General features: G+C 35.6%; 1 protein-coding gene and 1 long non-coding RNA gene across 5 annotated transcripts; one reads left to right on the top strand and one right to left on the bottom strand.

The window, feature by feature from the left end:
* Positions 1 to 41,605: 41,605 nt before the first annotated feature.
* LOC111911548 (uncharacterized) lies at positions 41,606 to 45,171 on the bottom strand. Of its 4 annotated transcripts, none has more exons than XR_008225549.1 (5): positions 43,931 to 45,164; positions 43,101 to 43,850; positions 42,292 to 42,356; positions 41,981 to 42,114; positions 41,606 to 41,897 (listed from the first exon to the last, which is right to left on the bottom strand). It is a non-coding gene; the product is annotated as an uncharacterized LOC111911548 (long non-coding RNA). The 4 variants fall into 4 exon arrangements; XR_008225547.1 differs by having other exon boundaries at positions 44,596 to 45,161; XR_008225548.1 differs by having other exon boundaries at positions 41,981 to 42,117; positions 43,101 to 45,171.
* Positions 45,172 to 45,388: 217 nt separating this feature from the next.
* Positions 45,389 to 64,972, top strand: LOC111911547 (caffeoylshikimate esterase-like). Its single transcript, XM_052766398.1, has 8 exons — positions 45,389 to 45,597; positions 46,339 to 46,429; positions 46,739 to 46,771; positions 57,903 to 58,049; positions 58,154 to 58,284; positions 63,686 to 63,823; positions 63,901 to 63,999; positions 64,435 to 64,972. Exons 1-8 carry the CDS (start codon positions 45,577 to 45,579, stop codon positions 64,747 to 64,749), a joined length of 975 nt encoding a protein of 324 aa, XP_052622358.1. The 5' UTR covers positions 45,389 to 45,576; the 3' UTR covers positions 64,750 to 64,972.
* The last annotated feature ends 7,117 nt before the right edge of the window (positions 64,973 to 72,089 follow it).

Here is a 72,089-nt window from a genome sequence, read left to right as displayed (position 1 = left end):
ATACCGGTTGAAAAATACCAATGGTATTATATGGTATGTGGTATGATGGGGGAACTTACTAAGCTTCATGCTTACGGTTTACAGTTTTGGTTTCAGGTGCTTTGTTTGCAAAGGAAAGGAGTCGGCTTGATCGCAGCGCATCACACTATGTTTTCCGCACACGAGATCCTTGGGATTATACTCTGATATGGTTTCATAATATTATATTTTGATTATTCACACTTTGGTTTTATGTAATAACCTAATTAAAAGTGAAATATTTGGCCTTGAATTTTAGGATGTTACAAGTTGGTATCAGAGCCTTGGTTTGAGGGATTCAGGCACACTCTCGGGTGTGTCGGGACTCAAACTGAGGGCTTGGTGTGAAAATTGTCAAAAGAAAATCATTATTAAAAAGAATTTGAAAAGAATTTGGACGGAGAAAAGAACTTTGAAAAGAACAAGGTGTGTGATGCGTGCAATCAGTCGAGCTCAAGTAAGTTTTCCCCAAGATACCTATACATGTTGTGTTATGATATGATATGATTATGAGAACTGCCTGCTAGACTAGGGCTAAGGATCTAGGAGGATGCCTTATGTGCCTGCTGTATGTGCTTGCTGAATTACATGATAGTACTGATTAGTTAGTGATAGGATAGCTTGTTTAGGTTATGCCTGATTGTGTGAGCCTCAGAATCGCATGCTAGTATAGATCCCTAACAAGAGGATAGACTAATCTGATTGGAATTTGTTGGTGAGATTTTCCATTGTTTGAATGCTGCTTGCTTGGTGCTTTGAGGGACTCTTAGTAATGTGAGCTAGCTACTAAGTGAATATGCTAAGTTGTGAATGGCTATATTCATGAGGTAGCTAGTTGACATTAGTGGGAAGTTCTTTAGCAGCTGAGGACTGGGTGAGTACGGGAACCTAGGAAATCCTAAGATATGCTCAATGGGTTAGTAGTGAGGTTCAGTGAGACTTGGGTGTACCAGTTGAGAAAGTGACTTGGAGGATTCAGGAGGATTGCTGAGGAAAGTATGGATAAGTGTGGAAGGTAGTATCGGGCCCGTACTACTGAAAGCACAGGATCCATACTCGAATCAATGAGAGTCTTGGAGAATCTAAGAAGATTCAGGGAAGAGTTTGTGACCCAGTATGGGGACAGAGGATGTTCCAGTTGTTGCAGCTTAGCCATTGGCAAGTGAGCTAGTAAGCATGACAGGGTGTCAAACCCTGAAGGATATGATTTCCAAGAGTTGCAGATGCGGGATCGATTTGGGAGCACCCTGGAAAGAGAGGTGCGTGCCAGGTCGAATAGTAGAGGGTCTCGGGAAGAGACCCATGACTTCAGATCATCTGGTGAAAGGCCAGCAGGGCCTGAGTCAGTGCAGCACGTACGAGAAGGTACACGAGGGATTTTGTTACTCCAAGGGAGTAGGCTGCTACAGGGTAGCGGGGTTGGTCATGTCAACAGAAAGGGATCAGATTTCAAGAGTACTCATCGAGAATTCCGAGGATGGAAGATCTCGAGGTTTAATCGATGATTAAACGCTAGCATGGGCAGTCACAGGTTGTCATTGGTGGGACATTAGAAAGCAAGGAGGACTGGGAATCATTTAATTCTCATGTAATGTGAAGACTTAGTCGAACCTAAGTGGGGGAGAGACTTTTTATAAAGTTCTTCAACTATGAATTCTGGTTGCGCGAGGTGCAATCTCTTAGGCACCTTGTCAACCAAAAGGGCATTCTCGTTGATCCGGTCAAGATAGAGGCAGTGATATAGTGGGAGATTCCGAGGTCTCCAACCGAGATTTGGAGTTTCCTGGGTCTAGCAGGTTATAATCTGAGGTTTTTAAGGGACTTCTCCGAGATTGTGGGTCCTTTGACCCGACTGACCAAGAAGTCGACGGCCCTTCACTGGGGGCCTGGGCAACAGGCAGCCTTCGAGGCTCTCAGACAGCGGTTGTGCGAGGCACTAATTCTCACCCTGCCAGAGGTGTGTAGATGATTTCATGATTTACCGTGACGCTTCGATCACGGGCATGGGTGCGGTATTGATACAGTGGGGTCACATGATAGCAGATTTCGGTAACCAGGTTAGAGTTCTGGTTAGGACTCAATTTCAGTTGAGGGTTAGGTCGAGTGCGTGTTCGACCCGGTTTGGAAAGTGCTGTAAGACTGTGGGGGTAGCCGTAGCATTCATTAGCAATTAGGTAGCATGGAAAGTGTTGCAAGACTAAGGGGGTAGCCGTAGCATTCACTAACGATCAGGTAGTATGGAAAGTGTTGTAAGACTACGGGGGTAGCCGTAGCATTCACTAGCGATCAGGTGGTATGGAAAGTGTTGTAAGACTATGGGGGTAACCGTAGCATTCACTAGCGATCAGTTAGTATGGGAGGTGTTGTAAGACTGCGGGGGTAGCCGTAGCATTCACCAGTGGTTAGTTAGTATGGGAAGTGTTGTAAGATTGCAGGTGTAGCCGTAGCATTCACCAGCAGCTAGATAGTGATAGAGTGTTGTAAGTCTGCGGGTGTAGCCGTAGCATTCACTAGGTTGGTAGATGGCATGAGCGTGTTGTTAGAACGCGAAAGGAACAAAAGTACCCCCCAGTTCGGGTGCAGCAGTAAGGATATGGAAATAAACATATTGGATTTCGGTATTACCCATATGGATTAGCTCTAGTTGAGCCAGTGATAAGACTGTAGGAACGTCACTACAATTATGAGATCAGGGAAGTAATGGACTGGTTAAGGGCATTTGTGATGTAAGGCTAACATTGGTTAGATAGTAATCACTTTTAGTCTCGGATTGGATGATGACAGGATACGACGCATGGACACGATCAGTTAGATCAGGAGGTTGTTAGAGCCACAGTGGCATGATAACTAGTGGAAACTAGTTCCAGAGAAGGATTTCGTTCAGAAGTCGTGTGAGGAGACTAAGTGGGAGTCCTCTAGCTCCACAGCTGGGATAGAACCTGATATTTTAGATGGTTGGTGAACGCATTGAGACCAAGCAGGTCTCGTTAGATTTTGGAAATCAACCATGAGGCAGAACACTGCTTCAGGCAGTTTAGTGTTCGGGCAGTCTCAACGTTTAAGCAGTGTTAGCAATTGTGTTCAGGTTTCAAGTACGGAAGGAATAGCTGGTTGATTGGGAAGTGGCAAGTCACTCACAGTGAGATCAGCTGAGCCTTGACCAAGTATGAGTGATATGCAAGGATATTTGGGTTTGTGACCCTGTTTTATACTGGGAACCGCAAGTGATCGGAAGTTAAGTAGTCAGTTTTGGGATAAACAAACCGGATTCAACGATAATGATTCAGTATGAGTGGTCTGTTAAGGATACAGATCGTCTCGAGACAGCAGAGTTCAGTCGGAGTAGACAAGATCTTGTTGCGAGGAATTTGTTCACCTGCGGATTTTAGGGCTTTAGGAGGATTGGTCATGGCTACCCTGGGAGGGCTAGGGTGTGCCCAGGTTGGTGACCCTACTACTAGAGTGGTTGGGCGAGTAAGGAATGGTAAGAAATGATTTCGAGGACGAAATCTAATTTAAGTGGGGGAGAGTTGTAATACCCGTTTATTTATTAGTTAAATAAATAAATTAATGGACGAATGGTAGCCTAAAATAAATAATTATATATGCCGGGTGTTGGGTTCGAGGAGTTATTTGCCACATTTTTAGAATTCGGGGGTTAAAAGTGTGAGTTCAGGACTCATTTTATAAATATTTGTGAAGACAGGGGCTCTGTGGTACTTATTGGAACTTGAGTGGGAAAGAATGTGAGGAGGAGGGACTAATAATGTCAACATGGCTGAAACTTGATCACTCCAACCTAATTTGTAATGGATTTTAGATGGTGGGGTTCAAATGGTAACTTATGGACTGATTGTGAAAGAATTTTGGATGTTGGGGGCTGTCTTGTAAAATATGGCCTTATTTTGAAAGAAATTGTTATGGAGAAGGGCCATTCCTGCCAATATGGAGGGATGTTTGTTAAGATGCGGTATATAACTGTTGTATTGCCCCCGTAACCCTAACCCTAGAACCATGCGTATCAGCTGCCATATACACTCTCCATCTTCAACCTCCGGCCGCCACCTCCCTGTTGTGCTCGACCCACCGATGCTCTGTGGACGACGATGACGTGAACGGCGTAGCGGCTGTTGGGAGGAACCACCATTTTTCTTCTTCTCCTCTTCTTTTGTCGCCGTTCACAGCCGCCATCGGTTGGTGACTGTTGAACCCTTGCCGTCGTGCTACTGTCGCTTCTGCCATTTCCGAAGAGAAGGAAAGTTGAGGATCGGAGTCGGATGTCACCAATCGCTTTCATTCCAACCTAAGATGTCGAGCGACTGCACTTTTTTGCTGCGACCATCGACTGTCATCTGCCATCGTGTGGGTGGCAGTGACGTGTGCATCACCGTTGCATCTATCATCGGACATCATTAGCAGCCGAGAGAACCACCATGGTGGCTGGCCACGGTGGTCGTCGTTGTTGACACCGCTACTGTCGTCGTCTTGTGCTTCTGTCGTCGTTAACCGCCGTTGTACGCCGCTAGATCGATGGATGGATCCGTTTGTAGCAGAAGCATATGCGTGGGTGTGTTTTATGTTATTAGTGTGTGTTGTGTGTGGTTTGGCTTGGGCGGAAAAATCAAAGAAAGGTCACTACCACCATGGTCGATGGTTGTGCATGTTTAATTAGTGTAGTGTGTGTGTGTTTATTTGTGAGTTGATTGTAAATTGTAAAGCAATTGGAAAAATGAAAGGAAAAATCAATCCACCACCATAGGGTGGTGGCTGCCGCCTCCTGCCGCCGCGTCGGGTGGCGGTGTGCTTAGTTGTGTTGGGATTGCTAGTTTGGGGATGTTTGGTCAAGGGACTAAAACCCTAATGTGCCTTGAAACCCTAATGGGCCCAATGAGGCTTAATGGGCATAAAAGCCCAAACATGTGTCTAATGGGCTTAAGGGACCCTAATGGATCTAAGGACTTAACTAATGGGCCTATTGGGCTAAGATGGGTTGAACACCCTAATTAGGGTTTAGAAAACCCTAATATTGGACTTATGGGCGTGGACTTATTGAGACCCATTTATGGGCCATTGGAATAATGGAATTATGTGATTAAGCCCAATCACACCATATGACTTTTTTAGAAAAATGATGGACTTAATGGGTTAAGTCCTTAATGGATTAAGTCCTTAATGGGTTAAGTGAGAAACACTTAACCCTAATCGTCATTTTATGTGAAACCCTAATTTCACATGGGTGTATTGTTGGGCCTTCTATTGGGCCATGATGATTGCGTTATTAATGGGCCATCCAAAGTCAAGCAATTAGACTAGAATATTTAATGGGCCTAGGGTAAGGCCCATGTAAAGTGTTTGGGACCAATTTGGAAAATAAGGCCATAGAGGGGCCACAGTTTGGGCCTTAATGATTATATAATGTTGGGCCTTAAAATAAGACCATGTATAGGCTTGGGCCCAATTTGGAAAGTAGGGCCATATGTTGGCCTTTGAGTCCTAGTCGACTTTGGGCCTATGAATTAGGCCTTGGGCTTAAATAAGCCAAGCTAGGGGTAATGTAGTAATTACCCAAAGCATGTACTTATGGTTATGTAGTGGAACCCAATTATTAATTGGGTGATGTTTTGATATTGACAGACCAGGAATCTGTCATCCAGTAGTTGGGGTTGAGTATGTGGGACGTCAACAGTATGGGGTTGAGTCTTCGGGACTTCAGCAATGCGAGGTGAGTTACCTTCCAGTAGGAGTGGGTCTACGGCCACAATGACGACCCACTAGTAGGAGTTATATGTTAGATGATTTTCTTTGTGACAATTATCTGGTGTGTTGTTATCTGATATGCTTTATGTGCTAGGATGCTATGACATATGTGTTAGTAGCGGTAGGGGTGATATAGCCCATAGTTACCGGTTGAAAGATACCGAAGGGGTAGATAGTACCCATGCATGCCTTGTAGTATGATCATGATATGTTATTATGTGGTAGTGGTAGGGGTGAAATAGTCCCTGGTTACCGGTTGAAAGATACCGAAGGCAGTTACCGGTTGAAAGATACCGAAGGGGTAGACAGAACCCATGTATGATATGTTATTAAGTGAGCAGTATGGTTATGATATGCCATTATGTGATTCAGTATGTTTATGTTATGTTATCATGGAACCAATATGTTTATGACATGTTATTATATGATAGTGGTGGGGGTGAAATAGTCCCCGGTTACCGGTTGAAAGATACCGATGGCGGATACCGGTTGAAAGATACCGATGGCGGATACCGGTTGAAAGATACCGAAGGGGTATACAGAACCCATGCAAGGCTTATCTGTTTGTTTGTGATGTGTTGGTATGTGATCATTATGTTATGATGTTAGAATGTCATCGATATGTTATGATGTTAGTATGTGATCAGTATGTTATGATATTAGTATGTGACCAGTATGTTTATGATATATTATTATGTGATGGTGGTGGGGGTGAAATAGTCACCGGTTACCGGTTGAAAGATACCGATGGCGGATACCGGTTGAAAGATACTGATGTCGGATATCGGTTGAAAGATACCGATGGCAGTTACCGGTTGAAAAATACCGATGGTATTATGTGGTATGTGGTATGATGGGGGAACTCACTAAGGTTCGTGCTTACGGTTTACAGTTTTGGTTTTAGGTGCTTTGTTTGCAAAGGAAAGGAGTCGTCTTGATCGCAACGCATCACACTATGTTTTCCGCACACGAGATCCTTGGGATTATAATCTGATATGGTTTCATAATATTATATTTTGATTATTCACACTTTGGTTTTATGTAATAACCTAATTAAAAATGAAATTTTTGGCCTTGAATTTTGGGATGTTACATATAATGTTGAGGTGTCACTCCACCCTTAATCACCTATTAATCTTAATTCTTTTTTTTTTTTATCTTGGGCCGAATTTAGTGGGCTTAGGAGGAAGGAAATAGTTTTTGTTGGGCCATTGTTTGGTCTTGTTCGAAATTTATGAGGCCTAATAATTATTTTTCAGTCTATTGGGCTCCTTTGATGGTTTATGACCGAATTTGTCAAAGAGAATGGGTTTTATGGCCAATTTAGTTTAAATAGATTTGGTATGGCCCAATGAGGCCCATTAAAGATAAACTAGTCCATTTTGGGCTTATAAGGCCCAAAAGGTTAAGTTTCATGAAAGTGGGTCCAATTAGAGCCCATATAAGAGTTCTAAGCCCCAAAATAGTCAAATTGGAAGCATAGTGGCCCATTAGTTCCAATAAGGAAATCCTAGTCCAAAATGGACTTAAACCGGGATTATAATGTTTCCAAATATTTATTTGGGTATTTGAAGTGTTTGTATAGAGTATGTGACGACACTTTGGTTGTTATTGAATAAGTATCATACATGCTTTCACAGTTTTTGGTTCATATTGTTATCATTGTTGTTGTTACAAAGCATAAAATTTCTAGTTGTGACAAGATCTGCATCACTTGAATAGAGCTCTTTTAATTTATCCCAGATCTCTTTCACTGTATCACAGGAACTCACCAGACGAAAAGTGTATGGGGGGAGAGCAAATCTTATTATCCTCATAGCTTTGACGTTGCTCAGAAGTTTATCCTTCTCATCTTTTGGAATATCTTTAACGTCGATTAGAAGTTTGAGGTGTCACTCCCCCCTTAATCAGCCATTAATCTTATTATTTTTTTTTATCTTGGGCCGAATTTATTGGGCTTAAGAGGAAGGAAATAGTTTTTGTTGGGCCATTGTTTGATCTTGTTAGAAATCTATGAGGCCCAATAATTATTTTTAGCTTATTGGGCTCCTTTAATGGCTTACGACCCAATTTTTCAAAGAGAATGGGTTTTATGGCCCATTTAGGATAATTAGATTTGTTATGGCCCAATGAGGCCTATTAAAGATAAACTAGTCCATTTTAGGCTTATAAGGCCCACAAGGTTAAGTTTCATGAAAGTGGGTCCAATTAGAGCCCATATAAGAGTTCTAAGCCCTAAAATGGTCAAATTGGAAGCATATTACCCCATTAGGCCCAATAAGGAAATCCTAGTCCAAAATGGACTTAAACCGGCATTTATAATGTTTCCAAATCTTTATTTGGCTATTTGAAGTGTTTGTATAGAGTATGTGACGAAACTTTGGTTGTTATTGAATAAGTATCATACATGCTTTCACAGTTTTTGGTTCACATTGTTATCATTGTTGTTGTTACAAAGCATAAAATTTCTAGTTGTGACAAGATCTGCATCACTTGAATATAGCTCTTTTAACTTATCCCAGATCTATTTCACTGTATCACAGGAACTCACCAGACGAAAGGTGTCTGGGAGGAGAGCAAATCTTATTATCCTCATAGCTTTAACGTTGCTCAGAAGTTTATCCTTCTCATCTTTTGGAGTATCTTTAACGTCAATAAGAAGAGTATTGTATTCTGCTTGAGTTTTGATGACTCTCCTGGTTCCCATGTACATGAATGTTCCTTCTGTTATGTCTTGCCAAATCGTCGTTCCATGGTCTTCAATAACCAGAACATAGTCCTCAAAATGTAAAGCCCATACTTCATAGTCTTGTGGGAAGAGGATAGAGATCCTGGTAGTAGATCTGATGCTGCTAGAAAGATTGAAAGATAGAGTATGTGGATCTCCAGGCTTCATGTTCTAGATTCACTAAAACCTGTAAAGAATCAGATGTGTAAAACTAAAATCGAGTTTAGGGTGTAATAAGGATCAAGATCCAATGTCAATAATCATTGAAAATCATTAAGATGACAAGAACAGATATAGTAAAATCGGAAAACCCTAATAACACTTCAACAGAAGATTTGCATATGATTTACACAATCTTCTGCTCTGATACCAATTGCTAGAACAATAAAGATTAGATCCATGGATTCTAAACTAGAATATGAATCAAAACAATAAAAGAAATTATCGAAGTTGTGTTGAATAATTAATAATCAATGCCTTAGAAGAGCTCAATGGAGAACTTCTCTATAAAGGCACTATAGAGAATCACAAAACGATTAAACCTAATACAATACATGCATGCGATATTTAAAGCCTAACCCTAGCATCATATAGACGGATGGATAGCCCAAATCGTAAAAAGGCTAACTGCATACATAATAAATTTGACGCAATCTAATAAATAACCCAACGACAAATAGATTTCAAGAAAGACCGCTTTTCTTTATATACATCTACTTGAAGATATTTATTTAGCTTAGCCTAGTGTTTTATTAATCCATGTTATCCTAACAAAATGTGTAATGCTTAAGTTCTACTTGTGGATATAAAGAAAACATCTCAAGCTTGGAATCATAATTTTAATATATAATTACAAGATGTACTTTTCTATCAAATTGGATATGCCATTTATGTTTACTAAGAACTAGTGGTAGCATAGTGATATTCCTAATCTTGTATGACTGAGACATACTTAATCATTTGAAGTAACATTCCGACTATGCAAGGTCATTTCTATAACACCCCATTTCCGTATTTCCAATAGGATTCAATATAGATCACCGTTTATAAAATTTGGAGTAGAAATATATTACTTTATAGCCAAATTAACCATCATAAACATTTATAAAACGTCAATAAAATTTCTGTTGATATATAAAACACGTAAATCTGACTTCATATGAAGAAGTTATGTTCATTCGAAGTTATGCGATTAAACCGACACAACTCAGCGTAGCATAAAAAATGATTTTTTTTAAATCACTTTTTAGCATAAAATATCTAAACAAAATTCATAATAGTCGTTAAACCAAGAGAATGCATATAAAGAACGTCGAAATTTGACTTTGTGAGAGAAAGTTATGATTTTTCGAAGTTTCAGCATGACAGTGCGAGCATAAAAATTGAATCTTAGATCGACATATTATTAGGCAAAATAATCTAAACAATAATTGAAGATATCATCGATATGATTCCAGAAATACAAAGACAGTTGGAAACGAAGTTCGTATACAAGAGTTGTGCTTTCTGCAGTGATTTCTGATAGTCTAAGCCTATGAAAAATATAAATTTTTGATATAATGAGAATTAGCTGTTGGGAACTAAAGGAAGAAGTTATGGCATTTTGAAAATCGAGAAAATCGTGCATGCGAGATGACGTGGCACCATGAGAGAGCACCACGTGGCATGGTTGGGGCACCCTCTTTCTTCTGAGACATAGTGACGTGGCTCTATAAGGTTGTGATATGTGGCACTGTAGGAAGGTGACACGTGAAACCTTTTAGAAGTGGCATATATGGGCCACTGATATTGAGACACGTGGCACTGGTCGGGAGGAGCGACGTCGCAGAAGTGCACGATGTACACCCCAGATGCAAGATGCACACTTGGAAAAATCACCTATAACTAGTCCATGTTGTATAAGCTCCTCACCATTATGCCTAGAGCCTCTTTCTCTCTCTCTCTCTCTCTCCCTCTCTCTCTCTCTCTTTTCTTTCTCTCTCTCTCTCTCTCTCTCTCTCTCTCTCTCTCTCTATATATATATATATATATATATATATATATATATATATATATATATCGATGGTTCTTCAGTTTTAGCCCTTCTTCCTTCGTTTTTAGCCTGCGGTGAACCCCTGCGACTGTAACAATGTAAATTTTCAAAATAATTTTTCATTTTTAAAACATTCATTCATTCATAAAATAATGTCAAACACATTGTATCAAATGTTATTGTCACAAAACGTCTCCCCAGAATCTCTACAAAAACTCCAATGCGTGTGTGTACGATTCATGCCGGCGCCTTCTCGCGCTCATCGTTAGTACCTGAAACACATAACATAACAACGTTAAGCATAAATGCTTAGTGAGTTCCCCAAAATACCACATGCAGCACATACGCCACTCAAGGCTAATATACGACCCTCCGGTCAATGTGTCTCAGCGGGACCCTCCAGTCCCGTAGCTCGTTGGACCCTCTGGTCCGGTCGTAGCTCGTTGGATCCTCCGGTCCGGTCTATATCATCATACAATATACAAATATCACATAGCACATAATCTCATACATAACACATAAGACCCTTTGGTCAACGCATAGTACCACTCCAAGTAACGTATAGTTAGAAGACTCACCTTGATGTCTCGGTAACTCGCAAATCTCAGAAATCTCGGACTCTGTGGGATAAGACCTAGCCTCCGCCTAATCATATGAAATAAGTACTCGATATTAACACATTTCCCAAGGCTAGACCATCCCTTCTCTTAATACTCTTATGAGGGTAAAAGACCATTTTACCCTTCACATGGCTCAAATACCCTAAAGTTGACCAAACCCTAAAAGTCAACAAAAGTCAACCTTTCGAGTTACGCTGCGCGTACCAAACATGTACGCTAGGCGTAACCGATAACATCAGAGGATCGGGGTGCGCCACCCCCTACGCCGCGCGTACTGGAATTACGCCCGGCGTAATACCTAGTTTCAGTCCTTCAGCTCTTAGGGTCTTAAACAGTTAAGACCCACGTCCAACTTTTAGATCTGACCATTTCTAACCCTCTAAAACCATAAAGTCGATGACTTTAAGCCCTTTCATAGCTGAATAAGTCACTAGCACCCAAAACATCTCATTCTCTAACTCTAGAAGGCATAGAACTCAAGCATGACCCCATATCAACGACCAAAATGGAGACTTTATGGATCAAGACCACAAATACTACTGAAAAGGGACAGATCTTGGACCATGGAGCACCTTACACTCATAAAGTCTCCACCTTTGGGGTTTTTAACCCTAGAAATGGCACATGCAACCATAACTAAAGAGAAGAGGAAATTTTTGAACTTTATACCTCTAAATGCAGCTCCTTTCTCTGTAGATCTCAGATCCAAGCTTACACTTAAAGCTTTTAGTCTCCACAAGCTCCTTTCTTCCTTCTTCAATAACACACCAAGGCACTATTAGCTCCAAGAACACACACACACTCACTAAGGACGATGGAAGCCTCTCTCTTAGGGTTTTACTCACTGATATGGAGGCTGATAAATAAGCCTTAACATCCTTCTTAATAGTGCACAAGTCTTATTAGGGTTTTGCATCTGGGTCGGGTATGCCCGACGTAACTATGGGTACGCCCAGCGTACCTAGCGACTCCGCGTCCAAAATAAGTGCATGAGTACGCGCAGCGTACCCCTCTGGTACGCCCAGCGTACTCACTTGCAAGGTTTCCTCCAATCAAGGACCAATCATGACCAATTGACAAAGAATAAGGGTGAAATAAATATACCTGAATCTCAGGGTGTTACAATTCTCCCCCACTAGAACCAGACTTCGCCCCCGAAGTCTCATTCTACGAACAACTCTGGATGCTGCCCTCGCATCTCCGACTCTGACTCCCAAGTCATCTCGGACCCCTTCCGATGTTGCCACTGAACCAGAACCAGAGGCACTTCCTTGTTCCCCAAAACCTTGATCTTCCGATCCCTGATCGCCACCGGTCTCTCAGCATAATTCAGGCTCGCATCCACCTGGATATCTTCTAATGGCACCACTGCCGACTCATCAGCTATAAACTTTCGCAACTGCGACACGTGGAGAGTGTCATGAATCTGCCCCAACTCTGCTGGCAACTCCAAACGATAGGCTACCCTGCCTACCCTAGCGATCACCCTGAAAGGACCAATATATCGGGGCCCCAACCTCCCCTCTTCCTGAATCAAATCACTCCTTTCCAAGGAGAGACCTTCAGGAGCATGAAGTCGCCGACATGAAACTCGAGCTCGGACTGGCGTCTGTCCGCATAACTCTTCTGACGACTCTGAGCGGTTAACAACCTCTGACTGACCTACTAGATCTGCTCTATCGTCTGAAGCACAGTCTCAGTGCTACCCATCACATGCTGCCCTACTTCCCCCCGGCAAATAGGGGTTCGACACCTCCTCCCATATAACAGCTCAAAGGGCGGCATGCCAATACTCGAATGATGGTTGTTGTTATAAGAAAACTCCGCCAAGGGCAAATACATGTCCCAACTCCCGCCGAAATCCAACACACATGCCCGGAGCATGTCTTTGAGCGTCTGAATCGTCCGCTCACTCTGCCCATTAGTCTGTGGGTGGTATGCGGTACTAAAATGCAGTTTTGTACCCAATTCCTCATGAAACTTCTTCCAGAATCTGGAAGTGAAACGTACATCTCGATCTGAGACGATCGAGATCGGCATTCCATGCCGCGATACCACCTCTCTCACATACATCTCTGCCAACTTCTCTGTGGAAGAGCTCTCACTGATGGCCAGGAAGTGAGCACTCTTCGTCAATCTGTCCACAATCACCCAAATCGCATCGACACCCCTCGCGGTCCTTGGCAATTTGGTGATGAAATCCATGGTAATCTGTTCCCATTTCCATTCAGGAATCTCTAATAGCTGCAGCTTACCATGTGGACGCTGGTGCTCGACCTTCACCCTACGACAGGTCAAGCACCTCTCTACAAACCATGCAACATCCCTCTTCATACAGGGCCACCAATAATCCTTTTTCAGGTCCAAATACATCTTAGTGGCCCCGGGATGGATCGAGAATTTTGATCGATGAGCCTCTTCCATCAAAATGGTACGTGTGTCGCTCACGGACAATACCCAAATCCGACCCTGAAATGTCATCAGCCCCCGGCTATCGGTAACTAATTCCGATACTAACCCGACAACTCGCTCTCTCTTCTGGCTTTCTGGCTTTTTGGCTTCACAACCTTAGCCTGGGCCCCACGAATAGCATCCAACACCGGGGTCGTCACTGTCATTCTCAAATAGACATCTCGAAATGGGGCGCCCTTCACCCTACGGCTCAATGCATCGGCTACAACATTATCCTTGCCCGGGTGGTACAGGATCTCACAATCATAATCCTTGACCACGTCCAACCACCTCCTCTGGCGTGGCGCATATTCAGGTTGGAATGATCCATCAAATACTTCAAGCTCTTGTGGTCCGTGTATATCATACACTGAACCCCAAATAGATAATGTCGCCAGATTTTGAGAGCGAACACTACCGCTCCCAACTCCAAATCATGAGTGAGATATCTCGACTCATGAGGCTTAAGCTGCCTCGATGCATAAGCAATCACATGCCCCCTCTGCATAAGCACCGCTCCCAATCCGGATATCGATGCATCACAATATACCACAAAATCTTTCATCCCTTCCAGAAGGGCTAACACTGGGGCTTCACATAATTTCTGGCGAAGTGTCTCGAACGAGGTCTGCTGCTCTGGACCCCAAGAAAATGCAACACCCTTTCGGGTCAACTTGGTGAATGCCACGACGATCTTGGAGAAATCCTTAATAAATCTCCGATAATAGCTGGCCAAACCCAGAAAACTCCTAATCTCGGTGGGTGATCTCGGTACCTCCCACCTCATGACCGCCTCGATCTTGACCGGATCGACCAATATCCCATTCTGGTTAATGAGGTGCCCCAGAAACTGAACCTCTCGTAGCTAGAACTCGCACTTGGAGAACTTGGCATAAAGCCTCTCCGATCTCAGAAATCCTAGGATCTCCCTTAAATGCTCCTCATGCTGCTCTCGGGATCTCGAATACACTAATATGTCGTCAATGAACACGATCATTAAGCGATCCAACATCGGTCTGCACACCCTGTTCATGAGATCCATGAATACCGCCGGTGCGTTGGTGAGTCCGAAAGGCATTACCACGAACTCGTAATACCCATAACGAGTCTGGAATGCTGTCTTCTAGATGTCCTCCTCCCGCACCCTCATCTGATGATAACCAGACCTCAAATCGATATTGGAGAACCAAGATGCTCCCTGCAATTGATCGAACAAATCATCGATCCTCGGCAAAGGGTAATGGTTCTTAACCGTTAGCTTATTCAACTTACGATAATCAATGCACATCTGGTGCGAACCATCTTTCCTTTTGACAAAAAGAATAGATGCCCCCAGGGTGAACTGCTCCGCCTGATAAATCCCTTCCCCAACAGCTCCTGGAACTGCGAGGATAACTCCTGCATCTTCGGAGGCGCAAGGCGATAAGGCGCCTTGGCGATAGGCGCAGCTCCCGTAACCAATTCAATACCGAACTCTGCCTGCCTCTCCGAAGGCACACCCGGCAACTCCTCTAGAAACACATCCGGGAACTCACGCACTATCGGGACCTCATCAACCGACTTCAGTCTCTCTGAATCAACCCTCACATCCATCACATATGCGACAAATCCCCTACAACCCTGCTGTAGACTCTGTCTCGCTCTGGCGGTCGAACAAAATGCGGACCCCATACGTGTACCCTCGCCGTACACCGTAAGAACTCCCTCACTAGGGTCTCGAATCGTCACCAATTGATGCTCGCAATCTATCACAGCTCCATATCGGCTCAACCAATCCATACCCACTAAACACACACGTCCCCCATCGCGATCGGAACCAGATCTATAGGGAACTCCACACCGAAGATCTCAAGGACACATCCTCGAATCACATCTGAAGCATACACTGCTCTCTCATCAGCTATGGAAACTCGCAGAGGCCGATCCAACGACTCTTTACGGATACTAATATGCTGACTAAAAGCTACGGAAACAAACGAACGACTCACACCCGAGTCAAATAATACCAACGCAAGAACAGAACTCACAAGAAAAGTACCTATGCATATCATCATATAAGCATAAAAGAAAACTCAACTCAGATAAAAGATGAAAAGAGAATACATACCAGCCACAACATCGGGCGCCGCGCGGACCTCCTCTGCGGTCAAATAAAATGCCGTCCCACGAGCCTTCGGGGCCTCAGCCTTCACTTTCCGAACCTTGGTAGCCCTAGCAGCAGGCGCAGATCCCTGCGCTGATCCCTGATGAAGCTGTGGGCACTCGGCCTTCCGATGGCCAGTCTGGTTGCAATGGAAGCAAACCGAAAATCCCTTGGGGCAATCCCTCACGATGTGCCCCTCTTTCCCGCACTTGTAGCATACCCCTGCCCAACACGACCCCTCGTGACTTTTGCCGCACTTCCCACAAGTGCGGCCCTTCGCACCCGCAGATCTCGAATCGGCGGGCTTAGCCCACTTGGCTGCTGGCTGAGACTGAGCCGGCCGCCGATCCATCCTCTGTGACTCGGCCTCCTCCCTGGCCTGAGTCTCCAGTTCGATCTCCCTCTTCCGGGCATTTGACTGGAGCTCAGCAAATGTCCTATAAGTCGAGTTCCCCACGAACTCATGTATATCCCTCCTCAGAACACTCAGATATCGGCTCATGCGAGCCTGATCAGAAGACACCTGCTCAGGGCAAAACTGTTGGATTGGTGTCTAAGTCCATAACTATTTTGGTATGTACTTAACCCGATGGTGAATGGTCCTTTTGGGTTGCCTTCACCAAAGCAACTTGATAGGATGAATTATGGAGAGAAAGGATTAATTATGATTTATTAATATATTATGAGAATAATATATTAAAGAAGAAATCATATTGTTTAATTAATATTAGTCAAGAATTAATAAGAATTAAGTTTGTGGCTAAAAGACATTAATTAAACTTAAGGGACTAGAACTGTCAATTGTGTGATAGTTGAATATTGAGCTAATGGACTCCTTAGTAAGGGGGTGGACGAATTCTATGGGGAAACCCATTAGAAATCGTCCTATGGCCCTTAAGGAAGGAGTCCATGGGTTGCCTATGGCCTAAGCATCCAAATTAGGGTTTCCTTGTTAGATAACCCTAATAGCCTCACTATTTAAGGAACCCTTAACCCCCAAAAACGTAAGGAACTTGTTCTCTAGGGTTTCCACACGTTTTGGGCAACCTCCTCTCTCCTTATTCTTCATCTTCTTGCTCTTGGTGTTTGTGAACCATTAGAGGAGTGACATTTGTGACTCTAAGCTTTCTAAAGTCAATACAAGAAGGATTTGAGATTGTTATTACTATATAACAATCAAGGTATGATCTAAACCCTTATTCATATGTTATACTCCCTCCGTCCCATATTAATAGTCCATGTTTCCTTTTTGGTTTGTCCCAAAATAATTGCCTATTTCTAAAAATAAATATGTCTTTTACCATAATACCCTTCATTATTAGTTAAATTACCATAAAATTAAATGCAATTACCATAGAATTAAATGCAACATAAGGATAAGACTGTCATTTCATTTAATAAAGTTAATAGTAATTAATGTTTTCTTAAACTGTGTGTTTTTTGTCTGTAGACTATTATTTTGGGACGGAGGGAGTATTGATTAGATCTAGGGTTTTAAGTCTTGGATTAAAAGCATGTACAATAGAGAAACCTAGATCCAAGCTTTAGGGTTTGCATGAGCACATAGGATGTATTTTGGCTAAAACCCATCAGTGGTATCAGAGCCTAGATTGGTTTCTATTGTATTGATGTATATTTGATCGAAATCAGCACTGAAAATCGAAAATTTTGGGTTCTGAGTGTTTGACTCGCCGAGTCACTTGGTGCACTCGCCGAGTCAGGTGTACTCGACAAGTCCAAGTCCAGACACGACAAATCAAAACGTCTGACAGCTAATTTTCACGATTTTCTTCCTGTTTTGGGTTTGGATAATTAACTTAAATATGTTTTTGTTATAAAATCCGAATTTTATCAATATTTGGTGATTATCCTTACCTAAATAGAAGATAATTGTCAAAATTTAGATAATCACTTGTTTTATTAGATAAAATTTGATTATTTGTAATTTAGATTTGAATTATCTTGTGAAAAAGGTTTTAATTTTTCCCCTTTAGGTTTTATAGTTTAAATTTGAACTTAATAGTTTTGTTTTGAAATTTAAATAGTTAAAACCCTAATGTTTTGAAGGGTTTCAAAACTTGCCCTCAAGTTTTGGAATTTAAATTTTGATTAAAAAGTTTGATTTGGAAATATTTAAATTCTAAACCCTAATGTTTTGAAAGGTTTCAAAACTTGCCCTCAAGTTTTGGAATTAAAAAGTTGATTAAAGGTTTAATTTAGGAATGTTAAATTCTAAAACCCTAATATTGTTTTGAAAAGTTCATATCACACCCTTATGGTTTTATTAATTAATTAAGGTGTATATTTAAAAGAGGTTTCATAAATCCATAAAGTTTTGGTTTACAATTTAATTGAATTAAAAGTATAATTGTTAAATTTGACCACCTAGTATTTTAAAAGTGTAAAATGCACCCTATACTATATATAACATTAAAAGTCTAACATTATATATATGTATGAGTAAAAGTCAGTCTTACCGTTAGTAGGCCTCATTCACGAAGCTGGTCTATAAGGGGTGTTTAAGGAAATTGCCTATAAAATGACGATTGAATGGGTATCCACTCTTACCCACCGCACTCTTGACTAGTGGAGGGTCGTTAGCCGAACGGGTAGGATAGGACAGAAACCTTCCATTATAAGTATAAAGAAGTACATAAGTAACTAAATGCTTTTTCAAAATTCTCAATCTTAGTAACTTCAGGCAAAAGTGAATTGATGCAATTCCATGAAATTACACTTTGTGCCCTTGCGAAGACGTTAGTGGAGCGCGTGTGGTTAACCGGCACACTAAATGGTTCTAAGAAAAGGTAGCAAAGGGTGACTCAATGTTTGTCATAGTTCGGTGGAGCGTGTGTGGTTTACCGGCACATCGAATAGGTAACCGTAACATGTGAGGGCACCACGTAGATTTGCATGGATATTCACACCCGCTTTGTGATCCTCGGCATCCCAGTCACAAACAAGAGGGGCATATCGAAATTTAAACATGCCATTGAAAAGTTCAATGAATCTCAATGGATCTAGGAGTTTTCAATACATTTAAGACTTAATCTGTTTTTCGTTTTTCATGGTGGAAAATTAGTGAATCGTCATTCACTTACCTTCAAATGTTCTGCAATTAGGGTTACGGAATCCCTCTCCCGAGTTGTGGAATATTGTGTTGGGTCCTAGCCTTAATATCTCGTTTGGGTGATTTATTAAGGACTGAATCGATCAACTAACTTGAATTTGTTTTCTCCCGTTTTGTAGATGTCAAAGTACGGCAACTATGGTCTTCCCAAATCCCGTGGAACAAGCATTCCACATGAAGATGATATTGCACGATTCGATCGAGGAACAAGAAATCATGCTTCACTTCCTCCACTTCCTCCCGTTATTCTCCCTAACCCACAAGATCGAAGAATTGAAAGGTTCAATGTCACTAAAGCCCTATTGGAAATGAAACATGAAGATGGTAAACCCGTGTGTGCCCACGTTCTAGGAATGAAATCACACATCGATAGGTTGATAATGTTGGGTGCGTCATTCCCGGATAAGTTGGCTGTGAACTGGGTTCTGCAGTCACTTCCCGAATCATATAATGAGTTTAAGAGAAAGTATTATATGATGGATCATGACGAAAACCTCATTGACCTAACTTACATGCTCATTGCTGCTGAATCAGAAATGATCTGGCAAAGCAATGGAGCGTATTTGTTGGGAAAGTCAACCAACCATGCTTTCGAGGACGTTCTAGGAGAACCGACCTGCGGTTGCTGCCAAGAGAAAGGGCGTTGGATACAAGTCTACCCTAAGAGCCTGAAGAGTCCAGAAGATGGGAGAGTCAAAGAGTATGGCTATGCTTCAGGTAAAATCCACTATCTAACCCCATTAAGTTCCTATTCATTGATTCTTAATACATAATGTGATAAGATTGTATTTGAATGTTTTGTAGAGTCAGTGAAAAAGAGAGGAGGCTTGATGGAAAAGCAAGATGAGTCTAATCACAAAGAAATGGATCTCGATCGCATGGACTTGAAGATTAGATTTTGAGCTTGGATAGAGTTGTTAGGAATATTTAATTACATAGTTTTTCAATTGATTTTGCATTGTAAGGACAAATGTTTTCTGCTGCTTTGTGAATAAAATAAATTTTGATTTGACTCAATTGTTTATTTATTTATTTCCTTGCAATGAAATCGTTATGAAAAATTGATGTTTGCATATTTCTACAACAAATGGATGTGATTCTTAATTAAGTAATTTATGGAAATGTCATGAGTTTACAAAATAGGGAGAGTTTCTCATCGCCCAAGTTTCAATTGGACAGAAACTTGGAATCATGCAACTTGGTTGCACGATGAATGAGAAATGTCATATTTGGAAATTGGACTAAGTCGTTGACAAAGTGTCAAGTGAAGGACTAGGAGATCGAGTACACAAGGTTGTGTAAATCAAGTCCACCGCAAGAGTAACAAAGATATTCATCATGATTTACTAAAGGTTTAGTAAATATGATCATACTTATAAGATTAAGTGTGATTCTGAATTGATTGAAAAGGTTTAAATCAATAGCAGAACGAATAAGAAGAATCAAGTAGGCAGAAAGATAAAAGTTTCTCTATTCTAAGTAGAAGGGAGAGTACCTTTTATTATGTTTTATGATAGGTCTTAATGATTAAGAACCATATCTCAATTGATCCTCTAAGTGAGTCTTAGTGCAATTGTATGTCTAAGAAGAGGAATCGAGAATTGAAGAAATGGTTAAATCAAGAAGCCAATCATAATTCGTTCCAAAACAAGTCGTAAAGTTAAGATTGTGACATTGAGTGACAAGTCTTAAGAAGGTTTATAACATTCATCATATGTAGAATTTGGAAAAAGTTTTTCTTATTCTTGCACATTTGAAATTGGAAAGTTGTGATGTCTTGGATAAGACAAAGACCAAGTAGGACCAATTTATGAAGTGTCTTGATAAAAACTACACTAACTCTTGAATATTTTTTTTGTCAAGAAATGCTTATTGACAAGAGAATCTTATATGTCAAGGAGTCAGTGGGAGTCTTAATAGTCTTGAAAGGTTTCAAGAACAAATCATGAATAAACCTTATCGATCATCACTGGCACACAAGTTGAAGTTTACAACCTATCGTGTTGACATTATCTTGTTTCTGTGACGTTCCAATTGAGTTAATTATGCATGTGAGCCCTATGAGTTCTCATTTGAATGCATAAAAGGCAAGGACCTTGATCAATGAAAAGTAAATTGATTGGAAAGGGTGAGCTGCTTAACTATTTGGAAGACATGGTGGGCAGTCGTGTTACCATAAGGCAAGAGATCAAGATTAAGAAAGTTCGGTCCATATGAGTTTGAATTTGTCATAAACCTTGGTTTTAACAAATTCACATGGATAGGAACACATACACCATTAAAATCTAAGTGTCATAAGATTCCCTCCTTCATGAAAATGATTGTGAGGAAATGCTTTCACTAATAGAGATTTTAAGAAGATAGTGATTGTGAAATTGTATTCTCAAATTTGATTATGGTTACGGTATCCCTTTCCATGATTCGAATTGTGAGATTTGGCAATTAGTCTTAATTGTTTAAGACACACACATGAACTATCTAAGGCAAAGGTGTATAAGTTTATAAAGCCTTGATAAAAGATTATCAAAGCATTGAGTATTAGAAATATGAACTTAAAGAAATTCAATAAGCATTGTTTTTCTGAAAGTTAAGCTGTTTCTGAATACATGTCAAAGCTAGTGGGAGCATAAGTGTTATGTTTATAATAATCATCGTGATAGTGGGAGCATAAATGTTATGCTTGTATGATTATTAAGGCAAGTATTGCAAGTTAGCAATATTAATTATAGAAAACAAGAGTTATACTTTACAAAGTCGTAAGGATTGAATAGTTGTTTTGCTATAATTAAGGGATAGAATATTATGGCATGTTAATAAACTTAGTCAAAGATACATAGTGAGTTCTTAAAATTTCGATTATGATTACGACATTCCTCTTCATAATTTGAATCAGAAGAACGTGACTCGTAAAATATTATGGCAGAAGATTGATAAAGTATCAAATCTTTATGTAAGACATTATGCATCATGTCCCATACGCTTCGGGTATAGGATACATTGCAAATGTCTTTTAGAGGGAAAAAGGACTAGAATTGGCTTTGACTAAGATAATTAAACAACTATCAAAGGACGATCCAAAGCTTGCTAAGGATTGGTCGCTTGTGAGTAGTTGGAAGTATGATATTGGATGGAGCATATCGACATAATTATGAATAGATAAGATTCTATTAAGAATGAGTTGTCATATGGCAAGTATGGAAAGGTTTCCGTATTGGGAGTTGGATATTAAGAATCTATGTCAAGATTAGAAACTTTTATGCAAGAAGGATGTTCAAAGGAATGTACTTTGAGTGAGAGACATCACATCTATGGAATTGTCTTGTAACAATTTCCGATAGAGAGCTTTGTAATTCATTGGCAATAGTCATTGTGACCTTAGTGCAGTGACATTCCAAAAGAATCATTGCATAAAATGTTAGAAGCTAACATATTCTATAAGTGGCAAGAATTTGATATTCTTTCACTTGTAGAAAGGATTGGGAGTTGTGAAATGAGTATGATTGGTAATGTGTTCATTTGATCTATTTCACAAAGCAAAAACCGTATGTAAACATTGTGTGTATGCTGAGAGCATGGGACAAGTGTGGTAATAATTCAAGTAAGAAGCTGATTACCCGAAACAACAAATAATGAGTAATCGATATGGTGATAAATAAAAGGTGTTTTATTTATACTCAAATGATTGAGGCCATATGAGATTAGTATTATCCTTGTATTTTAGTTTGCATGTTTTGACTTCCTGAATAATTTTATTGGTTAAGAACAGTCAAATTATTCGAACGGGCCACATTCGTTCATATGTTGGAAGTAGATATGAATGAAGACTGTCGTGAATTGGTGTGTGGATTGTCTAAAGAGCATTAGACATAAGCAAATGTTTGCTGCAACGTTCATGAGTGCTTATGAATATGATTTGAGCATTAGATCAAACCCACGCTCACTTGGATCACTTCATGGATTTTTATCACGAGTGATTGGTGAGACGATAACATCTTATATTCTTGAAACCGAGATATGTGAGTTGTATCTTGCGAGTCGGTTGCACATTGATAATATGTAAACGCACCAGTAACTTGGTGTTATAAAACATATTGTTGTGTGTGATTTCGTGAGTGAGTGCAAGCGAGCATTGATTCAAAGTTTATCCGTTCCTTTTATCCAAAGTAGGATACAAGCGATATCTGTGGGCCCCTCGATGATTTAGTGATGACACCTAAGCGCTTGGCCAAGCCGGGACTAAATTGATGTGTTCAATTATAGTCTGTTGTCAGTCGTCGTAAATCTGAATTCGGGAAACAACACATAGACAGAGAGAGAATGATTTAGATCCATGTCTCAGTCTATACGATATCTAGAATGGAGGAATATATGATCCCTTATCTAAAGGACATGCGTATCTGATAAGATCAGAGTTGACAGCGGCTTTAGAAAGCTATGATTGCAGATCAGGATCTGAAGTCATACACGGAATAGTTATTACACTTATCCAAGTGGGAGACTGTTGGATTAGTGTCTAAGTCCATAACTATTTTGGTATGTACTTAACCCGATGGTCCATGATCCTTTTGGGTTGCCGTCACCAAAGCAACTTGATATGATGAATTATGGAGAGAAAGGATTAATTATGATTTATTAATATATTATGATAATAATATATTAAAGAAGAAATTATATTGTTTAATTAATATTAGTCAAGAATTAATAAGAATTAAGTTTGTGGCTAAAAGACATTAATTAAACTTAAGGGACTAGAACTGTCAATTGTGTGATAGTTGAATATTGAGCTAATGGACTCCTTATTAAGGGGGTGGACGAATTCTATGGGGAAACCCATTAGAAATCGTCCTATGGCCCTTAAGGAAGGAGTCCATGGGTTGCTTAGGGACTAAGCATCCAAATTAGGGTTTCCTTGTTAGATAACCCTAATAGCCTCACTATTTAAGGAACCCTTAAGCCCCAAAAACGTAAGGAACTTGTTCTCTAGGGTTTCCACACGTTTTGGGCAGCCTCCTCTCTCCTTATTCTTCATCCTCTTGCTCTTGGTGTTTGTGAACCATTAGAGGAGTGACATTTGTGACTCTAAGCTTTCTAAAGTCAATACAAGAAGGATTTGAGATTGTTATTACTATATAACAATCAAGGTATGATCTAAATCCTTATTCATATGTTATATTGATTAGATATTGGGTTTTAAGTCTTGGATTAAAAGCATGTACAATAGAGAAACCTAGATCCAAGCTTTAGGGTTTGCATGAGCACATAGGATGTCTTTTGGCTAAAACCCATCAAAAACATTGCCCTCTCATGAAACTTCCTGGTGATCACTACCACAAAATCAGTACCCTGCTTGAGGGTCAATAACTCCTGAATCAACCGTTCCCTCTCCACCGGGGGAACATACTCCTCTCTGAACATAGTGGTGAACCTCTCCCAGTTCACCTCGGAAATCTCAGCCAAAGTGAAGTTCGTCGTTACGAACTTCCACCAATCCTTCGCTCCCAGCGGAGCTGGTTCAAGGCGAACCGAACCCTCAAGTGCTCTGGACAAGAACACATATAGAAACATCCCTCAATGTTAGAGATCCACCTCATAGCAGCAATCGGGTCTTGCGTCCCGTCGAACTTTGGTGGCTTCGTGTTACAGAACTCCCGGAACAACAACAAGTCACCTCCCTAAGGTCTGGCAGCAGCAACAACAGCAGTAGCTGCCGTTGCAGTAGCCTCAGTCAACGCTGTGTACCGCTCATCAAAAGTCTCAATCAACGTGGTCTTGATGTCCCCAAACATCTCGGGAATCTCAGCCCGGATGGCAGCAGCCACCTCCTCATGAATTAATCGACGGATCTCCTCGTCGCTGACACCACTGCTCTCAGGTGTGTGTCGAGTCCCAACCATGATGCCTCTCAATTACAACAAAGAAATTATCAGAGACTCGATCGAGCATACACATACTCGATGACGCAACCCTACTTGTCCTCCGTTGTCCAAAAGATTCTTACTTGGAATGCCCACTGATCCGGTGTCTTCAATAGTACGGGCCCAATACTACTGACCACACCGCATCAACATTCACTCCAAGTCCTCCTCCTTGGATCTTGGATTACAAGTACTCTATCTTCACGAGCTCCTAACTGCTACCTACTCTCTCTCGAAGCATCTCAGCAGCAGAAATCTCCTAGGCTAAGGCATCACAAATCAGGCCACTCTAGTCCTAATATGTATACCTAGCCTACCCTAGCATGCATAACATAACATATCTCATAACACATAATGTAAGGGTACTTTTGGGGATTCACCGTTCGGGCGCTGGTTGATCGTACACACGGCTCTGCTCTGTTTGTCTCAAAACTCTTTTTACTCTTTTCAAAAGTTTTACTTCATTATCAAAATTTTCCTCAAATCCTCAGTTTGAGTTCAGATACGCCCGAAGATGCATCCGAATCCCTCAAACCAAGGCTCTGATACCAACTTGTAACAACGTAAATTTTCAAAATAATTTTTCATTTTTAAAACATTCATTCATTCATAAAATAATGTCAAACACATTGCATCAAATGTTATTGTCACAAAACATCTCCCCAAAATCTCTACAAAAACTCCAATGCGTGTGTGTACGAATCATGTCGGCGCCTTCCTGCTCATCGCTAGTACCTGAAACACATAACACAAAAACGGTAAGCATAAATGCTTAGTGAGTTACCCAAAATACCACATACAACACATACGCCACTCGAGGCTAATATACGACCCTCCGGTCAATGTGTCTCAGCGGGACCCTCCAGTCCCGTAGCTCGTTGGACCCTCTGGTCCGGTCATAGCTCGTTGGACCCTCCGGTCCGGTCTATATCATCATACAATATATAAATATCACATAGGAAATAATCTCATACATAACACATAAGACCCTTTGGTCAACGCATAGTACCACTCCAGGTAACGTATAGTGAGAAGACTCACCTCGATGTCTCGGTAACTCGCAAATCTCGGAAATCTCGGACTCCGTGGGATAAGACCTAGCCTCCGCCTAATCATATGAAATAAGTACTCGATATCAACACATTTCCCAAGGCTAGAACATCCCTTCTCTTAATACTCTTATGAGGGTAAAAGACCATTTTACCCTTCACATGGCTCAAATACCCTAAAGTTGACCAAACCCTAAAAGTCAACAAAAGTCAACCTTTCGGGTTATGCTGCGTGTACCAAACATGTACACTGGGCGTAACCGACAACATCAAGGATCGGGGTGCGCCACCCCCTACGTTGTGCGTACTAGAATTACGCCCGACGTAATACCCAGTTTTAGTCCTTCAGCTCTTGGGGTCTTAAACAGTTAAGACCCACGTCCAACTTTTAGATCTGACCATTTCTAACCCTCCAAAACCATAAAGTCGATGAACTTAAGCCCTTGCATGGCTGAATAAGTCACTAGCACCCAAAATATCTCATTCTCTAACCCTAGAAGGCATAGAACTCAAGCATGACCCCATATCAACGACCAAAATGGGGACTTTATGGATCAAGACCACAAATAACACTGAAAAGGGACATATATTGGACCATGGAGCACCTTACACTCATAAAGTCTCCACCTTTGGGGTTTTTAACCCTAGAAATGGCACATGCAACCACACCCAAAGAGAAGAGGAAAGTTTTGAACTTTATACCTCTAAATGCAGCTCCTTTCTTTGTAGATCTCAGATCCAAGCTTACACTTCAAGCTTTTAGTCTCCACAAGCTCCTTTCTTCCTTCTTCAATAACACACCAAGGCACTATTAGCTCCAAGAACACACACACTCACTAAGGACAATGGAAGGCTCTCTATTAGAGTTTTACTCACTGATATGAAGGCTGAGAAATGAGTCGTAGCATCCTTTAAATAGTGCACAAGTCTTATTAGGGTTTTGCATCTGGGCCGGGTACGCCCGGCGTAACTATGGGTACGCCCAGCATACCTAACGACTCCGCGTCCAAAATAAGCGCGTGAGTACACGCAGCGTACCCCTCTAGTACGCCCAGCGTACTCACTTTTAAGGTTTCCTCCACTCAAGGACCAATCATGACCAATTGACAAAGAATAAGGGTGAAATAAATATACATGAATCTCAGGGTGTTACAGCGACACCCCTGAGTACTCATCTGAGTAGTAGCCTTCGAGTAGGAAATCTCAAGTTAGTATTCTACCTACTTAGATCCAGGTTCTAATCTCCGATAATATGTAAGTGAACTACACTTACTCCGCTTCCGTGTAATTTATAATTATAATTATAGCCGTCATTAGGAACCTATAAATGCTCGATCTGTCACAAGATCATCAAAGAAGTTATGCAAAGTTTAAAGCAAAGACCATATGAAATGAAAGAAGGTGACTTGGTAATGTTTAAAGTCTCACCTTGGAAGGGTGTTAAGAGATGTGATAAGAAAGGAAAGTTGAGTCCGAGATATATTGGTCTTTTTAAGATTTTAAAACTCATGGGTTCACAACCTTTCAAATTAGAACTTCTTCCATAACTTCAAAGTCTTCATGATACCTTCCATGTAAGCTAATTAAAGAAATACTTCAGAAAAGAAGAATTAATTATTCCCATAAGTGAACTGAAAGTTGATGCTAACAAAAAGATAGTCGAGGAACCAGAAGCTATACTAGAGACCAAGATTAAGAAGCTTAGAATCAATGAAATCAAAGGTACTTGTAAGGTGGCAGCATTCTCTAGGGTCAAATATCACATGGGAAACAAAGGAGGAAAAGGTAAAAAGATACCTAAAATTCATAGATTATGAATCGATTCCGAGGACGGAATCCTTTTAAGGAGGGAATATTTGTAACATCCCAAAAATCGTGCAAATATTTGGGAATACAAAATTAGCATATAAAACGAAATAATGAATGTAAAATGTATACATGTGAAAAATATGTAGAAATGAATGTATAATTTTTTTTGAATCGGGTTATATATGAAACTCAGTATAACCGAAAAGTAAACTACAAAGTAAGAATATATGAAACATGAAAATTTAAAAAAGGCAAGGTTCCCTAGTTTGGAATCGTATAAAATGACAGACGGGATTATCGGTTATCGTTTGTAAGTTATAATTTAAAGATGGTATTACCAATTAAGTAATGCAAAAATATTTGGCCAAAACCGAGGTCGTAGTGATGAGATATTAGTACTCAAAGTTTCAAGAAAAATATGGTAAAAATGAACACTTGAATATTTCTAAGTATAAAATGTAAAGTCTAAAATGCTAATATTTAGGGCTAAATAACGGTAATAATACCTGGAAAATTGAAATGAAACTTGAGTCTAATATGAAGTTACCATATGGGAGAAAAGGTAGGATTGAAACCTATATACATTAGAGTTCATGTGAAAAAGATACGAACGCGAGAAGTTGATAAAAAGTTAAATTTGTTATGAAAATGTCGATAACTAAAACTGAGTTTAGAACCAAACCGGGTATGGGATAACGGATTCTAAAAGTTTACATTCATCTATAATAGCTAAAGAATAGTTCCGAACGACCAGAAACGTTGTGGGAATAACCAGGACTAAAATCATTATTTTTAGAAAATAATAACATTAGTTAATATGCCAAATTTGAAGGCCTAGAAGACTAACTTCCCGATATCCAAATTGAGCAAACAATATATAATCTGAAAGAGCTCATCACTTACTAAATAAAGCAAAAAGAATCAGGTAAAATGAAGTTCGGATGAAGAAGTTACGAGCGTTTCAAGTTGACGAAAAATCAGAAAGAAGACAAAATGGCCGCAGCCGGACCGCCGATCACTTTGTCGGCGCATGAATAGTAACCACGGCGCGTGAACAGCAACCATTGGTGTCATCGGATTCCGAACTCGATTTTATTCTAAAATAGTTGGTGGGGCCCACATCAATAATCGATATTTATCGCGTAGGAGTCTCTAAACATGTGTTAGCAATCTTGAACTCAGTTATGTGTCAATTGTATATATGTAACTTACGGGGGTTAATCAATGAAAAAAGAATAAGAAAGTGTCACACCCCCGAACCAGACAGCAGAAACGTCTGGGGGCTCGTGTGACTAACAATTGAATTATCATCACAATGAATATACATGAAACATAACACATTCATCACCAACATTACATATAACAACCAGCATTGTTCACATCAAGTACATTGTTATAAATTACATAAGTTCAAAGTATTAATAGTACAATGAGCGATTTTACATAAAATAAAACCATACACTCTTGAAAATCTTATTTATTAACGATTACCTGAGAATACAAGTTATTTGAAAACGGTCAATATATATAATGTTGGTGAGTTCATAAGTGTGTTTGACTAAAAGTCTTTGTATCTTTCGTAAAAACCCAAAAAATCCGATATTTTTTGTAAAATGTCTGAAAATGATGTGAAAATCAAGTATAGATGCATGTGTGAATTTCATACTAGTAACATATATGAATGTAGTTTAGATTTTTTTGTATTGTAAGTAAGTGAAAATTGAATATTAATATTTCCCCAGAAAATCTGATATTTTCTTATTTATACTAATGTCAAGGTTTTTGTCTCGTTATATAAGTTGTTTTGTATTGACACAATCGAAAGGTTAATCTCCGAAATGTTAAATTGGTATTGGATCTCTATATGAGCCGTTATAACCATACATGATAATGACTAGGTTGCCTGTCTTGGCATTTTTCCAAATGTCGGTATATGCTTAAGGTTTTGTCACCCTAGACTGGCCTAGTCTAGCTATAGCGAACAACTAAGGTGTGGGGGGTCACCCCATATAGATCTATACACAAACTCCCGCTCTCCCTCTAGGAAACTTGGTTATAACTACAGGCTACAAGTGTACACTCAAAGGTATCAACCGACAAGTCTCACTAGATTCTCAACCTTTTGTACTATGTTTAATGTTCACGTGTATGTTGTGTGTTTTCATATTCAAAAGGTACATATATAAGTATACGAAGTCCAGTAATTTTGTAAAGGTATAGTTACGATCTACTAAGCATGTGAATTTCAGTCCAAGCCCAATTAGCATGTAAGTGGACCATAAAGGCCCAATAACATGTAAGATGGTAATTTGGGCCCAATAGCCATGTATATGGTCCACCAAGGCCCAACAAACATGTGACCCATAGATCAGGCCCAAATTAACATGTAAATGGGCTGCAAGGCCCAATAAACTTGTCATGGAAAATTTTGGGCTCAATATACACCTTAATGGGCCCTTAAGGCCCATTGGCCATGTAATGTGAATATTAGGCCCAATAAAATTGTTATCGATGTATTTCGTCCATTCGTTATTGTTTCGTTGTTTATTTTAGCTTGAGGTTTACCAAATTGATTATAAAAAAATCTTCTTTTTGTAAAATCGACATTTTTGGTCAATAAGCCTCAAATTTTCAATTAACGCCCAAAATTTTGTAAAATAACACTTTAGTCCATAATTTATAAAAATTTTTAATTTCATCCCAAATGTTTAGAAATTCACTATTTTAGTCCAAAAATTTATATTTTTACATTTATGGCCCAGTTTTGCAGAAAACTGCATTTTCAGCCCCTTGTTTGTAAAATTTGACACTTTCGGCCCAATTTTGATAAAAGTTACATTTTTGGTCCAATTTAGAAATAAATGTTATTTTCACCCCTAAATTTGGTTTATTTACATTTATGACTCAAACTTTGGTCAAATAACATTTTTAGTCCCAAAACTATCATTTTTTTTTGCAAATTTGGGCTCAAACACGTGAGGTCCAAATGTTTGTCCCATTAAGCTAAAATTTACATTTTTGCCCCTTTGGAAAACATGTTTATCATAAAAATTCATTTTTATACAATTAGGACCTATTTGATCCTTATAAAAACATAAATGTCACTTTTTACCCTTATCTTTTGTTTTCTTGATAATTTTGACCTTTAACAAGGTTTTTGCCTTAAATTTTTATATCTTAAACATATAACACTTTTAACTTGATAATATTATGTGTAAGGTGTCTTAGTTCATGGATCTTAACTCAATGTTACTTAAGATGTCGAGATTTGTTAAGATCTAACAAATTTTACAAAGTAAACTAAGAAATCACACAAGACATGCATATAACACATAGATCTACACATTTTACTTGTATTCTCCCTAAAAAATCATATGAAAACCAAAAACAAGGGGGTATGAACTCACCTTTGCTTTGATGTTTTGGTTTTGAAGAAGAGATGAAGAGATTTTTGGTCCTAGCAACACCTTGGAGTTGTTTTCGAGCTTATGAAGCTTCTAAGAGTGTGATCACGAAATAAAGCTATGTAAGAAGGGGTTCTTGATGTTAAAATGAAAGAAGATGTTTGTGTTTGATAACACTTACCAAAGATTGAAAATACTTGATGAAGATCCTTAGAACTCAAGCAAAATTTTGAGATCTTGGAGGAAGAAGGATGATCTTGGAGAGTGTTTGGAGAGTGTTTGAAAGAGTGTGTGTGTGTGTGTGTGTGTGTGTTTAGCTCTCGGCCAAGTGATAAAGAGAAGGGAGAGTGAGATGAGTTTGCATGGAAACATGAGATGACTTAGTTGTTTGTGGTTTAATATGCTTAGTTGTCCATCAAATAAAAATGAGGTGGCATGGCTTGGAGAATTAGCCATTTTTTTGTTTTTTGTTTTTATTTTTGGTGATGTGTCGAGAATTGCAATTATGGGGAGACTTGGGCCTTGTCTTGTTCCTTGCTCGAAATTATGAGGCCCATAGAGAAGTTTTTGGCCCATTAGGCCTTTAGGGTAGTTCACGGTGGCTAAGCAACGAATTAAGGTTTTCAAGGGTAAGGAGGTTGGTTAAACAAGGAAAAAAGAGGCTATTATATGCCTTATATAGGGTACAACCCCTTTAAATAGGGTTTCTAATCAGCTCACGTACGTTAAGTGTACTCCACGTACGCCCAACGTACGTGGATGAGCTTCATGATCCTTCTCCATGAGTACGCGTATAAGGGGTATGCCCAACGTACCCCGACTTTCCTAAAATTAACTCTTTTGCCCCTAGGGACCAAATCCACCAAATCTTCCACCCCAAAGGGTCTAGACCGAAAAGCACAAAGAACCAAGTGTTACATAACCCACATCATGTAAGTCAGTTTAACAACATTTATACCTTCCATCACACGCTGCAATTATAATATTAATGCATCATATCACCAAAATTTCATAAATATAAAGTGGAAAAATATTAATAACCAGTGATAATGCAATTTCAATCTAATTATTTACTAAACTTCGTACATGTATTATGTAACATCCCGAAGTTGTTCATCGCCGAAACCAATTCGTCCGTAAGACCCGTTTTTAGCAATTCGTTCCGGTTTCGTTTTTGGGCTAAATTATTCAAACTTATATGATTATTATAATCTAATGAGTGTCCAAACCCCTTAGGAACTCATGAATTTGGCCCAAATTATTGATTTGAAAATTTCTAGAATCGTTTCCGCCGGATTACGACAATTTGGTCGGGTGTGACCAAAAGCCACGTCTAACGTCGGTATCGGGTAGAATTCCACCGTGTCCAAATCTTAGACACTATTTAAAGATGTTTAAGATTCCATTTGAAGCTTTTTCCCTCTCTCACTACTCTCTCTCTTTCTCTCTCTAACCTCTCTCCTCAAACCAACTCTAAGGGTCCAAAAACATCAAATTTAGGCTTCAAATCTTCAAGGTAACTTCCCTAACTTGTTGTTCAACCTCATTAGCCTTCAAATCTGAGTTTAATCTATGAAAATGAACCTCAAACATGAGTTTACGGCCCTGGAGCATGCTTGTGTCGTAAACACATAATAAGAGGGTTTTAGAGCCTTAAAACCCCTCCAAACCAACTTTGGGACTTATATATGATTTTATGGCTTACCATTTCGGACTTAGAACACCTTAATCATCATTTTTTAGGAGTAAACATGAGTTTACTGCCCAAGAACATGCTTGGTCCGTAAACTCATATTCTTGGAGAGTAAACTCATTTCAATGTGTTAAGATGCCACTTAAATACACCATAAGCCTTGGGATAAATTCTAGAAGTAACCACACATGAATTAGGAGCCTAAAACATAAGGAAAACACCCCGCTAAGGAGTTCACAGCCATAAGGTGGATTCATGGGCCGTAAACTCCTAAAACCATGTCAAATGATGCCCAAATTTCACCACTAGACTTGTAAAATAGCTTGAAATCACATATGATTAATTGAGGACCAACAAGAAGCATTTTGGTTATGTATCCAAGAGTTTAAGGCTGTAAACATAGAGTTTACTGCCATAAACTCCTCATATGGTCCCTAATTTACTCAAAACACTTTTCCATGCCATGAAGCCAACCCTAGAAATTCCCACTTAATTGATTCAAGCCATTTAGCAACCAAAAGCACCCAACCATGAGTTTACGGCCGTAAACTCATGAAGAATGGTACATTAGGGCCGAAAACTCAAGTATGAGTTTACTCTTGAAGGGTAAACTCCATATCCAAGCCTTATGTGTCCTCAAATGCCACCCGGGTCCTTCCAAACACTTGTAATGAAGTGTTTTCGCATCTAGAAGCATATGTCCTCATCTAATAAATAATTTAAGTTCTAATTAGATACAAATGTGTATCTTCTCTTAATACATAGGAATCTTGTGCGTTTGCAAACCCAGAACTGACGTTTAGGACCCAAACTGACGCGTTTCTCAACCGGTGAGTTCATACCCCTACCCTTTTTCAATGGTTTTTCAATGTTTTCAGGGGGGAATACAAGCAAAATAGAAATGTTTTCAAAACCTAAAATTGATGTATTTGAATAAATATCTGGCAAATTATAGATTTTTTACCCCTTATGTATTATGCTGGGCATAAGGGATGTTTTATCAATTATAACTACATAGATTTCAGTAAAGGAAACAACCAAACTAATCAAATTATTATGGGAATAATTTGGGGATCTTCAGTACTCGTTTTATGAATTCGGATTTCAAGTAATGTTAATAGATAAACTATGTCGGATTCAGTTTATCTCTATTTCATTTAGAATGTATTGGCAGATAATTTCGTTGTATATAACTGTATTCACTGTATTATGTTTCATAACGTTTAGTATGTTTGCTATCGTCTGAGAACACCATGAATAATTTAGTACTAGCTTGTGAGATTCATCATTACCCTTTGGGTTATCAGTAAATCCTCCCCGGAAGTGTAACCAGAGTCTCCTGGAGGGAGAGCGTGGAATTTGTGAATAGATCTATTCGGGATCAACAATCCCACACATTAAGTGTTAGCTACAGTTAGGCGGGCATGCCTGGGGTGACAAATTCTGGATATCGTCCGACGTCTGACAAGCGTCAAGGAGGTCTCGTTGTCGTATCAGCATGGTTACCCGGCTCACAATACATATTAATATAAGTTTATTCACGGGTTTGATTTGATTTTATATCTATTTTCTATCTATAGTTCCTATTTCTAGTACGGGATAATAGTCTCATGGTTTTCAGTCTATAGATTTTGTATCTAGTGCGGGATGTTATTCCTATGGTTTTCAGAACATATTCATATTACATACCTAGTGCGGGATGGTAGTCCCATGGTTTGAATCTATATCTAGTACGAGATAGTAATCCCATGATTTTCAATCTATATTTAGTACGGGATGATAGTCCCATGGTTTTCAATCTATATCTAGTACGGGATGATAGTCCCATGGTTTTCAATCTATATCTATCTATAGTTTCATGTATATCAAAATATCTTATATCTAGTTCGGGATAGTAATCCCATGATTTTCAATATATAGTTTTATGTATTAAACTATACACTGTGTTATTCAACCAAACTTACACTTTGGAAAATATGGGATTTTCCTAGGATAACATAACAACTCGTAAACGAATTAAGAAACTAATGGATAATTAAACTATTAGGAAAATATGGGATTTTCCTCGGGTAACATACAATACGTAATCGAATTGGTAACAAATGATAACCAAACTATTTTACATAAGAAGATATGAGATTTTCTTGGATAACAAACCTTTTTAGAAAACTAAAGGAAACTGATACATTTTTCAGAAAACAAACATCTTATGAACTCACCAGCTTTATGCTGATTTTCAAACTGCTTGTATTCACAGGTCCACATTAGACAGGTACCCGATGATCCCTTTTGGCGAAGACGGAGTGCGTAGAAGACACGTCTTACTTTTGTTCATATATACTATGTATCACACTTGTAGAATTTACTTTTGAACAAATGTAAACTTTTATATGTAATGTAATGGTTGTTTACTTTGCTTACTATGTGCATTGGATTTGATACTCAACGTGGAGTCCGCCCTGGAAATGTTTCCGCCTTTGGTTTTCGGGGTGTGACAGATTGGTATCAGAGCCCTTGTTTATAGTGAACGGAGTATACCAAACCTTACATGGTATAAACTATAAACATAAAAGGGGCCTAAGTGCTCTGAACTAAAAGTATACCTCAAAATATAAGTATTTTCAAAAGTATACAAGTATATCGAACCGTCGAGATCTGTGACTACAAGTAGAACAAAACATAAGTAAATGGGTGTTGTACACTACGGTTAAACCTGGGCAGTTATGTAGTCGTGTCTACGATCAATATAGCCTGGCCAACTATATTCATTCGAGACACGGCCAACATGTGCTTGGGAGTAACTGTGGTATGCGACATGCCTAAAACTTACCCAAATACCACAAACATCGAACCAGTGTCGTAACGAACCATGAAATACTATGGGAGTATTTCTTGAGTCAATCCTTTGTAGAAATCCTCATTCAAGCGTCGTTCCTTGATCATTCCTCTAGCGATAAATTATCTGCTTTGATAACTCTTTCCTGCTTTATCGCTTAATCAGAATATATATACCTGTGATATCTCTTGATTCAATTCAGAGGATTTACCATCCTCTCCTTTCTGATCTTTTTAGATCAAGATGCCTCCGAGAAAGAGACCCAGATCAAAGACCAACAACCCTCCGCCACCACCTCCTCCTGAATTTGACCCTGTAATGTTCCGGGCAGCTGTCAATGCCGCGGTGGCAGCTGCTATGTCTCAAAGGAACTCTGATGGTTCCGGTGGTTCGGGAGGTGGTACCCAAACCCAAAACCAAGAAAGCAGTCATGGTCACCGAAAAGAGGGTTCCTATAAAGACTTCATGAACGCGAAACCCACATCTTTTGATGGCACTGGAGGTGTCATTTCCCTCACCCGATGGTTCGAGAAAAATCGAATCAATCTTTGAAATATGAGCCTGTTCGGAATCTGACAAAGTAAAGTTTGCCGCTTGCACCTTCCTTGACAAAGCCCTGACTTGGTGGAACGGCCGAGTCAAATCCTTAACTCTACCTGTAGCAAATGCTATGGGTTGGGAAGTTATGAAGGAGCTTCTGCTTGTAGAGTATTGCCCTCGGGGCGAAATGCAGAAGCTAGAACACGAACTCTGGAACCTGAAGATGAAGGGTTTTGACATAGTCGCTTATACCTCAAGATTCGATGACTTGGCGTTACTCTGTCCGGGAATGGTTACCCCAGAGAGTAAGAAGATAGAGAGATTTATCTGGGGACTGACCTAGCCAACAAAAGGAAACGTCTTAGCTGTGAGGTCGGATACATATGACAGCGCTAAATGTCTGGTGCAAACTCTGATCGATCACGAAGACAACCCCGATGAGGAGGCTACCACTCCTGAGCCAGTCACAAGTAGAGGTGGAAGTAAAAGGAAATTTTGGAACAAGCGGAAGGCCTAAAGTACACAAGAATCCTCTAAGAAACAACAAACGGTAGCAGTCCATGCTGCTACTGCCCCTGTTGCTGTTTCTGCTGTCGGATCCACGACCCAGACTCCTACCAGTGGATACACTGGTACCCTTCCTTGGTGCACAAAGTGAAGCTACCATCACCGTACTCCCGGTCCATGTCGTGAAAGATTCTGTGATAACTGTGGTAAGAAGGGCCACCTTGCTCGAACCTGCATAAAACCAGCCAAATCAACAAATCAATCTTCCGGAGCGGGCATCGGTCAGGCCTGTTATAATTGTGGTGAAGTTGGACACTTCAAGAGGAACTGCCCCAAGGCAGCAACAGCTAGCAACACCGGAAGAGTTCTAGCAATAGGACGAGAGGGGACAGACGCTGATCCCACTGTCGCCGCAGGTATATTCCTCTTTGACAACTCTTATGCCTGTAAATCTTTTCGATTCTAGTGCTAAAAGAGAAACCTGTTAGCTACCCATTCAAACATCCTTCTAAACTCAATCCTCCGTTAGTAATCGAAAATGTGTACCGTCAAGATGGCTAACCAGTGAGAAAGAAAATGCTAACGTCATACCCATAGATTATATCCTCAATCCGGACGATTATTCTATTCCATTCCATTCCATTTAATGGCAAACTTTTCATGAAATGCTTTGATGCTATTTTTGACATGTAATGATCGAGTCTCATTCATGTTGTTATTCTTGGTTTCGAAAGGGTCGCCCGTCTAAATCTTTCCCCCGACCCGACTCTCGTGATCTTCGGCATCAAACCTAAATCCAACCCTCGCATCATTTCGTGCATCACGGCTTAAAAAGTTTTCCCTATAGAAGTGCCATGTATTCCTCGTCCGTGTGATCATCGGGAAATGGGAAGTCTGCAGTTCTTTCTCTATTATCTTTGCCGAAGAATTCCCGAGAATTCCTTCCGAACGTCTAGTCAAGTCTCGCACCGGCCTAATCCCTAGAACTACCTCGTAACGAAACCTCAGTAAGGATGACGTGTCCAAGACAGTGACCAAGGCTTGATATGATCATTACGAGTTAGTAGTGGTGCCCTTTCGGTCAAACCATTTTCCCTGGTTATGTAGATAAGCAAATCAGTCATCCCGTGGACCTTTCCAAAAGCTAAGGCGATAGGGAATTAGTTGGCACCGGAGATACCTATAGAAACCCGTCTATTTTTGGGTCCCGTCGACTATTATCGCAGAACCACTCCAGAATTTCTTTTAGAACCATCAGACCCTTAGCTATCCTGCCACATGAAGGTGTATCTTCTTGTTGGAGTTAGTGTCATGTTAGAGGCCTTATCCCAGAAAAGCATGATATGCTTTGGGAAGCGTGAAATACTTCCCCGTGATGCATCAGACTTTTCAAAATCCCCGCCAGAACCGGATCTGTGAAATACAAACTTCGATTATCTCAAGGACTTAGTAGTATCCATCTTGTCTTTCACATCTCGAATCCTTAGAAGTGCCTGCTCAACGAAACCCTAGTAATTCCTTTGATGAGACCGAAATCAACGAAAGTTTGAGCCTCCATAGAAGAACAATTGAGATCATGGATTTGGAAGATCAAATGTACGAAACAAAGCCGCCTCCCGATAGTGAGGGTTCGCTGGAATGACAAGCGGAGACCCGATTTCACTTGGGAGTGTGAAGACCCGAAGCCTCTCTTTTCATTTCATGATCTATATCTTAATCTCTGAATTTCGAGACGAAATTCCCTCTAACGGTGGGATAATGTAACAACCCAAAGTTGTTCATTGCCGAAACCAATTCGTCCGTAAGACCCGTTTTTAGCAATTCGTTCCGGTTTCGTTTTTGGGTTAAAATATTCAAACTTATATGATTATTATAATCTAATGAGTGTCCAAACCCCTAGGAACTCATGAAATTGGCCCAAATTATTGATTTGAAAATTTCTAGAATCGTTTCCGCCGGATTACGACAATTTGGTTGGGTGTGACCAAAAGCCACGTCTAATGTCGGTATTGGGTAGAATTCCACCGTGTCCAAATCTTAGACACTATTTAAAAATGTTTAAGCTTCCATTTGAAGCTTTTGCCCTCTCTCACTACTCTCACTCTAACCTCTCTCCTCAAACCAACTCTAAGGGTCCAAAAACATCAAATTTAGGCTTCAAATCTTCAAGGTAACTTCCCTAACTTGTTGTTCAACCTCATTAGCCTTTAAATCCGAGTTTAATCTATGAAAATGAACCTCAAACATGAGTTTACGGCCCTGGAGCATGCTTGTGCCGTAAACACATAATAAGAGGGTTTAGAGCCTTAAAACCCCTCCAAACCAACTTTGGGGCTTATATATGATTTTATGGCTTACCATTTCGGACTTAGAACACCTTAATCATCATTTTTAGGAGTAAACATGAGTTTACTGCCCAAGAACATGTTTGGTCCGTAAACTCATATTCTTGGAGAGTAAACTCATTTCAATGTGTTAAGATGCCACTTAAACACACCATAAGCCTTGGGATAAATTCTAGAAGTAACCACACACGAATTAGGAGCCTAAAACATAAGGAAAACACCCCGCTAAGGAGTTCACAGCCATAAGGTGGATTCATGGGCCGTAAACTCCTAAAACCATGTCAAATGATGCCCAAATTTCACCAGTAGACTTGTAAAATAGCTTGAAATCACATATAATTAATTGAGGACCAACAAGAAGCATTTTGGTTATGTATCCAAGAGTTTAAGGCTGTAAACATAGATTTTACTGCCATAAACTCCTCATATGGTCCCTAATTTACTCAAAACACTTTTCCATGCCATGAAGCCAACCCTAGAAATTCCCTCTTAATTGATTCAAGCCATTTAGCAACCAAAAGCACCCCACCATGATTTTATGGCCGTAAACTCATAGGGAATGGTACATTAGGGACGAAAACTCTAGTATGAGTTTACTCTTGAAGGATAAACTCCATATCCAAGCCTTATGTGTCCTCAAATGCCACCCGGGTCCTTCCAAAGACTTGTAATGAAGTGCTTTCGCATCTAGAAGCATATGTCCTCATCTAATAAATAATTTAAGTTATAATTAGATACAAATGTGTATCTTCTCTTAATACATAGGAATCTTGTGTGTTTTCAAACCCAGAACTGACGTTTAGGACCCAAACTGACGCGTTTCTCAACCGGTGAGTTCATACCCTTACCCTTTTTCAATGGTTTTTATCAATTATAACTACATAGATTTCAGTAAAGGAAACAACCAAACTAATCAAATTATTATGGGAATAATTTGGGGATCTTCAGTACTCGTTTTATGAATTCGGATTTCAAGTAATGTTAATAGATAAGCTATGTCGGATTCAGTCTATCTCTGTTTCATTTAGAATGTATTGGCAGATAATTTCGTTGTATATAACTGTATTCACTGTATTATGTTTCATAATGTTTAGTATGTTTGCTATCGTCTGAGAACACCATGAATAATTTAGTACTAGCTTGTGAGATTCGTCATTACCCTTTGGGTTATCAGTAAATCCTCCCCGAAAGTGTAACCAGAGTCTCCTGGAGGGAGAGCGTGGAATTTGTGAATAGATCTATTCGGGATCAACAATCCCACACATTAATTGTTAGCTACAGTTAGGCGGGCATGCCTGGGGTGACAAATTCTGGATATCGTCCGACGTCTGACAAGCGTCAAGGAGGTCTCGTTGTCGTATCAACATGGTTACCCGGCTCACAATACATATTAATATAAGTTTATTCACGGTTTTGATTTGATTTTATATCTATTTTCTATCTATAGTTCCTATTTCTAGTACGGGATAATAGTCCCATGGTTTTCAGTCTATAGATTTTGTATCTAGTGCGGGATGTTATTCCTATGGTTTTCAGAACATATTCATATTACATACCTAGTGCAGGATGGTAGTCCCATGGTTAGAATCTATATCTAGTACGAGATAGTAATCCCATGATTTTCAATCTATATTTAGTACGGGATGATAGTCCCATGGTTTTCAATCTATATCTAGTACGGGATGATAGTCCCATGGTTTTCAATCTATATCTATCTATAGTTTCATGTATATCAAAATATCTTATATCTAGTTCGGGATAGTAATCCCATGATTTTCAATATATAGTTTTATGTATTAAACTATACACTGTGTTATTCAACCAAACTTACACTTTGGAAAATATGGGATTTTCCTATGATAACATAACAACTCGTAAACGAATTAAGAAACTAATGGATAATTAAACTATTAGGAAAATATGGGATTTTCCTGGGGTAACATACAACACGTAATCGAATTGGTAACAAATGATAACCAAACTATTTTACATAAGAAGATATGAGATTTTCTTGGATAACAAACCTTTTTAGAAAACTAAAGGAAACTGATACATTTTTCAGAAAACAAACATCTTATGAACTCACCAGCTTTATGCTGATTTTCAAACTGCTTGTATTCACAGGTCCACATCAGACAGGTACCCGATGATCCCTTTTGGCGAAGACGGAGTGCGTAGAAGACACATCTTACTTTTGTTCATATATACTATGTATCACACTTGTACAATTTACTTTTGAACAAATGTAAACTTTTATATGTAATGTAATGGTTGTTTACTTTGCTTACTATGTGCATTGGATTTGATACTCAACGTGGAGTCCGCCCTGGAAATGTTTCCGCCTTTGGTTTTCGGGGTGTGACATATTAGCTGCAAGATTTTGTTGAGAAAGTCTCTCAAAACCATCAAAAATGTATTTGATATCTTCAATATGCTCTGTAACTTGAAAACTACATATGTAACAATATGATAGGTCATAATACATAGTCAAACCTCTTGGTTGTTGCTTTTAAATAGCCCCCAATAAAAAGTATATTTTAAACGACTTGAAAAAATTCCTTTTTTTTTAAGAAACGCATTATTTTGAAAAAAAATATATTACAAAAAAGATAGTTTTTTCTAGATATGTGTTCAAAATAATATCGTGTAAAGACATGATACCTTATATTTTTGTCATTACATAATAACTCTTGCCTATTTTGTAACATCCCAAAAATACCGGCTAAAAATTTCAATTTTAAATTAGGTTAATACATAAAAACATCGTTATAAAACATTCATAATAATACTTCATGTCTGAAAACCGGTAATATCATAGTAATATTTCAGAGTGCATCCTAGAAAATCCCTGGTGCGGAAACAAGAGTGTGTGTGATATGCTGCTACCGCGCTGGCACCTTTCCCCTAGCATAAGAGGTACCTGAAAACAAAACTATAAAACGTAAGCACGAAGCTTAGTGAGTTCCCCCAATGAACCTCATACCATACAATCACATAGCATACATGTCTGCTGGGCATTTCTGGGTGCCCGACCTTCCCCTTCGGTCCTGTCGACTGGATACTGCCTAGTATATTTGGGTGCTGGCCTACCCCTTCGGTCCTGTCGACCGGATCAGGGACTGTTTCACCCCCTACTACTACTACCACATAATAACATATCACATAACCTATATATCAAAATTTGCTAACACATAAAGCATATCAGGTAGTAGCAAACCTAGATGATTATCACACAGACAATCATCTATCATACGACTCCTACTAGTGGGCCGACATTGTAGCCTTAGACCCACTTCTACTGGAAGGTAACTCACCTCGAGAGTAGCTGCTGAAAACCTGCTCAACCTACGCCTGGCTTCCGCACCGGTAATCCCTCCGGCTATAAATCCGTAAACATGGATTAGGTACTCATAAATACCCCTTAGGTCAAATGACTGGTCAAAGTCAACTTCTTGGTCAAAGTCAACTCTCTGATTGATTGGACTCGCCGAGTCCATAAAGCGACTCGCCGAGTCCTTCTACGTCTAGTCCGACTCTGACTCATCAGGTCCCTGTTCCCACTCACTGAGTCAACCTGACTCGCTAAACGGGGACAACTAACAAACTCGCGACTGGACTCGCTGAGTCCAAGGGAGACTCGCTGAGTCCGACGAACAGATCTCACAAATCGCTCCAATCTTCCATTAGAACATCAACCTTGGAGATTTGGAGATTCAGGGACTATAGCTATGTGTTAAATTGCTAATTCCGCGTGTATCTATGAAGGGTTGGACCTCCTACACTTAAATCCTACTGAAATCGGGGAAAGTTCATACGACTCGCCGAGTTGGAAGAACAACTCGTCGAGTTCAAGGCTATATTCAAGGGACTCGCTGAGTTGTTCATCCAACTCGCCGAGTCTGAGGCCATCTTCATGGAACTTGCCGAGTTCCTTCAAACCTTCTTCCTGCACAGGCCAAAACTGAGACATGCAACAGATCTAACTCATGGGTCTCAGTTCCTAGGGTCTGGTTATCACAAATACACACGAAATTTGGGGGTTTTAAGGCTTGAAGACCACCCATTAGGGACAAAAGGAACCTAAGAAGCTAAAGAGCAAAGTGGGGGGAGGGGGGTTTATTACCTGATTTGATGCTTTCCACAGAGTAGATTTCAGATCTACCTTCACTTCTGGAACACTCCAACTTCTTCCTTCTTCCTTTAAGCTCCAAAACCTTCTTTGGAAGATAAAAAATCACTCAAGAACACTAATGGGGGGCTTGGGTTGCTCTCTACTGCTCTCTGGGAGCAAATGGGACGAAATGGGTGTTTTAGAATGGGCAAAATAGGGTGCAATGTCTTAAAATAGAGTTTCATCCAGACATGTGAACTCGCCGAGTCCATAAATCGACTCGCCGAGTTCCCCGTTTAAATCCTGTGTCCACCTCGCTGCTACTCGGCGAGTCGAGACGCAGACTTGCCGAGTTCATGGCAAAAATTAAGAAAAATACCTAAATAAAATCGTATCAGGAATCCGGTGTTACATATTTTCACCATAGAATCCAACAACTTTATATGGGGACATGTGGAAAGCAAGGAAATCTCAAAAATAAAACATACTATAGTTGCTTAATTCTGCCAAGCATTCTCTGTTTGCAACATCCATTATCAACAGTAAAACGTAATCTTTTTCTTTTCAAAATAGTCCTTAAAAGCCCTAATATCCAAATGTAGTATAAATCCAAATCAAATTAAATATCAATTAACGAAAGATTAACAACATCACCTCTTAATCTTCATGTTCTGTCATTCTAATGTGACCACTACTACCATTGAAGTTCAGATAGTACCAATACATACATGCTGGGGTGTTTGGCGCAATGATGAGCAAAACCTGCCAAAAAATATAAGAACATTTAAGGATAGAAGTGATTTAAAAAAATGAAATTACATGAAACAAACAAATAGACCAACCTAAATCTTGCTGAATACAGGAAAGGTATAGATTGAAAAAGATTTCCATTTCTATATGTCTATTTCTAGTTTTGGTCCTTACTTCAAACTTTAAAATAACAACCAACTTAAAAAGTAAGCTTGTAAAAAAACAAAAAAAAAACTTCAAGTTCATTGCTATTTTAGAATATAAATACGGATTTTTTGAGAAATTAAAATCGGTTTCTATAAATTTATGGTCAATAAAATCCAAAATGTTTCCTCCCCATCTGAACCACTAATATCTGATTCCTCATCGATGTCTGTTTCAGATTCACCAAAATGCAACCACCATCAACCACAAACTATTAATTTTACGAATTGCATAAGTCATAGTCTCTTTTGACTTTTGACAGTACTAAAAGTCAAACGATTGAAAAGCTTAAAGATGACGACACCTGTTACCCTGTATACTTTAAAATAAAAACAATTAATGGCTTTTTAACCTCAATAACTTGAACTAACTGTGCCTGAATTCACTAATCGAATAAAAATCAAATTAACTTATCAAACAAATGAGACCTAGATTCCCCCCCCCCCCCCCCCCCCCCCCCCCAAATGCACAAACTTTCATCCTTCCTAAATCAAAGTGCATAAAACAATCAAAATCAAATATCATAATACATACATGAGTTGAAATCACTTACTGCACTAAGAAATGTTATGAAGAGTTTAGAGGTGTGTTGGAAAAAAACGAAATTCTTAGAAGCATAAGTGAAAAAAGAAAATCAATAATCAGACATTGGTGGTATATAAGTAAGTGGGTGTCATTAATGGAGAAGAGATGGTTGACGGCAATATGGTAGCAAGTGACCCATAGTGGAAGTTGGAAACTGATCGACGATGGAGCCTGCATTTGAGGGAGTTGGGAATGGAAACAGATAAGTCGTCGAACAGACCACCTCCATCGCACACCGGAAACGGAAAATCAAGAACCGAAGACAACACCCAAATATTGAGGTGTCGAGGAAGTATAACTGACAATCTGACAGCGTATGGTTGTGGAGGTAGGCGATGGTGGTCCTGCAACCTCTTCTCCGCAAAATAGGTGTGCGAACCAGCCATCGATTTTGAGTTGTGCAGACAATGTAAAACAGTAAAGCAAGGAGGCGGTGGAGAAGAACTGAGAAGCATCTCGAGGCGAAAAGTTAGAGGCGGTGCACTTGATATGTCGGAAAAAATTAAAAATAAATAAATAAATAAATAAAAATAGAAATAAAAAAAGAAAAAAAAAATTCGACCAATCAAACAAATGTATTTATATAATTATAAGCTTTTATTATAGGGGGGCCTTTTTTTTCAATTATTGATTGGCCTCGATTATTGATTGGTCCATGTCTTCATCTTCTGGCCAATGGTCCTCCCCAGACCTTACAAGTGTCCTTGCAAAGTTATGATAATTTTAGAGATTTTAATGCTGAGCAGAAAGTGGTTAAAACTCCATTTTCAGTGGTCGGTTCCACGCAACTTTACTAAAAATAGATCACATTACTGTTTACACACTCGTCTATAAAGAAGATAAGAGGGAACCATCTTCCGTCACAAGCTCGATCCACAACGCTTTTTTCTTTTTCTTTTATATCCTTTTCTCAAAGATCTTATTTTCCTGAACAACAACTATATCATCAATGGAGGTTGAATACCAAGAGGTTTGCTTTCTTTTTGAGTTATTTCTCATACAAATTCGTCTTGATATGCTTAATCTTAGTTATGGGTCAAGTGGTCAACTATCTCCACTCTTGAGCTTGGCATAATAAAAATCCAATCTTTAAGTAATGGATTTCATAATTTGGACGGAAAACCGACTTTTTGAATAATGCATGAATATCATAAATTGAACATAAAAATCTAACATATTGAACAATGGGTTTCATAAATGGGCATAATAATCAAATTCTTGTTTCTTGCCATGCTTTTTCATAAACTTAAGACCATCTTGTTTAACTTTTTGCACAAAAAATAGTGTAAAAATGATACAAACACTATTTTCCTTCCAAATGCGTACATTATTTTTTACACCGACTTACTCCAAAATGTATATATTCTTTGAGATATATCTTTTCCCTTATAAATCTGATCACAACTCCCTCTCCCCTTTTGTCGTTTCAAAGTTTTGTCTACATTATATGATTTTCACTAAGATTTGCTGAAAATTTTGGGGCCCTTACATAAAATCAAACCTTTACTAACGGTTCTTTATGTTTGCTAGAAGAAACTTAATGTTAGTAATGGGTGTCATACACTTCCAATAAATTGACTATTTATGATTTGTTTAGATGAATTAATTATCATAACTTTTCAAGTGTTCATCACTTGGATTGATGAGTTTTACAAATTTCATAAGAATGAATATTTAATGATGGTTTTCATGAATGTGAGTGAAATTTCAGGAGTTCATAACAAATTCAAGAGGTGTGCAGCAGTTTACATGTAGATGGCTTCCTGTTTCTTCTCCCAAAGCTCTTGTATTTATGTGCCATGGTACCCACTTCTTATATATAAAAACGATAATTATGGTGAGAAAAAACTAGTATAAAGTTTCATATGAAAATTACAACAGTGTAATTTGTAAAATTTGTCTTTACTCTTTACCTATTTGTTGTCTCTATTTTTATAATAAGAAAGATAAAAATTAGAAAGTAAAATTATTATAATGTGTTTAATTAAAATTGTTATACATACTTTTGTCTAAACTCTTGGATATGCTAGTGACATAAAATAGATTGTGTGATCTTAAGTTCAAGGAGTCACCAAGATAGGATTAATGAACGGTGAACGTTGATTTTGCAGGTTATGGCATGGAATGTAGCATCTTCATGAAAGGTATTTAAATATTCTTTACAATGGTTTATAAATCACTCATAATTGTTACTCAGCAACTCTAAATACATTACATATTTCTTTACACAATGGTCACTTCCATCTAATCATTATCCAATAAAATCCAATAGGTGAACATGGTACGATATTATGTTTTTTTCCTCAGACAATATACCATACAAATTTAAATTGATACATAAATTTACCTGAAAATATGAATAAAAAGTGTATATATATATATATATATATATATATATATATATATATATATATATATATATATATATAGAGAGAGAGAGAGAGAGAGAGAGATATGAATCATTTTAAAATGGAGTTTTGATCCCAGTAGTATCAGCATGAGAATGACTGTTGTTAAAAAAAATAGTTAAAAAAAAAAGGTTCAAGATGCGGCTTGTGTGTGTATGTGTGTTTGACTACTCAGTGAGATATTATGGTTAACCAATGGTAACATCTTTTTATTAACACTTAGCAGTTTTAAAGTAATTTGAACTTAAACAAACAAAGCTTAAAATATGTTTTTTATTTAAAAAAATATACTGCCTAAAATAAAATTTGTCTTAGAATAAGTTGATATATAATAGTATTACATTTCAACATTCAACCGTTAGTAAAATATAAACAATTACCCTTATAACCCCATATTTATGAAAGGAGATCAGGAGAATAAATGGAGTTACGTATTGTTGGCTGAAGTAGGTGATCCAACAAGAAATGTAAGTGTAATTCCTAGAGGCTATATATTACTTATTAGAAAAAACGTCATGGGGTGCTACATATATGATATATTATTACAATTGTATTGTGCTTACCAAACAGTTTTATTTTGTTTTCACCCACCAAATTGTTGCTCGATCTATAATCTCTCTATCTTTTCTATCTTGTCTTTAGAGTATAGCGGTTGATGTAAAAAAATTATTAAAAAAAAAGTCCAAAAAACATGTCACACCCAACCCATTGAATGCTCCGGGAATTACCCTCTTTATGATTGGCTTTAGAGCTGGTTTGTTGTTGTTATTATATATTAGTTGTGAGACTCATATATTATATTAGTTAATTTTTTTTTTTTTAAATAAGTTATTTATAAAGGTTAAAATTCAGAACTTTGAATTTATAAGAAAAATAATGAATTATTATAATGTAAATGTTTTTTGTTTTTTAAATTTAAAAAAATAATTTAAATAAAGAAAAGAAACTAATGAGCTTTAATTTTAGGAATTTTAAAATTAAAAGGTAAGTTTATTAATGAAATTGATATCTATTTATTACTATATTTATTGCAATTATTACATTAAAGTATTATGTGAAATTTAATAAAATAGTGAAACTCATAAAATGACATATGAAAAAAAAAGTTCAGAATATCCATAAAATAACATTTTGCAAATTGAATAACAGTGTGACAAGTGATAAAAAAAACGTTTATTTATTAGCGAGGATTTTAAATATAATAGTTTTGTTGTCATTGATGTAAAACGTGGTGTTTTAAAGTATTTTTCTAGAAGTGGCAACCGACAATTTCAAGCTTTTCAAATAAATAGAAACATGTCAATATGGGTTTTCTTATTGATAACAAGTTAGTAAGAAAAAAACGAATATAATCAAAATAACTTAAGGTTGTCTATTGTCAATTCAAAGGATTCAAGTATTTATGTTCTCCTAAACTATTTTATTAGAAAATATAACAGATTAGGAAGATGTAATACTCGGTAATATATGATGTAATACTCATTAATATATCGGTAATATATGAAATATAGAAAAAAGAAAAAAAATGTTGATGAGCTAAAATTGTCTGACCCTTTTTACCCTAAGATATTTTGGACTAAATTTTTAATAAATTTTAAAATCTCGCCCAAAGTGAAATTTTTGGACCAAGTTTGTAATAATATTTAAAATCCGAGCCAAAAATGTAATTTTTGAATGTTAGATGACTTGTTAACCATGTAAAATTGTCAAAATGAATACAATTTCCAGTTTGTGGAACTTAAATGACTAAAAAATGATGATTAAATCGATTATGAGAACTAAACATAGGGTCTTTTGAATAGGTTTCACTACTCTTTAATATATTAATTGGTTATATATGAAATTAGACGAATGTCCGCACGTTGTGCAGAAACACCTTTATAGTTGAAATTTTTACAAATATATGTTTTTATAAATATAACAATAACGTTGTTGTTAAATTTGACATAATAATTCGTTTTATAAAGTTGATATAATATATTGATTATTTTGAATTATATATATATATATATATATATATATATATATATATATATATATATATATATATATATATATATATATATATATATATATATATATATATTGATGGGTTTTGGTCATAAGACATCCTATGTGCTCACACAAACCCTAAAGCTTGGATCTAGGTTTCTCTATTGTACATACTTTGAATCCAAGACTTTGAACCCTAATTCTAGCATATGGAAATCGGAATTCACATGTAATTAGGTTTAAGAACATACCTTGATTGTTATATAGCAATAACAATCCAATTCCTCCTTGAACTGACCTTGGAAAGCAGAGAGTCACAAGTGTCACTCCTCTAATGGCTTACAAACACCATAAGCAAGTGGAGAAGGTATAAAGAGAGAGGAGGGAGGTTAGAATTCGTCCTTAGGACCTCTTGGGAAGGGTTGGCCGAATTCCTAAGCCCTAGGGGGTTTATATAGGTGTAAAGATTAAGGTTTTAGTCTTTATCCTTATCTAGTTGCTTGTCCACCAAGCAACCATAAGATAAGTCCTAGAAACCCTTATCCTAGTCGAATTCTAAGGGATTTACACCTCAAATTCGTTCACCATATATATAAGATAATCCTTACCTTATTTTGTAACTATCACATAATTACAATTCAGCCCCTCTAGTTTAATTAATTACACTTGATCACAAAATTAATTCTTAATTAATTATTGACCAATATTAATTAAACAAATATGATTTCTCCTTTAATATATTATTCTTATAACATATTAATAAATCATAATAACCTTTCTCTCTATTTATTTCTCCAATCAAGTTGCTTTGGTGAAGGCAACCCAAAAGGACCATGCACCATCGGGTCAAGTACATACCAAAATAGTTATGGACTTAGACACTAATCCAACAGTCTCCCACTTGGATAAGTCTAACAACTATTCTGCGTATGACTTCGGATCCCGATCTGCAATCGTAGCTTTCCAAAGCCGCTGTCAACTCTGATCATATCAGATACGCGTGTCCTTAGATAAGGGATCATATATTCCTCCATTCTAGATATCGTATGATATATGATTTCAAATCATTCTCTTTGTACTATATCTCGATTTCTCATTTATGACGACTGACTAATTGAACAAATCAAATTAGCCGTAGCCCGGCCGAGCATTTACGTTTGTCATCACTAAACCATCGAGGGGCCCAAAGATATCGCTTTTATCCTACTTTGAATAAAAGGAACGGATAAACTTTGATACAATGCTCGCTTGCACTCACTTACCGAATCACACACAACAATATGTTTTATAACACCAAGTTACTAGTGCGTTTACATATTATCAATGTGCAACCGATTTGCAAGATACAACTCACACATCTCGGTTTCAAGAATATAAGATGTTATCGTCTCACCAATCACTCGTGATACAATCCATGGAGTGATCCAAGTAAGCGTGGGTTTAATCCAATGCTCAAATCACATTCATAAGCACTCATGAACGTTGCAGCAAACATTTGCTTATGTCTAATACTCTTTTAGACAATCCACACACCAATTCACGACAGTCTTCATTCATATCTACTTCCAACATATGAACGACTGTGGCCCGTTTGAATAATTCGATTATTCTTAATAAACTCAATTATTCTGGAAGTCAAAACATGCAAATGTGAAACACAAGAATAATACTAATCCCATATGGCCTCAACCCTTTGAGCATAAATAAAACACCTTTTATTTATCACCATATTGATTACTCATTATTTGTTGTTTCGGGTAATCAACTTCTTACTTGAATTACAACACTTGTCCCATGCTCCTAGCATGCACACAATGTTTACCTATGGTTCTTACTTTGTGAAATAGATCACATTGAACACATTTCCAATCATTCTCATTTCACAACTCCAAATCCTTTTCATAAGTGAAAGAATATCAAATTCTTGCTACTTATAGAATATGCTAGATTCTAACATTTTGTGCAATGATCTCTTTTGTAATGTCACTGCACTAAAGTCACTAAGACTATTGCCAATGATATTACAAAGTCTTCTATCGGAGATTGTTACAAGATAATTCCATAGATGTGATGTCTCTCACTCAAAGTACTTTCTTTGAACATCCTTTTGCATAGAAGTTTCTAATCTAGTCATAGATTTCTCAATATTCAATTCCCAATATGGACACACTTCCATATGTTCCATATGACAACTCATTCTTAATAGAATCTTATCTATTCATAATGATGTCAATATGGTCCATCCAATATGGAACCATTTCCATATTTTCCAATACTATACTTCCAACTACTCACAAGCGACCAATCCTCGTCGAACTTGGATTGTCCTTTGATAGTTGTTTAATTATTTTAATCAAAACCAATTCGTGTCCTTTTTCCCTCTAAATGCGCTAGACATTTGGAAAATTTTAGAATGGTCAAACATTAAAGCATTTGCAATCGATCCTATACCCGAAGCGTATGGGACACGACGCATAATGTTTTATTTGCTATGTTCTCAAAATTCGAATTGTGAAGAGGGATGCCGTAATCATAATCGAAATTTTAAGAACACACTTTGTACCTTTGACTAAATTTTATTAACATTTCTCAACCTAAACCTTTAGATTTGAAATGAAGCATAATATTCTCTCCCTTAATTATAGCAAAACAACTTTTCAACTATTGCGACTTTGCAAAGTATGACTCATGTTTTCTATAACTAATATTGCTAACCTTGCATTACTTTCCTTAATAATCATACAATCATAACTTTTATGCTCCCACTATCTTGATGATTATTATAAAACATAACACTTATGCTCCCACTAGCTTTGACATGTATTCATAAACATCTTAACTTTTCAGAAAACAATACTTATTGAATTTCTTAAGTTCATGTTTTTAATACTTAGTGCTATGATAATCTTTTATCAAGGTTTCTTGAACTTATACACATTTGCCTTCGATAGTTCATATGTGTGTCTAAACAATTAAGACTAATTGTCAAACCTCACAATTCAAATTGTAGAAAAGGATACCGTAACCATAATCGAATTTGAGAATGCAATTTTACAATCACTATCTTCTTAAATCTTTCTTAGTGAAACCATTTCCTCACAATCATTTTCATGAAGGAGGAAATCTTATGACACTTAGATTTAAACGGTGTATATGTTCCTATCCATGTGAATTTGTTAAAACCAAGTTTACGACAAATTCAAACTCATATGGAGCGAACTTTCTTAATCTTGATTTCTTGCCTTATGGTAGCATAGCTGCCCACCATGTCTTCCAAGTAGTTAAGTAGCTCACCCTTTCCTATCAATGTACCTTTCATTGATTAAGGTGCTTTGCCTTTTATGCGTTCAAAATGAGTACTCATAGAACTCACATGCATAATTAACTCGATTGGATTGGCACAGAATCAAAATAATGTCAACACGATAGGTTGTAAACCTCAACTCGTGTGCTAGTGATGATCGATAAGGTTTATTTGATTTGTTCTTGAAACCTTTCAAGACCATTAAGACTCCCACTGACTCCTTGACATATACGGTTCTCTTGTCAAAACATTTCTTGACAAACAAATATTCAAGAGTTAGTGTAGCTTTTATCAAAACTCTTCATAAATTGGTCCTAGTTGGTCTTTGTCTTATCCAAGACATCACAACTTTCCACATTTAATGAAAGTTACAAACCTTCTTAATACCTTTCACTCAATGTCGCAATCTTAACTTTAAGACTTGTTATTGGAACGAAGTATGATTGACTTATTGATTTAACCATTTCTTCAATTCTTGATTCCTCTTCTTAGACATACAATTGTACTAAGACTCACTTAGAGGATCAATTGAGATATGGTTCTTAATCATTAAGACCTATCATAAAGCATAAAAGCTACTCTCCCTTCTTCTTAGAATGGAGAAACTTTTATCTTTCTGCCTACTTGATTCTTCTTATTTGTTCTGCTATTGATTTAAACCCTTTAATCAATTCAGAATTACACTTAATATTGTAAGTTCAATCATATTTACTAAACCTTTAGTAAATCATGACGAATAACATTGTTACTCTTATGGTGAACTTAATCAACACGCAACTTTGTGTGCTCGATCTCCTAGTCCTTCACTTGATACTTTGTCAATGAATTAGTCTAATTTCCAAAATATGAAATTTCTCATTGATCGTGCAACCAAGTTGCATGATTCCAAGTTTCTGTCCAATTGAAACTTGGGCGATGAGAAACTCTCCCTATTTGGTAAACTCTCGACTTTCCATAAACAACATAATAAGAACCAAATCCATTATTGCTAATAATAGAAACATTTTAACATCAATTTTCATACACGCCATTGCAAGGAAAAATTTATTTTATTGCGGAAAAAATTTGTCCTTACAATGCAACTCATTGAAAAACTTATGCTAATACATATTTCTTAGAAATCTAATTCTAACTCTAAGTAGTAGCTCAAGAATCTAATCTTCGAGAAATACGATCGAAATCCATTCCTTCACGGTTAGATTCTGCTCACTTATTCCCTTAATCTTCCTTTGTTTTCTTCGATCTTACAAAACATTAATTGTAATCCTATCACATTATGTATTAAGAATCTAGAATAGAAGCTTAAAAGAGTTAGTCAATGGATTTTACCTAAAGCAAAGCCATACGTTTTGACTCTCCCATCTCTTAGATCTCTTAGGTAAATAAGGCAGCTTCGTCTCCAATGCCCCTTCTCTTGGCAATAAAAGCAAATCGACTCTTTTGGAATAGCACATGGAACTACTTCAAACATTGCCTTTCTCTTATGATCAAATTTTTCGATCATAGCATGTCTTTCGTTGCCATTGTCTATGTCCATAGAGGTCTTGAAGGCAGATTCACCAATCAACTTTGCTTTTCTTTTGCGCCAAACCATTGCTGATTCAGCAGCAATAAGCATATAGGTGAGATCTATAAGGGTCACGTCGCGGTTCATCATATAGTACTCTCTTACGAACTCACTATATGAGTTAGGAATTGACTGAAGAACTCAATCAACATCCATTTCCTCACAGACAACGGATCCCAACATTCTTAACTTATCAATGTGTGACTTCATCCCTAGGACGTGTGCACACACCGACTTTCCTTCTTTATGATTTCTTGCCAAAAGGGCTTGAGTGAGCTTGAACTTTTCAAGCCTTTGAACTTGTGGGTTAGGGAGAATAATTGGAGGAGGTGGAGGAAGAGAAACATGATTTCTTGTTCCTTGATCGAATCGTGGAATATCATCTTCATGTGGAATGCTCTGATACCACTGATGGGTTTTGGTCATAAGACATCCTATGTGCTCATACAAACCCTAAAGCTTGGATCTAGGTTTCTCTATTGTACATACTTTGAATCCAAGACTTTGAACCCTAATTCTAGCATATGGAAATCGGAATTCACACGTAATTAGGTTTAAGAACATACCTTGATTGTTATATAGCAATAACAATCCAATTCCTCCTTGAATTGACCTTGGAAAGCAGAGAGTCACAAGTGTCACTCCTCTAATGGCTTACAAACACCATAAGCAAGTGGAGAAGGTATAAAGAGAGAGGAGGGAGGTTAGAATTCGTCCTTAGGACCTCTTGGGAAGGGTTGGCCGAATTCCTAAGCCCTAGGGGGTTTATATAGGTGTAAAGATTAAGGTTTTAGTCCTTATCCTTATCTAGTTGCTTGTCCACCAAGCAACCATAAGATAAGTCCTAGAAACCCTTATCCTAGTCGAATTCTAAGGGATTTACACCTCAAATTCGTTCACCATATATATAAGATAATCCTTACCTTATTTTGTAACTATCACATAATTACAATTCAACCCCTCTAGTTTAATTAATTACACTTGATCACAAAATTAATTCTTAATTAATTATTGACCAATATTAATTAAACAAATATGATTTCTCCTTTAATATATTATTCTTATAACATATTAATAAATCATAATAACCTCTCTCTCTATTTATTTCTCCAATCAAGCTGCTTTGGTGAAGACAACCCAAAAGGACCATGCACCATCGGGTCAAGTACATACCAAAATAGTTATGGACTTAGACACTAATCCAACATATATATATATATATATATATATATATATATATATATTAAAACTGCATAATTACAATTGTTTGAATAACTTTAGGTTAGATATATATTTAAAAGAAGATCATTGAAATCAGTGCCGTCTTCTTGGGTCAGAATTAAGGGAAGATAATTACTGAAGCTGGCTGGCCACCTTATTAACTAACTTATAATCATTATTAGAAAGAAAACGAAAAGTCATGGGAATTTCAAATGAATGTGGTGAAAGAAAAAATGTTTCCTTTATAAGTATATCAGAAGAATACCCGCGCGTTGCACAGAATACAAAAGTATATTTGAAATCTTTACAAATATATGTTTTTTAAATATATCAATTGACGTTGTTGTTAGATCTTATATAATAAATCTTATAATAAGTTTGTATAAACTTTGTTTGTTTTGAATTATATGATAATATAAACATCTTTTAAAATTCAATAATCTCAATTATATCAATGGTCTCTACCAGTGGGTTACTCATGAATAAAATTAAATATAATATATGGTTTAATGATATTTCTATCATTGTAATTATTTAAAACATCAAAAGTTATTTTTTTAAAGGTAACAATATATTTTTTGTTATATAACGTTACTTTTAACTATTGTTGTTGTAATTTATTTAAAATAACATATTTGGAAACTCTGAATTATTTTAATTTGTTTACAGAAATTGAACTTTTTCAAAATTTATCTGATGAATATTGTTAGTTTCTTTAATTGTAATTATTTAAAACAACAAACATTGTTTTTTTTTTAAATAACATTGATTTTTTTGATATAATATTACTTTTAACTATTTTTATTGTAAGTTATTTTTATAATACTTATTTGAAATTTCTTAATGATTATAAAAAATAATTTCATGGTTTCTTTTTGTTAATTTAGAAGTACAGTTTAGGTTTAACACTATAGTTTATAACTTTTAACTATTTATAAAATAGTCGCTTGATTTTTTTTAAAGTTTAATTGATATTTTCATTTAAGTTAACCGTTTAACATTATATTGAAATTAATAATTTAACTATTTTGCATAAAATTATAAATTTTACAAAATTTGTGACCTTAAAATGACAATTTCTTACATATGACAACATATCTAAACTAATAAGTTAACTATAATATGTTACAAAGTTAAATTTATAATATTATAAATAGAAGAAAAATATGATATTTTAATATTGCAGTGTAGTTAATTTATTATTAAAATTTAGTTTTTGCACTAATTGAACATTATTAACCAATTTTTATTAATTATTAGAAAGAAATTGAAAAGTCACGAAGGTTTCAAATGCATGTGGTGCAAGTAAAAATGCCTCTTTTGTAACTATACTAAGTGAATACCTACGTGTTGCGCAGAATACAACAATATATTTGAAATCTTTAAAAATGTATGTTTTTTTAAATATATCTATAACGTTATTGTTGCTATTATATAATAAATCTTATAGTAAGTTGTTATAAACATTGTTTGTTTTGAATTATATGATAATGTAGACATCTTTTAAAATTCTATAATCTTAATTGTCTCAATGGCCTATACCTGCGAGTTACTCATAAATAAAATAAAATAAAATATATGGTTTAATGATATCTATAGTTGTTGTTATGATATTTATAGTTGTTGTTATGATTCATTTAAAACATCAAACATTGTTTTTGTTTTTAAAAGTAACAACATAATTCTTGCATATAATGTTATTTTTTGTTATTCTCATTGTAAGTTATTTAAAATAACATATTTAGAAACTCTTAATTATTTTAATCTGATTTAAGACATTTAATTTTTTAAATTTTATTTTATGAATATTGGTAGTTTCTTTGATTGTAATTAGTTAAACAACAAATATTGATTTTGTTTTTAAAGATAATGTTATAAATTTTTATATAATATTACGTTTAACTACTTTTATTGTAAGTTATTTTTAAGCTACGTATTTGAATATTCTTAATGATTATAGAAAATAGTTTCATGTTTTTTTTGCTAATTTAAGATTACTATTTAATTATAACACTATAATTTATAACTTTTAATTATTTATAAAATAATTTCTCGATTTTTTCAAGTTTAACTTTTAATTATATATAAACTAATAAGTTCACTATTATAAGTTAAAAAGTTAAAGTCATAATTTTATAAAAAGAAGTAAAATATGATATTTTAATATTATAGTTTAGTTAATTTATGATTAGAATTTAGTTTTTTGCATTAATATAACATTATCAACCAATTTATAATAATTATTAGAAAGAAATTGAAACGTAATGGAAGTTTTAAATACGTGTGGTGCAAGTAAAAATACATCTTTTATTAGTATATATATATATATATATATATATATATATATATATATATATATATATATATATATATATATATATATATATATATAAACGAAAAAAACATGTTGATGAGCTAAAATCCTGTTAACCCTTTTGCCCTGAGATTTCTATAGTTTGCCAAAAATATGTTTTGTGAGTCTTCGTGCAGGTGCCAAATATTGAATCATTAATATAAAAACATGTCAATTAGCGTTGTAATTATTCATATGGGTCACAACAATATTTATATTTGATAAATTAATAGTTTGTTAAATTTCTAAAACGAACGAAAAATATTTATTGATCAATCAACCCAAGTCATTTCAACTCATAAGCGTTTAAAAGTTATTTATATTGACATGTAGTCGATGTCAATAACATAAATTTATGATGAAAACACATGTGTATTCTTTTGTTGGACCTTAAAAGAAATGATTTAATGGATATAATTTTGGTTTGTAGGGGTTGGTACTAGGCTCGCGAGCAACGGGTACGCGGTCATCGGAATAGACCATGAAGGGCATGGGCGGTCCATGGGTGAGCGTTGTTATATTGAGAAATTTGACAACATTGTGACCGATTGCTCCAATTTCTTCAAATGCATTTCTGGTACTCATCACGAAACTTAATTCACAATAAAGAGACTTTTATCGTATCACCCATTAACTTGATGCATGGCTTGATCCCCCCCCCCCCCCCACACACACACACAGGACAAGAAGATTACAAAAACAAGAAGCGGTTTTTGTACGGTCAATCCATGGGTGGTGCGGTTGCCCTTCTTGTACACCGAAAGGACCCAACTTTTTGGCACGGGGCAATTTTGGTCGCACCCATGTGTAAGGTAAATTTGAGGTTTCTACAATACGTGACCATATATATATATATATATATATATATATATATATATATATATATATATATATATATAACAAATATTATATTTCAATATATATTTTTACTTACTTTGCAAGACACTATATTATTGTTCTATGGAGATGGATCCATCCACAACAATTTGATATGAGAGGTGATTGGTATACAATAAATTTTTTTCATACACAACAATTTGTGCTTTAAAATGTTGTATTGTACAACTTAATCAATCATAAAATGTTACGTGAATAAAAATTATTGTGTACAAATCACATCCCAAATAGATATCGCAAGATTTCTAGGTCAGGAGGCTCATTTACTAAGTTAAAGAGTAGTTTTATTACTTTATTATGGAGTAAAGGGACCGATAAGGATCACCATATATCACTTGTTTTGATTGTTTGTAGTTTATTGGTGAATAATTAATGTATTAAATAAAAGAAACTACACACTTGTAACATTTTACAAATCCATGCATCATCATTTTAATCATTTAATGTTACAATATTATATATATATATATATATATATATATATATATATATATATATATATATATATATATATATATATATATATATATATATATATATATATAGGGTCTGGATCCGGTAAGAATCAAAATATGGTAGAAACCACGATGACTATTCTTCACCAATCATTTCGTCAATGGCACAAACGTAAAACTTATTTACTTGGTCGTGACGTGTTCGCACACAACGTAAGTGCATGGAACTTAATACAGACCCGAGGGAATAATCATGTGCAAAAAATGTACATGAAACATCATTTAAATGAGTTTTTCTTTTCTTTTTCATTTATATTGGTTTTTTTCTTTTTTTAATAATTTTTATTTTTCGTTATAAAAATTGAATTTTTTAAATATATATGCTCGATTTTAACGTTTTTATCTTATTTATTTATTTTGTAATATTTTTTTGTTTTTTAATAATAACTTTTTTTTCTTTTTTTTTTTCGTTTTTTTTTTTGTTTTTTCAATAACTTTACTACATACTTAAATATAGTAGGGTTTTTTTTCTTCTTTCTTTTCTTTTGATTTTTTAAATTAAATATCCATTTGAGTTTTTAATATTTAACAATTATAAAATTTTAAATAAGAAGAATATTAGGATCATAATATTTTATGTTCATACATTATTTTTAATCATATTATTTTTGCATTATAAAATTTTGAATCATACTACTTTTAGTCATAATGATATTATCCATTATACATTTTTTGATCATATTAATTTGGATCATATTAATTTAGATCATAATATATTGAATTAAATAAATTTTTTGTTTAATACAACATTTGGATCATTATACTTTTTTGAATTATTTAATTTTGAATCATAAAAAATATAATAATTAAGGATAATTAAATATTTAAATCAAAATATTTTTAGATTATAACAAGTTAATGATCATAAACATATTAAATCATAATACTTTTGAATCATAAATATTTTGAATCATCTCTATTTGGATCATATTATGTTTAATCTTTTTTTCAGAAAAACTTTAAATCTTTTAAAGTCAAGTTTGGTATTTAAAACATCTTATTTTTAAATTTTTTTTACAAAGTCATTAGAATAGTAAGTAGAAGTATTTAATTAAATTTTTGTAATTTTTGGAGAATGTTTTTGGGTTTTTTTTATAAATATAAAAAATATATTTTTTTTCAAATATTTAGAGAATTAAATTTTAAAAACTTTAGTTTTTTCAAAAATCAAATTTTCAAAAATAAAAAAAGTTATCGCCGAAAACTAAGTCGGTGGAAAAAACCCACCAGCTAATAAATGTTGGTCACTTTTCATGTTGGGGGTGGGGGCGTATGTCAATGCAGGGAGAGGCACATGGCCGAATTTTCATTTTTTTTATTTTAATCCTTTTGTTTTTGCCACTTGTACCATTCAAACAATTAACATTTTTCGGAAATTATCAAAAGCTCGCAATTAATTACAAAAATGTCATATCATCTCACGAGATTTTGACGATAAATAAAATCAATTCCTAACCATTTATTTTTCCAATCTTAATTCCAAAAATTGTCTTTGAAGTTCTTATAATTTTTTCAGTTCCTACTTGATCATATATATATATATATATATATATATATATATATATATATATATATATATATATATATATATATATATATATATATATATATATAGAAAAGTTCAATAGAGAACCATAATTATTGGTTTTTCAAGGAACCAAATATTTTTTTCAACTTTTAGAGCTTATTCTTTATCGAAAAAAAATCTAAAAATATCTAAATTCATATATTAACATTGTGAATGTGAAAAATATTTTTCGGATTCACCCTGTGAATCCGGATTCACGTTGTGAATTTTAAAAAATTCACATTGTGAATTTGACATAAAAAAATTAGAATTTTATATCATTGGAAAAATGATAAAAAGTTATGAGTTTATGTATTTTTAGTTTTTTTTATAACAAATAAGTTCTAAAAGTTGTAAAAAAGATTGGTTCCTTGGTTATTATGGTTCTCTATTGAACCTTACCCTATATATATATATATATATATATATATATATATATATATATATATATATATATATATATATATATAGTTTTACTAACTTTTAACAAATGACTATACGAGGTATGAGGCATGTATGCATTGATTGATAAAATATAGTTTATCATTTTATCAATCAATGCATACATGCCTCATACCTCGTATAGTTATTTGTTAAAAGTTAGTAAAACTATATATATATATATATATATATATATATATATATATATATATATATATATATATATATATATATATACACACACGAGGTATGAGGCATGTATGCATTGATTGATAAAATGATAAATTATATTGCTAGTAAATATGGGTATTATTATAGGTATCTCCTTCACTAAAAAAGACCAAGTATGAGGGTGTACACACAAGTCAAATCCACACACATCTAGGATAGGGGCTACATATAGAATTAGCTGTAAATATTTAGGTAGTGTTTGTTGAACATAAATTAACTTATTTTTTAAGCTTATGATAATTTATTGTTTTGTGAGACCCAAAAATAGCCTATAATATCTTATGAAGTGATTTTTAAATAAACTATTTGAGATAATAAATTACTAATCAGCTTATAAACTTCAACGGAGTTGAAAGTCTTAACAACATTTACGACCATGACACATGGTGGAGATCGAAGAGGAACAAAATTTACAAATTGATGACAATATTTTCAAAATTTAATCCATTACTTTATATATATATATATATATATATATATATATATATATATATATATATATATATATATATATATATATATATATATAGTTAGGTTCAAATGTTTTCACTATCTATTGTGTGCCTGTATGATTGATTCTGGACCAATCATTTTAGTTATTTTAAGAAAGTAATTAATGCATATTAAATGCTAAAGATGAATTAATACCTATTATATCTTCAACATTTAATATGCATTAATTACTTTCTTAAAATAAATAAAATGATTGGTCCAGAATCAATCATACATACACACAATAGATAGTGAAAACAAAATAACCTAACCTTTTATTTATATATATATATATATATATATATATATATATATATATATATATATATATATATATATATATATATATATATATATATATGTTCGGATCCGTTACATTTACCCTTTCATTGAACTTTATCAACTTTCCTTTATAATCACAAAATTGCCACTAAAATTTTCAAAATTGACTACTTTTTTAGATTAAATCTTATCCATTAAAACTTTCTATACTAAGACTAATATTTTTCAATTCATTATTTCTACCAATTTTTGAGTTCCTACGTGATCATATATATATATATATATATATATATATATATATATATATATATATATATATATATATATATATATATATATATATATATAGGTGTGTGACCCGTGTATTACACGGATTTATTAAAAAAAAGTTTAGTATAAAATTATAAGCATCACGTATTTTTAAAATAATAATTTTACATAAATAGAAAAAATATAATAACTAAAGTAAGTAATCTCTATTCTAATAAAAGAGTAGTTTCATTCTCCTTTTGACATGTGTCACCATATTAAGCCTCATAATTAATGCAAATTTTATTTTTCTTTTGCCATGTTTCACCTTATTATGTCTCATAATTAATAAATACCATTTGTCAACATATTGATTCTCCATTTCAAATTTCAAATTTCAAATTTTAAATTTAAAATTTTTCATTCTAATTACATTAAATTAACAATATTAGAATAAAAATTAAAATAAAATTAATACAAATTATAAAGTGATAATTTTACATATTTATTTAAATCAATGATTATAATTTTATATAACTAAATAAACCTCTTAATGAATAATTTATTTAAAACAAGTTATTAATATTTTTAAATTTTAACTATTAATCTTTATTTAATTTTATAACCGTGGTTCCCACGGGTTATAAACTAGTTGAATAATAATGTAAGATATTTGAAAGGTTGCAAAGCATTTATTATGAAATTTAATAAAATGATTTACTTTACATATATAAATCTCACTAAAATAAATTTAGGAAATGAAAAATACAAGAAAATAACAACTGGAAAAAAATAATTCAAAAACTTTTAGAAAATGACATGTACAAAATTCAATGAGAACATGACATTTGGCAAAATTGATTTTCATTTATTATGTTATATATATATATATATATATATATATATATATATATATATATATATATATATATATATATATATATATATATATATTAGGTGTGAAACTCGTATATTACACGGGTTGATTTAATACTTTATATAGATAAGTATATGACTTTAATTTTAAAAATTGAAACAAACCAAAAATTGACAAGTGAATAATATTTATTTCAAAAATACTACAAAATGACAATTGTCAAAACTCATGAGAGATTGACATGTGACAAAAAAACCTTGATTTATTAAGATATATATATATATATATATATATATATATATATATATATATATATATATATATATATATATATATATATATATATATATATATGCTACAAAGAAATAGAAGGGAAAAAACATATGTTAACCCTTTTTTAGCTTAGGGTCACTAGATTGGTAAGGGTGTTGTATGATAAAATGTTTGATTTTTTTAACATCCAACTAACACACCAACTATTCTACTCATAAATTTCCATATTTCACCTTAAACGAGACTTTATACGCTCAACGAAAGGTTGAGGGTCAGTTTCTATCAACTCATGATACTGATAATGTTGGGCAACATAACTTTTGGACTTTTGGTAAATGTTTGAATCATAATTTCTCTCAATCTGATCAATACGTTTAATGTGATGATAGATAAATCTGAAAGTGAGGCCACACCCAAGGGTGTTACACACGATAGAAAGGATAGAAGATCTTATACCAAGATGGAAGATATTGTTTGCGAAAGATGTCATTGATTCTGGATTTAAGGATCCTTTGAAGAGAGAAGCGGTAGGGTCGTATTTTCATGAATTTCTATACAAATAAAGGTAATATGTAAATCCACTTCTACTTGATCAATTATGCAGATACATGCAAACAAGTTGATTTACCAAGGAAAACCAAAGCTTAAAACATCTCTTGAATTAATTAGAACCAGCATGGATCTCGAAGACCACTTAAGCGAGGTTATTTTACAATGTTATCCTTATCCTATATACTGTTGACTTTTACTTTTTCTTTCTCGAATACATAAAAATGCCAAGAATACCAAAGCCAAATACAAAATATACAAATTACTTATAATCCTTTTGGTAAAAAGGTTTTATACATCATGATTTTATACTAATTAAAAGTTTCACCCCACATTGTTAATCGGCCGTTTTAGAGGTAGTTATCATATTGCTAGACCTACTATGTAGCAGCAACAATAGCAAAGCCATAATATATTGTTTTCACTTTTAACACACAAATTATTTCATTTATTATTTTATACAAACGGTCGATACAAAAACTAGGGTGGATTAGCGGACATTATAATTTATAACTTTATATTAAATTTGTTAATATAGCCTTTATGATTATAAACTCAATCTTGAATATAAGAGTGTTTGATTGCGCAGGTGACATTGCCATTTCTCGTGCTACATGGGGATGCGGATACAGTGACAGATCCAAAGGTTAGCCAGGCTCTATACGAACAAGCTAGTAGCAAAGACAAAACCATCAAAATATACCCAGGAATGTGGCATGCATTGACCACTGGTGAGCCAGATGAAAACATTGCAATCGTATTCGCTGACATCATAACATGGCTCGATACGCGATATGATGACAATCATATCAACGAAAATCAATTGGATGACAACGTGGTTATTACTGACGATATCAAGTTGGAAAATCATGCTTCGTCATCTGTGCATGATGGAAATCAGTGAAAGCAAATCAAGGAGGAGTCTGAATAATGAAAGCTATATTTGCTATCTTTATAGCTCTTAGCTTATATTTGGAATGCTATCTTATTTAAATAATGACTTATTAGAATAATCTTCTTTCTTATGTTATGTTTGGGCATGCCATAACTAGCTTATTTTCTGAGTTTGTTTAGATTGTAATGTTTGGACAACCAAAAAGTAATAAGTTAGTTTTTTTATAAAGTTACCCGGACTAGCATTTAACGATTTTATAAAGCTTTTTATAAATTCTTATGGATATGCTTTTTGTTAACAAGAAAATACCGTTTTATTAATTTTAAACAACAACAAAATAATATTGTTTCAATTCTCGTCCGAAGACACTTAACAATTGCCTCTCATATTAGCAACATGTTGATACACTTTAATTAATGCTTAATATTCTAACTGATAAGAAATGGATTTTCTTTTTCCCAACATAGCAACAAGCGAACAAAATGGTTTTCTTTTGAGAAATAACCATAAAAAATGTAGTTAAACCTTCATCGACTGCGATTTCATATTTATCGGATTTTCAGTTTTTGCCAACTTCGAACCCTCATATCTTATACAACTTCTATTGACACAATTCCTTTTTTTTTTTTTTTTTTTTTTTTTTTTTTTTTTTTTTTTTTTTTTCATTATGTTATTTGTAGCAAAGAATTTCCATTGATATATTACAATGGAAACCAATATTAGTACATCAAGAAGTCCTCCTTTCAAAGCTCCAATGTATGCGTCTTGTGCTCTTGGTACATTTTTCCTAGACTTGGAAAATGTTCAACTTGTTTTCTCTTCACGGAATTTTTTTCCATAACTTCAAACGTCCATATATTTTTATATGAACTCGAATTTAGTCGATTCTTTTATTTGTGGATTCCATATCATATCGTATACAAATTTCATTAAAAAATTATTGTATATAGACTCTTGATCTCGAATTAATTAAAAAGCTCCAAATGTAGGCCACTTAGTGACTTTTGAAGTTTTTAAAAAATCATTATTTTTCACATAAGATTCAAGGAAATCTTTCCATTCATTTTAAACCACATATATACTATTAATAACAACTTATGAAACTTATCCATACATTCCTTAATGAATTTATGCTAACAAGTAGTTTTTCTTCTGCTTTGTCAAATATAAGCTTAATTTAGTTTCTTTTCTTCATATATTTTCCCTTTTCTCTTCACGATATGGTATTTTTTTATATTAAATAAACTCTAGTTGCATATTTGGATGTAAATCATCAACATGCATTGTGGTTTGGCTCTTTTTGTTAATCTCTTTTAGAATAGATTTATGACTTACTTGATGTAGAAAGTAAATTTACAAAATAGGTCTCTTATTGAGCCATCCAACTTGTTAGATAGTTTTATACATGTTTTATATTCTTGTCTAGTATAAGGTCTCTTATGTAAGATTCTACACTATATATACTGTAACGCCCGCAATATAGGGCTAGATGATTAAGGAATAATAGAATAATTATCCATCACAACGATAAACATATATTTTTGATAGAATATTGCTTAGGATACATAATCCAAACAAAAATCGTAGAAATCATAAAACCGAGAATGTGCATATAGAGAACGTTCAAATCCGACTTCAAATAAGGAAGTTATGACTTTTAGAGGTTTCGACATAGTACTATGCAAAATAAAAACCAAAATTAAGAACGTTTGATTGTTAGGGAAAACAATTTAAATGAGAGTTGAAGATCTCTTCAATACCTATCCGTCGATATAAAGACCTTCGAGAATAGATATCGTATGAAAGAGTTATCATTTTTATATGGACTTTAACTATCTATGCCTATAAAAATATAGATTTTAAAAATAACATGAGAATTAGCAAACAAAGTCTAAATGAAAGTTGTAGATCTTGTCGATAGCTACGCGTGGACATAAATAATGTCGAAAACAAAGCTCGTATGAGGAAGTTATGGAATTTACAAAAACTACGTTTTTACGTGGCACGAAGCCTTGCCCAACTTTCCAGTCATTCACTTTTAACAAGTGAGTGCATATTAACTTTCATCTTACACATATATATGAATTATTTAGATAAATTGAATGCTATATGTGCATATTATCTATGATTAAAATGTTCTGTGTTAGATGAAATATTATAAGATGATTTTTATATGATTTACTATATATGTATTTTCATATTTATAATATATTGGGTAGTGATGGGTAATGAGGGATGAATAAAAAAATGAGGGAGATGGATGATAAGAGATGAAAACAATGATAATAAGCCTTAACTTACTAGTACTATTGTACTAAGCGATATAGTCATCTAACAGTGTATAAATAATGACCATCAGACTACTGATGACAATCCCATGGAACACAGAAATGTTTATAAACATATTAACTATATTATTATGGGCTGAAAACCCTATGTACCCACTAGATTTTTCAACCTGACCCACTCAGTTTCTTTGTATCACAGGTATCAATATGAATGTATTTCATGTTTGGAAATGATGAGAGATTCGAGGAAATGTAGACCATTTGATGTTGTAAGACCAATAATGATTACATTTATGCTTATGTTTCTTGTATCAGTTATGACATCATAAGTTTTAATAATCAATGAAAAATATTTCTTGAGAACATACTTTTTCGGGATAAATTCCATTATATAAAGAATACTCTGTTTTTAAATAAGCAAAAATAAAAAGGTATTTTCTGAACATGAAAATGGGGATGACACAGTTGGTATTAAAGCATTAGTTTAAGCGAACTAAGAATATTGAGGATTTCTAAACTTAAACTTAGAATGCTAAGTGATGATCGTGAGGTGTATGTCAATTTTATTTTAGGTTGTATACCTAAATTGACACAAACACTAACTTACTTTAGGATAAGAAATCTAATTTATTGTTATGTGCTAAATGATTTATAGCATGCTTTAGGTTTCCTATGTTGGATAATGTGTCTAAGTCCATAACTATATTTGGTATGTACTTGACCCGAGAGTAGCCTGTTCCATTTAGGTTGCACTTCACCGGGACAATTTGAAGGATGGACTTTTGAGAAGAGGATAATTATGATTTATTAATATATTATAAGTTCTAATATATTAATATGAAATCATATTATTTAATTACTATTGATCAAAAATTAATTTGGAATTAATTTTGTGATCAAAAGAGACTAATTAAATAAATGGGAATTGATTGTGTAAATCATTCATTTTTTATAAAGTGGGCTTATGATCCATAGTTCTTTATGTTGGACTAAACCCATGTGGTGACACATGGATACTCCATGGAGGTTAAAACCCATGGAGCCTAAGGAATATGGAAAGTCATGCACATTAGGGTTTGCATGGTGTAACCCTAATCATGACACAATATATAAGGACCCCTCTAGCTAGCAAAATCGGACACTAAGTGTACACACAAGTGTGCTAGCCGAAATTTGTGTAACATCCGGATTTCCAGGGATAATATTTTGAGTATTCATTTCGAGATATGGGGAGTGACTCGACGAGTAGGTGCCTTAACTCGTCGAGTAGGGTCGCACTTTGGTGACGTGTTTAATGAATGGACTCGACGAGTTAGGTATCTGACTCGCTGAGTCAGCGCTGCTGAGAAAAAACCTAATTGTCTGGGTTTGTGACCTATTTAAAGACCCTTATGGCCTTCATTTGTGGCCACACTTCCCTTGAGAGACCCTAATTGATCCAGAGAGCATAGAGAGAAAGAGGGAGCTAATTGTGATAACCGTCAATTTCCGGTCGAGTCAAAGTCAACAAGTCAAACCAGTCGACTCAATTAACCCTTGTGTGCTAGGGTGTATGCTGTGTTATTTCCGTACAACTCGCTATTCTAATGAGAAATCAACAATGGAAAAGTTCGTATATCTAGATTTGATTAACCTAAAACGGCGTTAAGTAATGAACCAAACCGATAAAACAATGTTGCATACTTATCGGGAGTGTGTAAGATCCTTAAACATGGCTTAACGGGGTTTACAGACCTTACGTTGCGAAGCCGGATACTCACAAATGTCACACATGAAACCTATCTCAATCGTTTTCACTATATCTCTCTCTATTTAGAATCTCTCCCAAATCCCTCTTTGTATGAGAAATCTCCCTAAGTGTGTGAAATCTCTCCCAAATCTCTCTTTGTATGAGAAATCTCCCTAAGTGTGTGAAATCTCTCCCAAATCTCTCTTTGTATAAGAAATCTCTCCAAGAATGTGAAATCTCTCCCAAATCCCTCTCAAAAGTCCCTTAAACTTTTTATAAACTTTTAGGCCATCCCGACCCTTAACCGGGTCAAAAACGGATTAAAACGGGGTAAAAATGAGTAAAACACCCTTAAAGGCCCGAAACCCCTTCTATAGGGCCGAGCCCTCTCGGACCCGAAACCCCTCTTAAGGAGCCGAACTTGTCAGAAGCGAAGCTGTCAGAGGCGAACTCCAAATCTCGGACCGAAGCTCGCATAGACCAAACCCGAAGCTTGTGAACCGAACTGAACTGCCTTTGGACCGAACCTACTTTCGCTTCTTAAACAACTTTCGCCTTCGGTCCATGACCAGAAGGGACCGAACCTCGGACAGGACCGAGATGTCTCGCAGATTCAGCCTTCCTTGCCGATCGATTACGACTTCGTTTTGGCTTCGTTTTTCATCGTTTTAATGCGGGATTTTCTCCCAAACTTTATTTTAATATTTAGGGACCCATATCTACTAATTACCCATGTTTTTGGGGATAAAACCTTATCAATGAAGAGTAGGTGAATTGCAAAGGTTGAGTGTTGACTTTTCTTTATTCTATGACACAAGCAACCACTCCCATACCCACTCCATGTCACTATTCACCATCAGCCATACCTAGTCATTTCATGGTACTTTTCCCACCATTTTTTTCAGCCACACACTTGGTCAAGGGTTAGAAAACCCTCCTCCCTCGTCACATTTCTTTCATTTCCTCCCATTCTTCCATCAAGAACAAACTTCATTTTCTCTCATTTTCTCTCTCTAAAATTCGAGATTCAAGGCTATCCTCCAAGTTTTTCTTCTACTTTTGGTAAGTATTAACATCCTCCATATGATTATTTCACTTCCTTCTACTCAAATCATAGATATCTTACACAAACTCCATCATATTGGTGTTAGATCTTCGAATCTTCAAGCAAACTCCCAAAGTGTTCTTGAGTTGAACACTTCTTTTCTCCATCATCCATCTACTGAAATCACATAAGGTGAGTTCATACCCCTATAATTTCATGTTTTCTTAAGTTTTAAGAGGGGGGGGGGGGGGGGAATGCAAGTTAAAATACTAAGAACACAACTAAACTCATTTAATAGCCTTAATCAGAAAAGTTCAACTCCATTCACGGACTGTTTTGGGCAACTTATACATTTTAGTTTTCAAAAATGTTTTTGGTGCAAGTAGTTCCAGTTCTTAGCTTTAAAATGACTACTTTTGCATCTCCAGAGGACTTTTCTAAAATTTATGGTGATTTTTGAAAAACAACCTATCATTTCAAGAACAAATCTGGACCAGTCTGTGAATATGAACATTTTAACACAAGTTAAAGGCTTCAAAAAATCATGATAAAAATTATGAATAAACTAGACACATTTTAGGAACTCTCAGAATTTATGGATTCAGTTTTTTGACTTCGTATGATTTTTCTATGATCTTTCTAAAATAGTGCAGAAAGTTTAAAAACTAGTTAACAGCTTATAACTTTCAACACACTTTGTAACATGTTGAGCAAAGTGTTAAATAGTTGATGACTTCATATTTTACATGTGTTTCTTGTTGTGGTATAATTATATAAAAGAAAATACTCACTGAATCATAAGAATCCTCCATCATTACCATTAGTACAAAACAAAGCAAGATAAACATAGTTATATTTTCTATACATTCGACTTACATAGAAAAGGGTTCTTATACACCACAAACAAACATACTAAACTATAATAGGTATAGTTAGGTTGCATATACATTTCAAACATTTTGATAAACTATAATAGGTATAGTTTATGTTCATTTACATTAGAAAAAGTTTTCATACGAAAAGTGGTACAAATACAAAGTACCGGTTTCATGCCAAAAAGGGGTACAAATACAAAGTACCGGTTTTAGGTTTTCATACGAAAAGGGGTACAAATACAAAGTACTGGTTTTATACAAAAGGGGTACAGATACAAAGTACCAGGTTTTCATACGAAAAGGGGTACAAATACAAAGTACCGGTTTTATACAAAAGGGGGTACAGATACAAAGTACCAGGTTTTTATGCAAAAAGGGGTACAAATACAAAGTACTAGGTTCACATAAAATAGTTTTTATGATATTAAAACTATATTTCATCTAGAATTGTTAGACTTTAGCTATAATTGCTAAGCGTATATGCTAGAGTTGTATAAGAATCTAGTCTCGATCAACTTAGAATTGGTGGGCCCGCTTCATGTCCTGTTCCTCGTTGGGTTGTGGACCTAGGGCAGACCCACTATATTCAACGGTTTATTTCACATAAATCTTATATAACTTATATACGCTGGATGATTATAGAAGAAATCTACGGGTCTTTCTAGGGTTCATTATCACATAATATAGGAATATTCTTTTCACAACTTAACTAAGAAAATATTGGATTTTCTGGAAATCAAACTCTATCGCTTTTACAAGGAAAACGGTTTCTTCCTCAAACAAAACTCTTATGAACTCACCAACTTAATTGTTGAAACTTTTTCAAAACTACTTGTATTCTCAGGAAATCAGTGAAACAGGAAAACATCAGCGCTTTGAGGATGGGACGTTAAATCGTCAAACAATTTATTTTGTCATCATAATGTAATTGATTTTGAAACATGTAAACATATACTTTGGTGTAACCTTTTCAATTATATTTATGATGGTTGTATTTACTTTGAGCACTATTATACTCGTTGTTGTGATACTTTACATGAAGTCCACCACCCCCGGACGTTTCTGCCATCCTTGGTATGGGGGTGTGACAGATTGGTATCAGAGCATTGTTTATAGTGAACTAAGTATATCGAACCACATAAGATTTACAAACTATAAATGCATTGGGACTAAGGTCGCTGATTTAAAGTTTTCAAAAAACCTATACTTTTAGAAATAAATAGTTTCTTGTTAAAACTATACATGCATGCATACATACTATGGTCAACATCATTCTAGAACAAAACAAAAGTAATGATTGTTGAATATTACGGGTAAGCTCGGGGATGTATGGTCAGTCTTGGGAGTGGCATAGCTTGATCAACTATGCTGGTCCGAGGAGTGATTAGCATATGCCCAAGAATGGTTGTGAT

This window comes from Lactuca sativa, chromosome 8 (genome assembly GCF_002870075.4).
Source record: "Lactuca sativa cultivar Salinas chromosome 8, Lsat_Salinas_v11, whole genome shotgun sequence".
Taxonomy (NCBI): domain Eukaryota; kingdom Viridiplantae; phylum Streptophyta; class Magnoliopsida; order Asterales; family Asteraceae; genus Lactuca; species Lactuca sativa.
The sequence above is the reverse complement of the archived record's forward strand: the minus strand, read 5'-3'. Positions and strand labels throughout refer to the sequence as shown.

What these genes read in the sequence shown, in the direction of transcription:
- LOC111911547 (XM_052766398.1), top strand. Translation starts at nt 45,577, where the DNA reads ATGGAGGTTGAATACCAAGAG. An exon ending in ATCCTTTGAAGAGAGAAGCG is followed by an intron (nt 63,824 to 63,900) that starts GTAGGGTCGTAT and finishes TCAATTATGCAG; the next exon opens with ATACATGCAAACAAGTTGAT. An exon ending in TCGAAGACCACTTAAGCGAG is followed by an intron (nt 64,000 to 64,434) that starts GTTATTTTACAA and finishes TTGATTGCGCAG; the next exon opens with GTGACATTGCCATTTCTCGT.